Source organism: Nyctereutes procyonoides, unplaced genomic scaffold (assembly GCF_905146905.1).
Source record: "Nyctereutes procyonoides isolate TBG_1078 unplaced genomic scaffold, NYPRO_anot_genome, whole genome shotgun sequence".
Lineage (NCBI taxonomy): Eukaryota > Metazoa > Chordata > Mammalia > Carnivora > Canidae > Nyctereutes > Nyctereutes procyonoides.
The window spans coordinates 16,297,530-16,365,434 of record NW_026575044.1 but is presented as its reverse complement, the minus strand read 5'-3'; the positions used below and the strand labels follow the sequence as shown (position 1 = coordinate 16,365,434).

General features: G+C 50.8%; 6 protein-coding genes across 8 annotated transcripts; all 6 read right to left on the bottom strand.

Moving 5' to 3' along the window:
* Positions 1–3,084: 3,084 nt before the first annotated feature.
* On the bottom strand, positions 3,085–9,837 carry LOC129508937 (protein S100-A15A-like). Its single transcript, XM_055324241.1, has 3 exons — positions 9,249–9,837; positions 8,700–8,881; positions 3,085–6,789 (listed from the first exon to the last, which is right to left on the bottom strand). The coding sequence occupies exons 2-3, from the start codon at positions 8,847–8,849 to the stop codon at positions 6,613–6,615; spliced, it is 327 nt and encodes a 108-aa protein (XP_055180216.1). The 5' UTR covers positions 8,850–8,881; positions 9,249–9,837; the 3' UTR covers positions 3,085–6,612.
* A 27,687-nt stretch (positions 9,838–37,524) lies between these two features.
* S100A6 (S100 calcium binding protein A6) lies at positions 37,525–38,672 on the bottom strand. Of its 2 annotated transcripts, none has more exons than XM_055324259.1 (3): positions 38,566–38,672; positions 38,110–38,268; positions 37,525–37,762 (listed from the first exon to the last, which is right to left on the bottom strand). In XM_055324259.1, exons 2-3 carry the CDS (start codon positions 38,245–38,247, stop codon positions 37,628–37,630), a joined length of 273 nt encoding a protein of 90 aa, XP_055180234.1. In that variant the 5' UTR covers positions 38,248–38,268; positions 38,566–38,672; the 3' UTR covers positions 37,525–37,627. The 2 variants fall into 2 exon arrangements, with proteins under 2 accessions (XP_055180234.1, XP_055180235.1); XM_055324260.1 differs by lacking the exon at positions 38,566–38,672 and adding an exon at positions 38,447–38,529.
* A 976-nt stretch (positions 38,673–39,648) lies between these two features.
* On the bottom strand, positions 39,649–43,215 carry S100A5 (S100 calcium binding protein A5). Its single transcript, XM_055324257.1, has 3 exons — positions 42,774–43,215; positions 41,504–41,653; positions 39,649–39,890 (listed from the first exon to the last, which is right to left on the bottom strand). Exons 2-3 carry the CDS (start codon positions 41,639–41,641, stop codon positions 39,747–39,749), a joined length of 282 nt encoding a protein of 93 aa, XP_055180232.1. The 5' UTR covers positions 41,642–41,653; positions 42,774–43,215; the 3' UTR covers positions 39,649–39,746.
* Positions 43,216–44,516: 1,301 nt separating this feature from the next.
* On the bottom strand, positions 44,517–46,592 carry S100A4 (S100 calcium binding protein A4). Its single transcript, XM_055324250.1, has 3 exons — positions 46,499–46,592; positions 45,507–45,662; positions 44,517–44,814 (listed from the first exon to the last, which is right to left on the bottom strand). Exons 2-3 carry the CDS (start codon positions 45,645–45,647, stop codon positions 44,650–44,652), a joined length of 306 nt encoding a protein of 101 aa, XP_055180225.1. The 5' UTR covers positions 45,648–45,662; positions 46,499–46,592; the 3' UTR covers positions 44,517–44,649.
* A 1,315-nt stretch (positions 46,593–47,907) lies between these two features.
* Positions 47,908–50,162, bottom strand: S100A3 (S100 calcium binding protein A3). Its single transcript, XM_055324249.1, has 3 exons — positions 50,094–50,162; positions 48,678–48,823; positions 47,908–48,333 (listed from the first exon to the last, which is right to left on the bottom strand). Exons 2-3 carry the CDS (start codon positions 48,816–48,818, stop codon positions 48,169–48,171), a joined length of 306 nt encoding a protein of 101 aa, XP_055180224.1. The 5' UTR covers positions 48,819–48,823; positions 50,094–50,162; the 3' UTR covers positions 47,908–48,168.
* An 8,252-nt stretch (positions 50,163–58,414) lies between these two features.
* Positions 58,415–60,919, bottom strand: S100A2 (S100 calcium binding protein A2). Of its 2 annotated transcripts, none has more exons than XM_055324254.1 (3): positions 60,822–60,919; positions 59,453–59,600; positions 58,415–58,653 (listed from the first exon to the last, which is right to left on the bottom strand). In XM_055324254.1, exons 2-3 carry the CDS (start codon positions 59,591–59,593, stop codon positions 58,504–58,506), a joined length of 291 nt encoding a protein of 96 aa, XP_055180229.1. In that variant the 5' UTR covers positions 59,594–59,600; positions 60,822–60,919; the 3' UTR covers positions 58,415–58,503. The 2 variants fall into 2 exon arrangements, with proteins under 2 accessions (XP_055180229.1, XP_055180228.1); XM_055324253.1 differs by having other exon boundaries at positions 58,415–58,656; positions 60,822–60,918.
* Between the last annotated feature and the right edge of the window lie 6,986 nt (positions 60,920–67,905).

The window sequence follows — 67,905 nt, the reverse complement described above, 5'->3', positions numbered from 1 at the left end:
TAGCTGTTCGATTTTTGTTGTGAAAGCTGGACTATTTCTACAAAAGTTGTTGCTTGTGCGTGGTTGGACTCTGTGGGACATGCACTGCTATATCAGGCTCTCTCCTGCCACCCACACCTCTTCCCAGCTCTCTCGCTCTGGAAGCTGGGGGTGCACTGTGTCCCTGAACAAGGAGGCTGGAGTGGGATCCCTCTGCATGCAGGAGGCACTGAGTTGCTGCATAAACACAGGAGGGACCCTTCAGCCCTCTCTGGGAAGATTGTGTGCCTCTGACCCCAGGAGCCTAGGCTGAAGAGGAACCCAACTCCATGAGGGTGGGGTGAGGGTGAGAAGGGGTTCTTTGGGGAAGCCAGAAGTGCTTTATGCCCAAGGGGAGAAGAGGAGGTGGCCAATCCCCCAGGATTTCAGGAGGAACAAGTACTCCTGTCCTCCAACGAGATGCCACTTGGTTTAACTGGCTTCCAGTGCTGAAGATTGTGGGGCATCTCTCTTGTTACAAAACACGGAGAGCCTCAGAACATGTCTACCAGGAAAGCCATACACAGAACCCACCCAGTCTGCAGACAACTGACATCCAGAAAGGTAAAGCAGTTCACCCAGAGTTTTGAACAGTGCAAAGATGGGAGGGCCCAGAGATTCATGTGCCAGAAACTGACCAGACAAGAACATGACTCTGCTGAGAAAACTCTCCTCTCTGTTTCCTTCCTGGCATTCAACAGATATTTACCCCATGCCTCTCCAGGACACAGGCCATGATCGCCTCCTGGGGGAAGTAGATGGGATTAGCTTCCCTCTCCTTCATGTCTCATAGTCCTTTGGGCTTCATTATTATATCATTAACTTTATAGCTGTGTGACTTTGGGCCAATTACTGTCTCTGTGCTTCTGTGACCTCAATTATTAAACAGGGATTAAAAATAGAGTCTATCTGCAACCCACACAATGGGAGAAGATATTTGCAAATCATACAACTGATAAGGGGTTAGTATCCAGAATACATAAAGAACTCCTACAACTCAATAACAACAAAATTACCCAGATTGAAAAATGGGCAAAGGACTTCAATAGACATTTCTCCAAAGAGGATATACAAATAAGCCCATGAAAAGATGCTCCACATCACTAATCATTAAGGATATCAAATCAAAACCACAATGAGATATCACCTCAGACCCATGAGATTGGCTACTTCCACAAAAGCAGAATAACAAGTGTTAGTAGGAGTGTACAGAAATTGGGACCCCTGTACACTGTTGGTGGGAATGCAAAATGGTGCATTTGCTGTGGAAAACAGTGTGATGGTTCCTCAAAAAGTTAGAAACAGAATTCCTATATGACCTAGTAATTCCACTTCTAGACCTATATCCAAAGTAATTGAAAGCAGGGTCTCAAATAGATATTTTTGCACATCCATGTTCATTCACGTCAGCATTATTCACAGTAGCTGAAATGTAGAAACTACCCAACTGTCCATTCAAGGATGAATTAATATAGAAAATGTGGTATATTCACATAATGCAGTATTTTCAACTTTTAAAAAGGATGGAAAGTCTAACACTTGCTACAACACGGATGAACCTTGAGGACATCACACTGTATGAAATAGATGCATATTTCATCTATTTCTACAAATAGAAATATTTGTAGAGACAAATATTGTTGGTTCCCACTTATATGAGGTTTCTAAGATAGTAAAATTCATAAAGACAGAAAGAATGGTGTGGGACAGGGCCTGGGGGAGGGATAACAGATAGTATTTTCTGGGTTTCAATGACCACGTGAAAAGAGTTCTGGGGACTGTATGCACAACAATGTGAATGTACTTAATACAACTGAATCCTTAGATGGGAAATTTTATGTTATATGTATTTTGCCACAATTAAAAATTTAAATTTCTTAAATGCTTCCACCTAAAAAATAAATAGAATATACCTCATATGCTATTGTAAGGATTAATAATAGATGAAAAATATTTATGATTTGTAGACTTCTCTGTCTTTTTTAAAGATTTTATTTATTTACTCATGAGAGACACACAGAGGGAGGCAGAGACACAGGTGGAGGGAAAAGCAGGCTCCCGTAGGGAGCCTGATGCAGGACTCAATCACAGGATCCCAGGATCAAGACCTGAGCCAAAGGCAGATACTCAACCACTGACCCATTCAGGTGTCCCAATTTGTAGGCTTTTCTTAATATGTATTGTACTTTAATAAAAAGTTTACACAAAGAACATGTGAAGTACTTAGGGTGTGCAGAATAAGTGAGCAAGTGAGTGCTGGGTGAGCATGCACCATGACAACTGCACTGCAAGTGCCTGACTGCCCAGCTAGACTATGAGCCCTCGAGGACCCAGACTGGCCCACCCATCCCTGCCTCCCCAGGACCCCACACAGGACCCCACACAGTGCCTAGCAGACACAGTAACAGCAACAACAACCAATAATAAGAACAAATAACAGCAAAATAACATTGATTGGGTTTCCACCATGTTCCAGGAACTGTTGTAAGTGCTTTATCTACATCAATCCATTGAATCCTCACAATAACCTATGAAGTAGGTACTATCACAATCCCCATTTTACAGACGAGTAATTTGTCATCAAATTACTTAGGTGACATGATGTGGTATCATCCACTTCCTGCCTCTGCCTGGAATGCCTCTTTGCCAGTCAAGCCCTCCTTGTCCTTCCTCATCCAGCCCGGGTACCATCTGCTCCACATCCATCCCTGATCCTCCTCCCCACACTCCTATTAACACTGAGTTAATTCTTCTCCCCCACTCCACCAAATCTTTATGCATCACAGCATTTTTCCTGCTTTGTTATAATTCATCTGTTTCTTATCTGCCTTTTCTTTGGGACAGGGAGCCCTTTTAGAGTAGAAATCACTTCACATTCCTGGGGCCTGGTATATACTAGGTGTTTGATTAATGGTAATTGAGGGGATAAATGAACACAAAATTAAACATTGGATCTATCCCTTATCCAATGCAGAAATTCCCTTTATCACATCCCTCCTGTGTAAATCATTTTTGGAACATGGCAGGATGTAAATGTATCAACCAAATGCAATTTAACTTCCTTGATGAGAGGTGAGTCAACCTTTTAATAGAAAAATGGGGCTGCTCCTGACATATACAATAACAAGTTTCAACTAGTGAATAAGCACTTAGTGCACACCTATTGTCACCAGGCCTCTCCTGCGTGGACCTGGCATAATAGCACCTTACTTATCCCAAATAGTACAATATACTTCTGAAATATTTCTATAACACTGCCTCATCTGATAACCCTTTGAAGTGGACATTACAGGTACAATCATCCCTATGTGACCGATGAGGAAACAGAAGCACGGGGAGTTATTCAAGTTTCTTCCCATGGCATGTATCTGCTTAGGTGCCAAAAAGCACACATTAGAACCAAAAAAAGTGGCTTTTCTGAGACTATCTTAGGATCTGTTCACAAGCTTGGGATGGAGCCCACAGTGACCTGTCTCAGTGAGGGTGAGGATGAGGTTGATGCAGATGATGTCATCCCATATCCCTGGCCCTTCAAGGGATGCTTCCTTTGGAGGCAGTCCCCTGAGAACAGTCCCAGTGGAGACAGCTTTCTTCATCCAGAAATTAAGGAAACCAGGCTCCAGGTCCAGGGAGAAGATCAAGGCAGACATAAGCCATGACCTCCTTCCAGCATCACATGCTTATTCACGGAACTTGCTGAGTAGCGAGGCCTTGAAAGTTGCCGCAGAGATGCTCCACCTGGACCAACAGTCCCGGGGCCTGAGGGGGAGCAGGAGCCAGGCTGGCAGCAGGCTGAGTGACTTGCTAGAAGAATGTGCCAGGAACTGGGTAAGCACATCAGGGAAAAGGCACAGTCTGTAATCAAACCAGTGGACATGGGGAAACCCCAGGAGCGGAACCTGCTCCTACTTACAGGAAAGAGTTCAGTCCTGGGCATGTGTCCCAATAGCTCAACCAAGCCTGTGCCCACGGCTGAGGAAATGAGGACACAGCAGCCAGTGTAGAAACCACTGCACGCTCCCCCCACCCCTACTACAGGAAAGGGCAGGAGGTCTAGGGTGAGCCGGTCCCTTAGCCCTCGAAGGTCTGCGGAAACCAGTAGTCTTAGGTCAGACAGGCAGGAAGTATCTGACCCTAGGCCTGGCTCACTTGGCCATCCATGCTTCTGGTCATGACTAGAGATTCCCAACCACAGGCCCTATTTCTGCATTCCTTACTGCAGCCATGCTCACAACGGTAGAGGGCACACATGGCAAAACACACCCAAGGTACAGCAGCACATGCACCTCCACAGACCCCATGGAGCATGCAGGAAAATCCAGAGGAAGAGTGCTGGGACCCAGCCTAGTCCTGAACGGCAAGCACTGGTGGATTGGCAAATGTACAAGGGGCGTCCGTGGCAGGCCAGGTCCAGGGAACAGTGGGGGCAACACCATGCTTTAGAGCTCGACTGGTCAGAAACAAGGGCCCCTGCTCAGCCCACAGGGTGCTGCCCCTCCTGTGGCACAACTGGGAGAGGGAACCTAACCAATTCCCATAAATGATTCCTCAGTCATTGGCATAGTGGCCATGATGATTGCCTGTCGTTCTTGGTAAACTCCTCATTGTTATCACAACACACTCAGGACATGGATTCCCAGACCATCCTCTGAGAACTAAGCCACCATGATGGGCCCCAGCAGGGCCTACGGCAGAGAAGACTGACCCAGACAGATTCTGCATCAGATTCCTGGGCTCCCAGGGAGAGAGAGAGAGAGAAATAAACACAAAGATGGGAAGGGGCAGATCCCTCCTGGGAGGGGTCAGAGACCACAGGAGGACTTAGATGGTAAGTCACATGAGCCCCAAGTACAGTAATGCCCACATCAGCCTCAATTAGTAAAACCCAGACCCCACCCTTCCCTCCTCCAGGAAGACTTCCCTGATTGACCGTAGCCCAGGTTCCACTCATCCCTCTTCACCATAATAGGCTGGAGTGTTCCCTTTGCCCTAATCCTTGTCTCTGGCTCAGCATGTTCAAAATCCAGCTCACAATCTGCTCTCAGACTGACCCTGCCTGATCCAGCCAGCTCAGGACAATTACCCACATCACCTCCCGGTCTTGTTCCAGCCCCTTCTCAGGCCCAAGCTACTCCTGCTTTGTACACTGATTCCTTGGCTCTTCTCCAAAGCAAGGAGACCCTCAAATGGGTCCTGGTCCAGTGTACATGTGCCTTCTTGGCTCCTATCCCATAGTGTACGCATAGAACATGAGTGGTCAAAACATCACCAGTAAGGCCTATCTTCCGTGTCAGACAGCCAGCTCCCCAAGAGAAGAGACTCCTCCCTCAGACAGGGGCAATTGGAAGCAGGGGCGTTCCTCCCTCCCCCCTCAGACTGGGCCTTCTGGAGGTGAGACCATGTTTCCCCTCTCAGTCCAGGGCTCCCTCCTCAGACTGGGGCTGGAAAGGATGATCCCCAAGGGAGCAGCAAGCCTCCTCTCTGGACTCATAGCAGATGCCCAGAACCATAAACAAAGAATTCCCAGCACATTTGTGGTGTTGCTCTCTTCTCTTCTCTCACAGGTATGCATTGCACATGCCTGTGCACAGGTACAGGCACATGCAGGCACATGCTGACTCACGGGGCAGAGCTCTGCAGCAGCTCAGGCTCCTGCTCCTGCTCCTAGATAGACACCTGTGGGCAGAGGCTGTGCATGGCGTCCCTGTCCACTGCGGGCTGTTCAGGGGCGTCCCCATCCTGTGCGGGCTGTTTAGGGGTGCCCCTATCTAGTGTGGGCTGTCCGGGGTGTCCCTGTCCAGTGTGGGCTGCTCAGGGGCATCCCTGTCTTGTGCAGGGTGTCCAGGGGCATCCCTGTCCAGTGCAGGTTGTCCAAGGGCATCCCTATCCAGTGCGAGCTTTCCGGGGTGTCCCCATCCAGTGCGGTCTGTCTGGGGTGTCCCTGTCCAGTGTGGGCTGTCTGGGGTGTCCCTATCCAGTGAGGGCTGCTCAGGGCTGTCCCCATCCAGTGTGGGCTGTCTGCAGTGTCCCTGTCCAGTGCGGGCTGTCCGGGGTGTCCCCATCCACTGCGGGCTGTTCAGGGGCGTCCCTGTCTTGTGTGGAGTGTCCAGGGGCGTCCCTGTCCTGTGCGGGCTGTTTAGGAGCGTCCCTATCCAGTGTGGGCTTTCCGGGGTGTCCGTGTCCAGTGCGGGCTGCTCAGGGGCATCCCTGTCTTGTGCAGGGTGTCCAGGGGCATCCCTGTCCAGTGCAGGTTGTCCAAGGGCATCCCTATCCAGTGCGAGCTTTCCGGGTGTCCCCATCCAGTGCGGGCTGTCTGCAGTGTCCCTGTCCAGTGCGGGCTGTCCGGGGTGTCCCTATCCAGTGCGGGCTTTCCGGGGTGTCCCCGTCCAGTGCAGGCTGTTCAGGGGCGTCCCTGTCTTGTGTGGGGTGTCCAGGGGTGTCCCTGTCCTGTGCGGGCTGTTTAGGAGCGTCCCTATCCAGTGTGGGCTTTCCGGGGTGTCCGTGTCCAGTGCGGGCTGCTCAGGGGCATCCCTGTCTTGTGCAAGATGTCCGGGAGCATCCCTGTCCAGTGCGGGCTCTCCGGGGCGTCCCTGCCTAGTGCAGGCTGTGCCGGGCGCAGTAGCAGGCACACAGTTGCCGGTGGTACAGCAGGTGGTAATCCTTCAGGAGCTGGCCCAGGATGAACAGGAATTCGTCGAAGCAGATCTGGTTGTCCTTGTTCTTGTCTGCAGCCCGGAACAACTCTGAGATGTAGTGGGGCTCCTTCCGGCCCTGAGGAGGGGCAGAGGGTCAACCACTTGCCCAGGCCCCCCGCCCCACAGCCACTGGGGCCTCCACCACCTTGCAGGACACAGCCCCTCCCTCAGGCAGAGGCCAGGTCACCATGTGGGGCAGAATCAGGCTCCAAGGGGACATGTGGCAGGCCCTCTGCCCACTAGACCTGGGGCTATGTGGTGGACTGCACGGCCTGGGCACCCCCACCAGCTGCTGAGCTGTGCTGAGTGGCCTGGGGTGTCCTGATACATCTGTCCACCGTCGGTGGCTGCCAAGCCTATCTTCCCAGCGGCCCTAGGAGCTGCCCTGCAGGGACAGCCAGGCCAGGGGCTTCAGGGTGGAGGGCTGTGCCCCCTCCTTCACACAGAGAGCTCCTCAGGCACAGCCCACCTGCCCCTCATGTCTGCATGTCCAGTACTATTATGGGGCCCCCGAAGAGCAGGATCAGATGTCTGCATGCTGTGGCATCTGCCCAGGAGTTGTTTATGACACTGAGCCTACGTCATCTTTGGATAGTGCAAAATGAGGAGAAAGACAATGTTGTGGGCCTTGAGGCTGTCCAGCACGGCCCAGAGCAGGTGGCCAGGAGGGCTGAGGAACGGGGATGCTATAGGGGAGGAACAAAAGCACTTGAGGTGAAAAGAGACAACAAGAAGGAAGGCCAGGGTCAGCGGGCAGGAGCCCCAGGCAAGGCCTTGAGCTGGTTTCAGCAGGATTTGGCTGGTAGATGTGGGGACCCAGAGTGAAGTCCTTGGAAAGCCTCCCAGGAAGGAAATTGCATCATCTGTCAGCAGCCAGGGGTCTGGAGGGTGACCCTCATCCCTGTGGGCAGGTCTGCACCTCCTGTTTCCCCCTATAGCCCACCAGCATAATTCACCTCTTCTCATGTCCTCTGCAAAACTGGTTGGTCCTGGACCCTGGGGCTTCCTGCATGAGCAGGCTCTCCCTGGCTCCCCTCAGCTCAATCCCCTGGCCCAGGCTGCCCACTGTCTGTCCCTGAGGGCCCTGTACCTGGGCACGGCTGTGAGCCCCACGTGGCAGTGTCTGGCAGTCCCATACCCAGCCACACAGTCTAGGCACTTGGCCCTGGATGACAGTCGCCCTAGTCCCCTCTGTGACCCTCACGGTTATACTCCAATAAACTGAGGGCAAGACTCTCTCTGATGTTTCCCAAAGGTAAGTAAGGGGACATGCCAAGTGAATGAGGCGGCGCTCCTTCTGGAAGGCAGTGGCCTCTGGTCAGTGTACGGATCTGAAATCCTCTAGAGATGGTGGTCCAGAGACCCCCCCCCCCCAGGCAGGCCCTGAGGGCAGAAGACATTACCCCAGACGTTCCTGCCAGTCCCCAAGACGCCTGGTAATTATAGGGCCTGAGAATGGAGAAGCTGTGCAGGCCTGAGAGGGTTTCTGAGCCCCCAAGCTGGCCCAAGAGCCTCTATTAGCCCTTCAGACAGCAGCTGGAAGGGGACACTACATTTTCTTTCCCCACCTGGCTTCTGCCCAAACTGTCCTCACCCTGGTGTGGTGATAAGGAAGCTTGTGCTAGTCCCTGGGAGGGGAGCTAAAAGGGCAGGTTTGGGGCAGGGCCCCTGGCTGAATGGGGCTGCAGGCAGAGCAAAGACTCAGGACCTCTTCTCTTAAGAAACAGGGTGAGCAGAGGGATACACAGGCTGGGATAATGACAAAGTCTCAGGGATTAGCTGCAGTAAGGACCAGCAGGGAGTTTTAGGAAAAAGAGGAGGAGAAACAAAGCTGGGCCGGATCCACCCTCCCTCTGTCAGACCCTGCCCTCCCAACCCTGCCCCAAGTAGGGGAGATAATTCCCTGCACCCATACCGTCACTACTCACTTCCAACCCCACAACCAATCCTATACTTCATCCCCACCTGACCCCAGACCCCACACACCAGGCTCTCCATGAAGCAGGGCACATTGTCCATAAGCAGAGCCTTCAACTCCTCCAGGGACAGAGTCTCCACGTCCCCCTCCCGGGCCGCATACTGGTGGTAGCAGTGGACGATTTGGAAGAGGGATTCCTCCATTGGCTTGTGTGTCATGGCAGCAAGGCCCTGGCCAGGACCGGGAGCACCTGGGAACGGTGGAGAAACTGAGAGGAGAGCAGCACCTTGGCTAACTCTTAGGGAGCCAGCCAAGCACTGGATAAAGCCTTGTATACAGAGAATCACATGTAATCTTCATAGTGACCTTATGAGGTAGACATCATTCCCACCATTTTCCTGACGAAGAAATGAAAGGGTTAAGTAAATTTCCCAAAAATCACACAACTGATCCAGGTGGAGATTCAAATCAATTGGAGAACCATGACCTCCTTGTTAGGACATCCATCCACTGCACACATTCTCCAAAACAGGTGAGCTGCCCACTTCTGCTTTCTCAGACCTGCACGGACCCAGGCCTGTCCACCCACCTCCACCATTCTCACAAGAAGTGCTGACCTGTGCTGTCGGGATGGGGTTGCTCGAAAACCACCGTGCCAGCCTGTGGTTTGTCCTAGAGATTTCCCAGCGCTCAGGCAGGAGGCATCAGTGCAAGCAGGCGCCCAAGCACCGAGTCCTACATCCTACCCATCTTTGGTGCTTCTAGTTATGGCAGCCAGTGTCCTGACCTTTCACAGGTTCTTCAGCAACACGACTAAGCCATAATTGCATTCCTGAGATGATGTCACATGACACTTGCTTCCTACAATTAACTCAGCCAGTTTCAGGGACCCACCTTCCCTCAGAGCCTGATCTGAAACATCTCAGAACCACGGGAGGTCATAATGTCAGTCTCTCTACCTCAGAGTTCACCCTCCCAGCTCCAGGCCTTAGGTAGGGTCAGACACATAAATTAAATACATCCTCCTCAGATGTCCTCCCTCAATTACTGAGCCCCCGGACGCTAGAGTCATAAAGCATATTAATTCATCCAACAAACATTTCTGGAGTCCCCACAGTGTTCCAGGACCTGGTTAGGGAACGAGCGTACAACATGAGGCCAGCTCACAGTGTGGGGAGAGCACAGAGTCACACTGGTATTATCCACTGAAGAGTACTAGTTTCATGGCATGAACAAGGTACCTTGGTGCCCAGGAAGGAACACTTGCTGCCTAGAGAAGAGTTGAGGAAGATTCCTTAAAGAGACAATATTTGAGTTGGGCCTTGAAAGCATGGAGAAGGCTGGAGAGGCAGGGCGAAGACAGAGCATGGGGGTGGGGGTGGGGGGGGCCTGGGTGCCAAGCCAGGGCTGCGCTTATATCCTATGCCCAGAAAGAAGCTGACAGGATTTTTAATGGATTGGGTGATGAGGAGGAGATGAGAAAGAAGTGGTAGGAACAGGTTTGTTGTAAGAAAATTACCAACGGTGATATGGGAGTGACCCTACCCTAAGGGGGCTCCGTACAAGTGCCCCTCTCTCAGCCCATCTCAGCCCCTCGATTTCCCTGGGAGGGGCCACACCGGCTGGTGAGTGCCTCTCCCAGAAGGCGGCGCCAAAGGACAGGTAATTGAGTCCCTGAAGGTTTGAGAGAGTAGGAAAAGACGAAGCGAAAACTTTTTCAGTTTGCAGAGTGAGCTTTCTTCTACCCAACAGTGATTTCTCCAGCAAGTAAGTGGCTCACCAATACACATTTATGTTTCCAAAGTAAAAACAGGGCTCAAATTTCTAGTAAAACAATTGGCAATGGTAACCTATTGTCACAGAGATATTTATTGAATACCTTTAATTTAGCCATCACTGTCCTGGGAATTTATCCCAAGAAAGTAATTAAACAGATATTAAAAAGCAATAGATGGGGCATCTGGGTGGCTCAGCAGTTGAGTGTCTGCCTTCAGCTCAGGGCATGATCCCAGGGTCCTGGGATGGAGTCCCGCATCAGGCTCCCTAAAGGGAGCCTGCTTCTCCCTCTGGCTGTGTCTCTGCCTCTCTCTTTGCGTCTCTCATGAATAAATAAATAAAATCTTTAGAAAAAAAAAAAGCAATAGGTAGTAAAATGTTCACCTTTGCATTGTCTGGAGCTAAGAAACAAAAATAAAAATAAAAACTTTGAAACCACCTAATTAACAAATTTGGTATGCCAATATGTCCTTGGACCATCACTGGATAATAGTCTGTCACTCAAAAGGAGCTAACCATTTGAGGGTTATCCGTTGCTAACCCATAACTGGTTTGTGAGGAGGAGATCATACTGCACCCCTCTTTACCCTGCCTTTTGCTCAACCTGGACACAACGACTCCCCACACCATCCCAGTGCACAGTGATGACCTCCTTCCACAACTGTGCTATAACCACTCTTTTCACTTAATGCTAGACTGTGGACATCTTCCTACCCACTTAATCAATGCTCCCTGATTTTAATGAATGCCTAGTGATTATTTCTTTGCATGTATCAAAATTTGTTTAATTAATCTATTATTGGTAGACATTTAAATTACTTTAAATTTATACATTTCAACTAACTCTTCCTTAATATTGATGTTTCTTAAGAATTTTACCATGTGTGTTAGGTGCTGGGGGGCAGGGGGACAGAAATGGCTTTATACCCCCTTCCCCAGCCAGATCTGCCCTAGTGTGCACTGAACCCCACCTCCCAGACCAGAGCTGCCACCCAACTTCCAGATGGAAGCGCCTGAGCTCCATAGCTCCATAGCTGTTTCCCACACACCCACATCTAGACACAGGTGTCACTGCTGCAGCAAGTACACCCATAAGCAGACCCATGAGAGATCCTATTGGCCATGACTTCCTTCTGTGGGGGAAAAGAACAGGAGTACCCCCAAAGACTTCCCTGCTTTAATATAAAAGTCAATAGACACCTTTACAGTATTACATTAATCTATATATCTCCACATATTGATCTTTACCTGTGAGATTTATGCTTTCCTATGCTTTCATGTTGCTGTTTAATGAGTTTTCATTTCAATTTTAAGAACTCTATTAAGGATTTCTTGTAAGTATAGTGATGAGCTCCCTGTTTTGTTTGTCTGGAAAACAAAAGAGTAAAACCCAGGACCCATGGATTTATGGGTGAGTTCTACCAAACATTCAAAGAATTAAGGCTAATGCTTCTTAAACTCTTTCAAAAAATGGAAGAAGGAACACTTCCAAACTCATTTAATGAGGCCAATATCACCAGATACCAAAAGTAGCAAAGACACTGCAAGAAAAAACTACAGGCCAATATCCTTGCTGAACATACATGCAAAAATCCTTAATCAAATCCTAGCGAAGTGAATTCAGCAGCACATTAAAAGGATCATGCACCATGACCAAGTGGGATTTATCTCAGGAATACAAGGATGGTTTGACACCTGCAAATCAGCCAAGGTATTATAACAAGTTAACAAATGAAAAAAAAAACACATAATTACCTGAATAGATGCAGAAAAAGCAATTGACAGAGTTTAACCCCCCTTCATGATTAAAGCCTAAAAAAAATAGGTACAGAAGGATCTTAACACCAATACGAAAAACTTACAAGCAACCTCATAATTAATGGGAGAAACAAACTAAAAGCTTTCCTTCCAGGATCTAGCAGAAGGCAAAGACATCTACTCTTACCACTTCTTTTAAATATCGTACTGGAAGTCCTAGTAGAGAAATTAGACAAGAAAAAGAAAGAAAAGGCACCCATATATGAGAAGGAGAACTAAAATTATCTCTATTTGCAGATGATATGATCATACATAGAAAATTCTAAAGACTAAACAACAATAAACCTGTTATAAATAATAAATTCAACAAGGTTGCAGGGTATGAAGTTAACATAAAAAAATCAATATATTATTTACACCAACTATCCAAAAGAGAAATTTAAAAAACAATCTCATTCACAATTGCAACAAAAAGAACAAAATGCATAAGAAATAGCTTACTTAAAGAGTTGAAAGACTTACACACTGAAAATTATGAAAATATTGATGAATGGATTTTTAAAAGACACAAATAAATGGAAAGACATCCTATCTTCATAGACTGGAAGAATTAATATTGTTAAAGTATCCATTCTACCCAAAGTTATCTACAGATTTAATGCAATCCATATTAAAATCCCAATGGCATTTTTTATGGAAATAGAAAACAATCCTAAAATTCATATGGAACCACAAAAGATCCTGAGTAACCAAAGCAATCTTGGGCAAAAATCACACTTGCTGATTTTACAATTCATTACAAAACTATGATCACCAAAGCAGGATGGTATTGGCATAAAAACAGAAATGAAGACCAACAGAACAGAATAGAGAACCCAGAAATAAGTCCACACATTGGTCAACTGATCTTTGACAAGAATACTGAAATGGAGAAAGGGTAGTCTCTTCAGTAAAGGGTGCTGGGAAAACTGAAAGCTGAAGAATGAAGTTGGATCCTGATCTCACATCATATACAAAAATCAACTCAAAATGGAGTAAAGGCTTAAATATAGGACCTGAAACCGTAAAACTACTAGAGAAGAACATAGGAAATAGCTTCTTGACATTGGTCTGGGCAACAATTTTTTTGGATGTAGAGACCAAAATCACAGCCAATAAAAGCAAAATTAAACAAATGGGATTACATTAAATTAGAAGCTCTGCCCAGCAAAGGAAACAATTAACAAAGTGAAAAGGCAACCAACAGAATGGGAGAAAATATTTGCAAACCATATATTTGATATCCAAAATATATAAGGAAGTCATACAACTTAATAACTAAACAAAAAATAGTTTTAAATTAATTTTTTTTATTTTTTACAATCCAACAAAAATTTTTTTTAATTTTTTTAAGGTTTTATTTATTTATTCATGAGAGACACAGAGATAGGCAGGGATACAGGCAGAGGAGAAGCAGGCTCAACACAGGAACCCAATGTGGAACTCCATCCCAGAACCCCAGGATCACAACCTGAGCCCAAGGCAGATGCTCAACCACTGAGCCATCCAGGCCTCCCCAACAAAAAAAAATTTTTTGCTTGTCTTTTTTTAACAAAAAATATTCTTAATGGGCAAAGAATCTGAACAGACATTTCTCAAAAGAAGACACAGAGGCACCTGGGTGGCTCAGTCAGTTAAACATCTGCTATTTGGCTCAGGTCATGATCCCAGAGTCGTGGGTTAGAGCTCCCACTTGGGCTCCCTGCTCAATGGGGAGTCTGCTTGTCCCTCTGCCTTCTGCTGCTCCTCCTTCCTGCTCGTACTCTCTCTCTCAAATAAATAAATAAAATCTTTTAATAAACAAGAAGACATACAACTAGCCAACAGGTATGTGAAAACATGTCCAACTTCACTAATCATCAGAGAAATATAAATCAAAACCATAAGGATATATCATCTTATACCTGTTAGAATGGCTATATTCAGAAAGACAATAAATAACAAATGTTGGCAAGGATGTGGAGAAAAGAGAATACTTGTATACAGTTGGTGGGAATGTAAATTAGTAAAGCATTGTGGAAAATAGTATGGAGTTTCCTCAAAAAAAAAAAAAATTGAAAATAGAGCTACCTTATGAATCCAGCAATCCTACTTCTGGGTATACATGCAAAAGAAATGGAATCGGGGGCACCTGGGTGGCCTTTGGTTCAGGTCGTGATCCTAGGTCCTGGGATTGAGTCCCACATCGGGCTCCCCGCAGGGAGCCTGCTTCTCCCTCTGCCTGTGTCTCTGCCTCTCTCTCTGTGTCTCTCACGACTAAATGAAATCTTTTAAAAAATAATAGAAGAAAATAAATGAAATCAGGATCTCAAAGAAATAATCTGCACTCCTATGTTCATTTCAACATTATTTAGTAACAGCCAAGATACGGGAACAACATAAATGCCCATTGAACGATGAATGAATAAAGAAAATGCGGCATATACATACAATGGAATATTATTAGTCATAAACAGAAGGAAATCCTGCCATTTTCAACATGGGTGAACCTGGAGGACATTATGCTAAGTGAAATAAGGCAGACACAGAAAGACAAATACTGCATGATCTCACTATGTGTGGAGTCCAAAGAAGTTGAACTCACAGAAACAATAGAAAAGTGGTTCCCAGGGGCTGGAGAGAGGGGGAAATGGCGAAATATTGGTCAAGGGATATAAAACTTCAGTTATGCAAAATGAGTAAGTTCTGAAGATCTAATGTAAAACAATGTGACCATAGTTAATACTTTATTGTATACTTGACATTTGCTAAGAAAGTAGATCATAAGTTTTCTCACCACATAAAAAATGTAATTATATAAGGTGACTAATATGTTAATTAGCTTGATTATGGTAATTATTTCACAATGTATCATGTATATCAAATCATCAAATAGTATACCTTAAATGTATACAGTTATTAACTATCAAATATTTATCAACTCAAAAAAAGAACAACACCCTATCTTCTAGAAGATTATAGTCTGGAGGTGGAAGCAGACACCTACACAACAGCTGAAGGTCATGTGTGCTTAGAAGACGTCCACAAGCTTTGTGCCAGACAGACATCCCTGCGGTAGCCAGGGCATAGTCCTCACCTCACCTCCGTCCGATTGTAAAGACAGTCCACAAGCCGCTGCAGCAAAGGACTAGCTCTCTAGTTAGCTAGAGAAAGCTAGCTCGAAATTGGCCCTGAAGCCCAACACCTCTAGAGAATATTAGGTTCCGGGAGGGGGGGGCTGGATTTCAAACAATTACTTTAAAAAGTAAAGAAATACGGCCACTTTGACACCAAAGATAATGAACCAGGTTATAATGGTTGAATGAAGCTCCATTTGGGATTTTTACCAGTTCTCATCAGTGTTTATCTACTTTCTATTTTACAGACCTATTTTTATCTTTATAGTTAGAACCAACTAATATCATACTCAATGGCCTCCCTGGTCGTATCTGGAACTACCCAGTGATGGTCTATGCCTGAGAGGGGTTATTAGATGCTTTAGAATCTTTAGGGAGAATCTTTGAGATGAAAGACAAAGTGTGACATTATTGCATTTTCTGGGTAACTTCGTTTCTTTGCCATGTAGAAAATTAGAATGGTATCAGGGTATGAAGAGTGACAGGGCTGCTTCTGTAGAATCAGGAGGCTTCTGGAAACAGAGAATATTACTAAATATATAGAAATAACTAAATGAGCACTTCCTCTGGCCTGAGCACAGACTCCACACCTACCCCTTCGTCTCACCTGCATAAGGATTGGTGATAAAGGGCAGCCCCGGTGGCGCAGAGGTTTAGTGCCGCTGGAGATCTGGGATCGAGTCCCACATCAGGCTCCCTGCATGGAGCCTGCTTCTCCCTCTGCCTGTGTCTCTGCCTCTCTCTCTCATTCTGTATCTCTCATGAGTAAATAAAATTAAAAAGAAAAAAAAAAGATTGCTGATAAAGAACCCAAGGATTGCTGATAAAGAACCCAAGGAATCAGTCAAGGAACATGCTCAAAGCAACATAGTTACTAAATGCAAAGGCACAATTCAAACCTAGACTGGCTCCATGGCACCTATTTTTCGTTTCTCTTTTTTTAACAGCTTTATTGAGATATCATTGACATATAAAAATTATATATATTTAAGATGTACTACTCAAAGGTTTGATACATGTTACATTGTGAAATGATCACCATAATCGAGCTAACAAACATATTCATAACTCTCCACTATTACCATTGTGTGTATGTGTGTTGGGAAGATTTAAGATTTATCCTTTCAGCAGATGACAAGTATGCAATACAGTTTTGCTAACTATCATCACCATGTTGTACATTAACCATGCTATCGTGCCTCTGAATAACAGACGATCCTGCTGAGAGAAGAATCCTGTAGTTTGAGAAAATGGCTGATCCAAGCACACATGCAGGTGGGAGAGACAGAAGGAAAACAGCCAGAATAATGTAAACGAAGAGCAGAGAGACAGAGAGAGAAAGGAGGTGAGGTTACATCTGTGAGGGATGCAGAGGCCAGACCAAGGAAGACTTTGCAAATTTGGAGTTTATTTGGAGTTTATTCCATCCCTAAATGGGATGCAAAGCTATTAAAAGATACACCATGTTCATGGACCAGAAGATTCTGCTACTGCAAAGCTGTCAATTCTCCCAAAAGTTACCCGAAGATTGAGTACAATCCCTATCAAAATCCATCCAGGATTTTTGCAGAAATTGACCTGCTAATTCTAAAAAGTATATGGAATGCTAAAGGCTAAGAATAGCACAGATGATTATGAAGAAAAATCAGATGATTCACAGTACTAGATGTTAGGGTTTATTACAACAGCTACCACAGGGACTGAGGAGAAGCCACAGAGGCAAGAGTGACACCCCAGAGCCAGGACCTGCCAAGTTTACACAACTTGGCATCCCGCCACCCACTAAACAAAGTGCTCAAGTCTCTGGTCTGCAGTGAATGGCCCAAGTTCTGGCCAGAACAGAACCAGAATCCTGGGAGACCTCACCTCCCCACTCAGGGGCTGATATCAAGGCTGAGGCGGCAAGCAAGGCTCCATAACAAAATGGATGTAATGTCAGGGACCTTCTCTGCCCAGACCTCCATATGAAGAAGTCACTGGACTGCACTGGTTTTAACGAAAGCAAGCAGACAGCAGCACCCTCCCCTTGCTTCAATCCCTGAATACAACATTTTAAGATGGAAGAGAGAGAGAGAATCATTGGTTGGAGAAAAAAGGCTCTGGCAGCAGATGGAGTTTGCTTCTGGACTCTCTCAGTAAATGAGGTGAAAGCAAAGGGACTTTGGCACAGGATGTTATTATAATCAGCCTGAGCAAAAGTACTTGGACAGGACAGCTGGCCTTCAGTTTGGGGACTTAAATCAAAACACAGAATAAAAAAGGCAACTTACGGAATGAGAGAAGATATTTGCAAATAACATATCCAATAAAGGGTTAGTATCCAAAATATATAAAGAACTATAACTCAACACCAAAAAAATAAATAAATTTAAAAACTGGCAGAAGACATGTACAGACATTTCTCCAAAGATGGTATCTAGATGGCCAACAGACATGCAAACACACTCAGCATCACTCATCATCAGGGAAATGCAAATCAAAACCACAATGAGATATCATCTCACACCTTTTAGAACAGCTAAATTCAAAAACAGAAGAAACAGCTAGTGTTGGCAAGGATGTGGAGGAAAAAGGAACCCTCTTGCACTGTTGGTGGGAATGCAAACTAGCGCAGCCACCGAGGAAAACAGCACAGAGGGTCCTCAAAAAGTTAAAAATAGAACTACCCTAGGATCTAATAGTCACACCATTGGGTATTTACCCAAAGAATACAAAGACACTAATTCAGAGGGATGCATGCACCCTGGTGTTTATGGCAGCATTATCTACAATAGCCAAGTTACGGAAGCAGCCCAAGAGTCTGTCAACTGATGAACAGGTAAAGAAGGTGTGGTATATATACAATGAAATATTACTCGGCCATCAGAAAGAATGAATACCTACCATTTACATTGACGTGGATGGATTTAAAGAGTATCATGTTAAATGAAATAAGTCCGTCTGAGAAAGACAAATATCATATTTGTAGGGTAAAAAAGAGAGAGAGACAAACCAAGAAATCGACTCTTAACTACAGAGAACACAGTGAGAAGGGTGCGAGGAGAGGGAAACAGGTGACGGGGACTATGGCATGATGCAGCATGATGATGGGTTATGATGGGTGATGCGTGGAAGTGCTGAATCACTACGTTATACACCTGAGACTAATAGAACACTGTATGTTAACTGTACTGGAATTTAAATTAAATAAAAATTTCAAAAAAACAGGGAACACCTAGGTGGCTCATAGGTTGAGGGCAGCCTGGGTGGCTCAGTGGTTTAGTGCCTGCCTTCAGCCTAGGGCATGATCCTGGAGACCCAGGATCGAGTCCCACGTCGGGCTCCCTGTGTGGAGCCTGCTTCTCCCTCTGCCTGTGTCTCTGCCTCCCTCTCTGTGTCTCTCATGAATAAATAAATAAAATCTTTAAAAAGAATTTTTTTTCAAAAAAAAGAGTAAAAAAAACACACACAAAAAAAGGCCCAGAACCAATTAGCTTTTACTCTATCCCATGTCACCCCATTCCCAACTGCCAGGGTGAATGATTCAGAGGTCTGTGTTCTTTGGAGCTAGGAGAAAATAGATCATTGGTTTCTGCTCCGAATGTTTGGCACAAGCTCCTGAAACCCTTGGGATTTCCTGGGTGATGAAAGCACTGAGAACATCTTGGGTTCTAATATTTGGTCATTTACTCCAGTTCCTAACACAGGGCTGCTGAAACCCTTGTAATCTCCTATGTGATAAGAACACTAGGAGCATCTTTTGTTCTAATGAGGTGAATCTGGGTGGGCACTTGGATGGCTCCCAGGTTGGGGCTGGTCACTGGTAAGAGCAAGCCCTGATTAGAAATTGAAACTTTCTTTTTTTTTTTATAATTTTTATTTTATTTAATTTATGATAGTCACACACACACACACACAGAGAGGCAGAGACATAGGCAGAGGGAGAAGCAGGCTCCATGCACCGGCAGCCCGACGTGGGATTCGATCCCGGGTCTCCAGGATCGCGCCCTGGGCCAAAGGCAGGCGCTAAACCGCTGTGCCACCCAGGGATCCCAGAAATTGAAACTTTCACTCCCCCCTCCCCACCCTCCAGACAGGGGAGAGGGGCTAGAAATGGAGTTAATGATCCATCATGCCTATGTGAAGAAGGTTCCATAAAATCCAAAAATGTGGGGTGCAGGAGCTTCCAGGTTGGTGAACAGTTGGAGGTATTGGAGAGGGGCGCACCCAGACAGAGCATGGAAACTCCATGACCTTTCCCACATACCTCTCCCTATACCCCTCTTCCACCTTGATGTTCATCTGTATCTTTATCATTCCCTTTAATAAACTAAGTGTTTCCCTGAATTTTGTGACCTGCTCTAGCAAATTAATCAAATCCAAAGGTGTAGGAGTTCAGAAGAAACTCCCAATTTGTAGCCAAGTTGAACAGAAATTGTGAGTGACCCAGGGGCCTACTACTTGTGATTGGCATCTCAAATGGAGGTATGGGCATAGTCCCGTGGGACTGAGCCCTTAACCTGTGGGATCTGACACTGTCTCCAGGTGGATGGTGCGGTGTCAGAACTGAATTAAATTGTAAGACACCCAACCAGTATCACAGAGAATTGCTTGGTGTAGGGTAAAACCCCACACACTGGTGACCAGAAGTGTCTGAAGTGCGATATTCTGGGACGCCTGGGTGGCTCAGCGGTTGAGCATCTGCCTTCAGTTCAGGGCGTGGTCCTGGAGCCCTGGGATGGAGTCCTACATCGGGCTCCCTGCATGGAGCCTGCTTCTCCCTCTGCCTGTGTCTCTGCCTCTCTCTGGGTCTCTCATGAATAAATAAGTAAAATCTTAAAAAAAGAAGAAGAAGAAGAAGTGCAGTGTTCTGTGTGAGTGTGGTAGTCATGAGAGAGTAAAGAAGGTGAGCAGGAAAGAAGACCACGGTAAAAAAAGAACTGGGATTTCTGGCTCAGGAGGAAGGATTGTGGGTTTTACCAATTAAGCACACCTGAGAAGAAATGCCAGGAAAATAAAAAACTCTCTAGAGTTTTAGGGATGCATTTCACTTGGTATTATGATCTCTACTGTGTTACTTCCACTCTTAGGGGTACATAAGGAGAAACTACCAGAAGCAGCAGTTGAATCCAAAGAGGTGAGTCTAATGGGGGCAGATTTTTTTTTGGGGGGGGCAGATTTTTATTGCAGACAAAAGACACATGTTTGACCAACAGACCTTTCCCTGACCCACAAACCAGCATGGATTACTGTCTAATAATTATTGTTAACATCTCTACCCCTCCTTCCACTTTCCAAAGCATGCTCACATACATCACCTCACTTAAGGAGGCTCACCTATTTTACATCAAAGGTAACAGGCTCAAGGGGTAAGTGATGTGGGACGCCTGGATGGCTCAGTGGTTGAGCACCTGCCTTCAGCTCAGGGCGTGATCCCCAGGGATCCAAGGATCCGGGCATGGAGTCCCACATCGGGCTCCCTGCATGGAGCCTGCTTCTCCCTCTGCCTGTGTCTCTGCCTCTCTCTGTGTGTCTCTCATGAATAAATAAATAAAATCTTTTAAAAAATAAAAGGGGGATAGGCGATGTGAGCCTATTTGGAATAATATACAAACCCCTGGGTCTACAGTTCTGCTTTCCCTAGTTTCTTACTGTCAACCATTCACATCACTTTCATTACAGCATATTGTCATGCTTGTTCTATCTATCGCTGTCGGTAATTCTTTTAACATCTTACTAATTTATACATTAGTAAAAATTAGTGCCTAATTTAAAAATTAAGCTTTACCATAAGTAGCTGTTGGGAAATGTTGTGCCTACAGGGTGCTACAGTGAGTCTGGGTTTCAGGCATCCACCGTGGGTCTTGGGCCATGTCCCCCATGAATAAGTGGGGAAACACTTAGCAGTAAATGTCATTGCCGTGCAGGAGACCCTACTGCTGTGCTGGTGAGCTGTGGGGACAGAGAAAGCCTTCAGAAATCCCATGGTTAGGTCTCAGTCTTTTAGTGGGGCCTGGCCCAGGGCTGGGACCTTCACAAGCTTTGCAGCTCCTCCTCATACAAGGCACAGGAAAGCCTCGGGGCTGAATTGGGCATCTCTCATCTCCTGGGTTGTCTAGGCCCTGATAAAACCCCAGTCAGATAGGCTCTGGTAAAATATTTACCTTCAAATGGGAAAGGAGAGCACAGAGCTCTAGCTTATTCCAAATGGTTATGATTTTCCTCCTTGCTAGAAGCCCAAGGAGATCCTTCTGTGATCTTCACCTTGAGAAGCCAACGCGACTCCCTGAGGTAAAACTCAGGGAGGTGTGGAGGCTCCTGGAAGGCCGGGCCCTAGGAGCTTTAGTCACTCGCCTTCTTTACACTGACCCTCTAGCCAAGTCCCCTCCAAGTGCTCCCACCAGGCTCCAGCAGTGGCCTCTGCTCCCATCAGCTGGGATTTCCTGTCTTTCTCTCTTATCTTCAGGACAATGGTTTGCCCTGTGACCTCGATTCTCTGAGGAACCCAAGGAGAGTTGTTGGCTTTCAGTTTTTTTCAGCTCTTTTCTTGTTGCAAGAATGGGAATGACAACGTCCACACTGTTTGCACACTGGACTGGGAACCAGAAGTTCTGTGCTGATGATTTACATACACCTTTCCAACCTCTAAGCTGAGTATTGCTGTCCCCGTTACACAGGTGGAAAATTGAGGATTTGAGCAGCTCAGTAACACAGGCAGGATGTGCATCTACTATATGCAAATCCAGGACTCGAACCCAAGTCAGCCCAGCTCCCAGGCACCTGTGTTCCACGCTCTATGGGACATTTGTTGTGTCAGCCTCTGGGGCAGGTAAGGGGTCACCCAGGGCCTGTGCAACACCATCGATGATCTGGAATGCAGATAGCTGTGAACACGAACGTCTGCACAGCAAAGTCACCAGGACTGTAATGGGGGCATGGGGACCTCCGTCCAGGGAGCCATGTAGGCTCCAGGTCCCAGCAGCACTGAGGGGTTTCCAGAGCCCTGGTTTTACCCTCCTGCCGCTCTGACGGACAGCTGTGTAGAGAACACTGACACTTGGAACAAGGGACTTTTTCCAACAGTGAGGCTCCCTGAGCCAGTCAAGGCACTTTCAGTGACATCATCTTACTAGACTCTCAAAGAAACCCTGGGGGAAAGACAGATTATTGCACAGAGGCAGTGGAATGACAGACATAGAACTGGAACTCAGGACCCCTGACTCTGCCACTTCCCCATAAAACGCCAAGGGAAGCCTAGGCCATGCAGAGAGAACCACTATCTAGACCCAATGAGATGGTGACCCCAGAATTCAGACACTAGGGACAAGGCCAATGACTCCAGGGTTATGAGACTTGACTTAAAGAAGCCAGGAAAGGGTGAAAAGCTCTAGAGCTGAGCTTTTCCACAGAGCCTCCCCCACCAAAGAACAGATAGGATTTCAGACGGCAGGGGCCTAGGAGAGGGGGTCCCTTGGACTCATGAAGAACGGTCCAGCTGACACTCTTTGGGTTTCCTAATTCCATCTGCCACATTTCCCAGATGGGCTTTCCCATATGGATGCAGGATCCTCAGGCAGCCACCTCCATACAGGCACCTGTGTCCCTTAGAGCATTATCTGCTCCTCACAGTTTGTTCTGAAGGAAATGATATCTTTAGCCTTCCATGTGTTTACTGGGATGACCCAAAGTCATCTGGGTTTCTCCTGCAGCCACTTTTCCGAGAAACAGCAAATCTGACACGTGCTTCCTTGAAAGGATCTCTTCATGCTCCTCCCCACCTCCCCAAGGCAGGGCCTGGTTCCACCGAAGCCCCAGCCTCTCCATAGGCTCCCATCTCTTCATTTGCTGCTTCCTCATGGTCACTCCTTGGCTCAGAGGTGTCTGAAGCCTTCTGGGACCAAAAGCAGAGGCCTCAAACCTTTTCTCTACATGCCGATAGATAAAGTAGGCTCCCTTGAGGGAAGCAGAATGAACCCCACTCACTTTGTCACTTCAGGACAGTCTCAGGCCACTGCCAAGAGAGCCTGACAGCTTCCACAGGTGCTTAGGGAATGCCTGGACCCAGGATAAAGTCCAGAGAACTTGCCTTTCTGTCACCACCCTCAACACCCACCCCCCTACAGACTGCCCCTTGGGCCTGAGGACTCCACAAGTCATCCCACTCACAGCGAGACTCTGCTGCTCCCTGGTCAGCACTCCGCTAGCTCCACACCACAGCGGTCCTGCCCTCGGACATTCGGCTTTCCTTCTCCGGGGCATGGGGCCCTCCACTGAGAATAGAGTAAATTACACTTTAGATTGCATTGTCCTTCACTGCCACAAATTTTGCTACTTGTTTCTGAAAGTATTTTGAGTTTGACCTCTGGTCTTGACTTCAAGGTCCCTGAGAGCAGGGCTCAGATTCCCTCATCAAATATCCAGAACAACCTGGAAGCAGAGTACCATCTCCATACCGGAGAGACCAGGCCTCGAAGGAGGAGGCCCACTGCACCCTGCAGGGTTTCCTGAACTCTCCATGCCCTTGCCCACACCATGCCCTCAACCCCCCATTCACTTAGAAAACTCTGGTTCATACCTCAGACATCCACACTTACCTCTGCCATGGAATATTCCACTATTTCAAGTAGAGTCTTTGCCAGGACCCCAGGTTCCAACGGCGCCTCCTCTTCCCTCTGTCCTTCCACACAGCGACCTGCCTGCGGCCCCCAGACAGGTCAGAAATAGGGGTGCCCGTCCTAGGCCCTCTTCTCCATATACTGTATTTCTCTATTTTAACTGCCTCCACTGCTCACTCTCTTGTTCAAAGCCCGTAATTGGGGTACCTGGGAGGCTCAGTAGGTTAAGTAGCCCACTCTTGATTTCAAGATCTCAAGGTCCTGGGGTGAGCTCCATGCTCAGCAAGAAGTCTGCTTCTCCCTCTGCCCCTCCCTGCACTCGAGGACTCTTTCTCTGAAATAAATAAATCTTTTAAAAAAAAAAAAACCTTAATTGAAATTAAGGCTCTGAAAACCCAAAACTTCTTATCCCAAAAATATTTTCTTTTTTTTTTTTAAGACCTTATTTATTTATTCATGAGAGACACAGAGAGAGAGGCAGATACAGGCAGAGGGAGAAGCAGGCTTCCTTTGGGGGGCCTGATACAGGACTCAATCCCAGGACCCAAGGATTATGTCCTGAGCTGGAGGCAGATACTCAACCTGAGCCACCCAGGCATCCCTCAAAAATACTTTCTTCAGGGATCCCTGGGTGGCGCAGCGGTTTGGCGCCTGCCTTTGGCCCAGGGCGCGATCCTGGAGACCTGGGATCGAATCCCACATCGGGCTCCCGGTGCATGGAGCCTGCTTCTCCCTCTGCCTGTGTCTCTGCCTCTCTCTCTCTCTCTGTGTGTGACTATCACAAATAAATAAAAATTAAAAAAAAAATACTTTCTTCAAACAATCCTGTGAAGAAAGCAGATACTTATAGCCAACAACAGAACTGCTCTGATAAAGGAGAGAGACAGAGCCAGAAGTTGGAGGAGGAGGCTCAATCCCAGGACCCTGAGATCATGACCAGTGCCCAAGGCAGGTGCTTCACCAGCTGAGCCACCCAGGTCCCCCAGAAGCTGCATTTAAAGGAGTGTCCAAAAAATAAAAATAAAAATAAAAATAAAGGAGTGTCCCAAGGTTGTTTGGTTTACTCTCTCTTCCTTTGCTTTGAGTTGGGCTGGAATTTTTCTTACTGTGTCCTAGAGAAAGTCTGAGAACCACTGATTGTAGTCTAAGTTCCTTGGGGGCAGGGACTGGGTTTCCGGACGCATCATCAATACAGATATGTGGGCAGCCCAGGTGGCTCTGCAGTTTAGCGCCACCTTCAGCCCAGGGCCTGATCCTGGGGACCCGGGATTGAGTCCCGCATTGGGCTCCCTGCGTGGAGCCTGCTTCTCCCTGTGCCTCTGCCTCTGTGTGTGTGTGTGTGTGTGTGTGTGTGTGTGTGTGTCTGTCTCATGAATAAATAAATACTTTTAGATTTAAAAAAAACTTAAAAAATTCATTTAAAAAAATACAGGTATGTCCATGACTCTGTCACCTCAGGGACATGCAAAAGAACCAGAGACAAAGGCCATGGGGCTACTTCAAGGGGGCTACTCTCCACTAGGAACAGGACTCCAGGTTCACCTGCATGCACCCCACCCCCCACCACACAAGCCCCTCTGGACCCCTGACCATACCACGTCCTGTGGGGACCCCTCCCAACCTCCGTCCACTCTCTCAGCCTTGCCTGTGATTCTCTTCCCCCCATTCTCTGACTGCTTTACAAACCCACCTGCTTCACCCAACAGAGTTCCCCTTCTGTCCAGACTCCCCAGGACCCACATCTGTATTTCTCAATTCCCACATTGTAGTGAATGCAAGGGTCTCTATCTTATTCTCAGTGGCTCCACCGCAGGCAGCTCCCTCCTTAAACCCTCACAACCAGACACAGTACCTGGCACAGATGAGGAGTAATGAATCACAGGGAGAAAAGACCCACGTGAAAGAACTGACCCATGAGTTGGAGGTACTAGGGCCTCCGCTTCAAGATCCATTATCAGATCTCCATGTGGCCCTGGAGAGCCACTCATAGTCTCAGGTCCAGGAACAGCCAGAAATGATGGAGATGAACACATTGTATTCAATACAAGTATGAGGTGATAACAGAATTGCAGGTTGATTTGTTGCTGAGGGAGTAGACTATAGAAGCCCACCAAGGGGGCAACCGATGTACTGAAAACAGCTCTGGGCAACCATTCTATTTACTATCTTGAATTCTTTGAATGGAAGAACTTTCCCTCCACAAGTGGGCTATTTGGTTATCCTGAAACACAGCTCATACCAGAGAAGCAGAAGAAATGCTTAATTCCTTCTCTTTAATCACAATTTCCAGAGAAGTGAGTTGAGGACGCTGACGACCACCAATGACATCCTGGCATTCATTAAGGCTGTGTCCCCACCCCCCCATCATCTGTCTATCCCTTCCTCCTTCCTATTCTCTCATCCTTAGGAATACATGGATTTTCACATATTCATTTGTCTTTATAAATAGCTGACTCTTTTACCTTATTATATAACCTCATGAGCCCTTGACAGAATTCTTGATTTATGGTTCACCAACATGTCCAAGCTTACCTCATCTATCTTCTGGATCAGTTTTATACTTTTTAATATTATTTTAGTTGATATACCTCCCATTTCTCTCTGAATTGGGGATAAGGAAAACTTGTGTTAGCAATGACAATGGATTAAATTGTCCTGGAGAGGCCTTCATTCATGAATTAATTACCAATGGGTCTCTGAAGAATTGAAGATCAGCACTAAAACTTGCAGGAATAAATATGAGCAATACTAAAGAAAAATGAGCATTGAATCAGACAACGGTTGAGGGGAGGGTGTTCACCCTCAACCTCACCTAGTTCACTCACTGCTCTGGGAGAGTGGCCACAAGACTGCCAGGTCATAAGCCCACTCATATCTGCCTCAGTTCCACCCCCAAACTTCCTCAGATTTGGGTTCTGTCCCAGTCATTGTCCCTGGGACTAACTGGCATCTTCTTCCATCCTGGGACCTTACCCCAGCCTTACCAGGAAACTCCTGATCTTCCCCAGAAACACATGAAATCTTGCTTGCCTCCATCAACCCCAGTGCTTCCATGATTTCTGTGCCCTATCTCTCTAACTTTTGCTTTTCAAAATAAAACTAGTTTTATATCACTGGTTTAAAAAGTAATGCCTATTCATTGAAAATGAGATCATAAAACATGGTGGCCTAACATAGTTTCATCATCCAGAGGCATCTCCTTGCAGAGTTATTTTCTATATATTTTCATATGAGAAGCAATTTAACAAAAAAAAAATCAAGTCACTATACATACAAGCTGCAAGCATATTCTTGATACTATTTCATTTATTTAAAAAATATTTGTGGTACCTGGGTGGCTCAGTCAGTGAAGCATCTGCCTTCGGCTTGGGTCATGGACTCAGGGTCCTGGGACTTGAGTCCCACATAGGTCTGTCTCCCTGCTCAGCAGGGAATCTGCTTCTCCATCTTTTCCTCTGGCTTCCCCTGCTTGTGCACTCTCTTTCTCTCTCTCTCCTCTTTCTCTCTCTCTCTCTCCCAAATGAATAAACAAAATCTCTTTTTTTAAGATTTTATTTATTTATTCATGAGATGCACAGAGAGAGGCAGAAACACAGGCAGAGGGAGAAGCAGGCTCCATGCAGGGAGCCCAGTGTGGGACTCGATCCCCAAACTGGGATTTGCCCTGAGCCAAAGGCAGACGCTCAACCACTGAGCCACCCAGGGATCCCGAATAAATAAAATCTTAAAAAAAAAAAAAAAGCTGGGTTTGAAGCTTAGAAAAAAGAGCATTCTGACACCTCACTGATGTAAAGTTTATATTTATAGCAAAAGACGCAGAGAACTCCACTTCCACAGAATATTCCAGAGAATGTCAGGCTGAGGATGTCCTCCAAATAGTTTCCTCACTTCTCCCTCATGTTCTCAAACTTGTTGTACTGAAACTCCAGCACAGTTTCAGATACTGCCTTTAGGAAACCACATCACCTGGATCTAACTCCAGCATCCAGATATAATTTCTTCCTGGCGATGAGCCCTGTCTTGCTGCATCACTCACCCAGCCGGAGCCACACTGTAGCTGGGTCAGGATGGCCAGTCGGCCACTGTCCGTCAAGTGCCTCTTCTGTGACCGTGCCAGGAAGGACTGGGCACAGCAGGCTGGCCAAGGCCATCGGCACCAGGAGCAGTGCTGAGGGAGCAGCCATGCCCACAGTCAGGTGCTCACCCTGGGGCAGGTAAGAGTAAGGCAGTATGTCTTGGAGCACCACCGGGTTGAGGTGCCGGTGGGGAAGGGGCAGTGGTCAGACTGGTGTGGCTGGACGTGAAGGCGGCAGTAACACCAAGGACCGACTGGCCTCCATGGGCCTTCGCGGGGAACTCTGAACTTCCCGAGTCCTTCCATACCAATAACCTGGTCCCCATTGACTCACTAGCTCTGTGCAGCTATCATGAAATAAAGTGTCCACTTCTAAGACAAGGAAGGGGGTTGCAGAAATGTTTGCAAGAAAACCACAAGAGCACATGCGTTAGCTGCCCAGGCCAAGGCCCGGGTCACTGCACCGCCCAGCCAGAGAGGAGAGGTGACCCCATGGGGAGAAAAGAACTGGACTAGTTCTCAGGGATGCAGGAACCCCCTCCCTGCACACACACACACACACACACACACACACACACACTGGTGAAAGCCCACAGGGCAAGTTGTCCCCAAGCAGACTGAGCGAGCATCCTCAAGGACAGGTAGGTGGGAGCAGCCTCAGCAGGGACCTGTCTTCTCCAACAGCCTCCTGCCCAGGGGCCAGAAACCAGCCTCACCCTCCTCTGAATCCCTCACCATGAACCCACCTCCCAGACATCCTCCTCCTGACGATTCCAGCCAAACCAAGAAACCTGAGCCGCCCGCCTCACTCCCATATGCTACCCACCCCCCTCCCACCGAGGACAAGTGACACCAGCACCAAAGGCTCTGCCAGAGTTGGGACACCCCTGTGGGCAGCCCTGGTCTACCTCACCGCCGTATGGCGGGCTCCACAATTATCCTGATTTTAGAGAGGAGACAACTGTGAAAGAGAGGAAGTGGTGTTCCCAAAAACACATGCCAGGCAAGGATAGAGTTAGGGCTCACGTCTCCACCTACACAGCCACAGTTCTGCTGGTGACAGGCCTGTCACTCGGGACACTAAGTTCAGCTGTGCATGTGTTCATTCCACAAACCTAAACTAACAGGGTGCTGCTGTCTCCCTCACTGTGACCTCAAAGCTGAGAACAAGGCTGTTATATGTCTATACAACCACCTTCAAGGCAGGAGGTGACTTGATCCATCCCTCACCTCAAGGGTAGGGAAGGCTGGGGTGCTCAGAGAGACAAGTAAACTGGGATGCTGGCAGGGTGTGTCCTCGTTCCCCACCCCACACGCCATGGAGGGTGAGGGCAGGGTGCTTCCCCTCTCCCTAACCCAGGCGAGAGCCACTCAGAGAGCTCGGGCTGTGTCCTACGGAACTGGCACCCACCAGCAGTGATTCCTGACTCACAGCCAAGACCTACAGGGAAGAAGCGTCCTGCGCAGCAGCGGATGGGGAGAAGTGTCTCCAGAGCAGTGTGGCTACAACCCCAGTAGCCGGATGGCTGCTCAGGACCTGCAGCCACATGTGCACCCCCACAGAAGGGAGATGGCCTACCAGACAGGGTGGCCCCAGTGAAGAGTCTGTGGAGACTTTTGTTGGAAACCAGGGGCAGCTCTGACAAACCCACAAGAATTACTCCCACCACCCAATGAGAATGCCAAGGCCAGATTATAAATACATTGGGAAGAGAGAACTTTGTGGTCTAACTTTCTCCTCTCACCTGCCTGGAGGGCCAAAACTCCCATGGAGCAGGAAGGAGGCACCCATGAAGATGCTGCCCTCACCCTCTCCCATGGCAGCTTCCCCAAGACCAGGGGTGGGGGAACTTCTGACTGGGGCTTTTCCCATCTGAAGACAGAAAGGCTATGAGACCAGAAGGATTTCATTCAGGGGTAGAGAAAAACAATGGCCAAGAAGGGGTTACTGGAGAACACTTGGAGGGGACAGGCTGGTCCACTGCACCTCACAAGTCCCATGCACTCATTGATAGCTGATTATAATAGTAAGTGCCTGCATTAGGGCAAGCACCATGTCGGGTAAAGGCACAGAGCACCCTGTGTGCCCACCAGAGCTGGGCCTGCCCACCAACCCCTCAGCAGCAAGAATGAGCCCTCACTGTGTTCCTGAAATGATGACTGTTGGGTTTGTGGGGCTTTGTGGGACTGCAGTCCTACGTGAAAACCCCACCTCTAGGTCCTGCCTCCAACCCACCACACTCTCCAGGGTGGAAAGGAGTTCATCCCTTCAACAAAGATTCATCAAACACCTATTGTGTAGTAGGCCCTGTGCTCAACAAACATGAGGATGACATGGTTCGTGGCCCTGAATAGCTCACAGTGGGTATCAGGAGAGGGGCTGGAGCTGGAAGCAGTCAGGCTTGCAGAAGGATTGTCACACTCTCATGTGATAAGGACGGGCATAGAGGACTGTGGGAGCTCTTACCTGTGCCTGGGATCCGATATATCATAAAGGATAACCTGAGGGGGCTGCCAGGAAACACAGGGGATTGCATGAACTTGGCAAGATCAGACCAGACAAGTGTCTGGTATGTGAGCAGCCCTCCTTTCTACTTGTAGAGAGCAGCAAGTCTATCACAAGGGCTCCCTTCTCTCTCCCTCTCTCTCTTTTTTTTAAGATTTTATTTATTTAATCATGAGAGACACAGAAAGAGAGGCAGAGACACAGGCAGAGAAAGAAGCAGTTTCCCTGTGGGGAGCCCGATGCAGGACTCGATCCCGGAACTCCAGGATCATGCCCTGAGCCAAAGGCAGACGCTCAACCATTGAGCCACCCAGGCGTCCCACAGGGGCTCCAAGGGCTCCACTCTGATGACCTCTCCCAAACCTGATCACATCCCACAGGCTCCACCTCTCTAGGTACCATCACATTGGAGATTAGGACTTCAGTATAGGAATGGGGGAGGAGGGAACTGCATTCAATCCATAGTAGAAGCTGGTATGATTTTAAACAAAGACAAATTTGACAGCACTGTAGGAGAACTAAGGCCAAGATGTCTAATTCAACTTTTTCCTTACCCTGTGGGGCTGTAGTCACTAGCATTGTGTGGCACATCCCTAAAAAGGAGCAGAATGCTCTGGTTTCTGCTCCAGCCAGCTAGTGTCCAAAGATCTGGCCATCTGCCAGGCTGTCCATGGCAATCATGCTACCTCAGGCCTCTCAGGGCACTCCCAGGGGACAGATGGCACTGAGCGGAGCAGCCAAAGGACTGGCAACCAGACCATCACCAGGTTGCTCAGAGCCTCTCTCCCGTGGAAGCGCCTGGGTTCCAGGCCCCAGTGCAGCCTGATCCCCCAGGTCACTCATTCCCAACCCTGTGCTCTAACCCTTGAATGGGAGCACAGAAGGAGGAGTGCGTACAATTTTTCCCCAAACTGGGGACAAGGGATGGGGAAAAACACACACACACACACACACACACACACACACAAACATATGCACATGCACACACACAGTTTGTTTTAGAGGCTTTTCCCAGTTTCTTGGAGAAGTTTTACTTACCAAAGTCAGTAATTTCCTGATCGAGCTCTGGATCACACATTTGTGTGTTCCTAAACTAAGGCTGTGGCTCTGAGCTGTGCACAAGGACACTTCTCAGAACATACAATAATAAACTGGAGCTGGACTTATGCCACAGAACTGACTTTTTCTGGTAATGACTCACACTCTTGAGACTAACTCCCAAGTAAACACTGTGTTTATGAGAATATTTATTTACTCCCACGTAATCTGTGACTGGTTGGAGAAATGGACACCCAGAAATGATCTAGATGTCTGAAATAAAGGGACGTCAACAGGAAGGAGCTGCGTGCTGTCACTGAAAAGGTAATTATACACTTAGGAAGATTTGGTCAGAAAACAGAAATATTTGTTTATCTTTGCGGGGGATGCATTAAGGAATTTGACCCATTTCTGGAGGCAGTTTCCTCAGGGCAGACTGTGAACCCCCCCCCCCCAAGAGACTGAGAGTGGATGCAGGCATCTTGCTTAGTTGGGAATGTGACTGTTGCTTGTTTTAGGGAATAAATTATTACAATGACTGTTTTCTGTATTTCAGAATTCTGCTATATTGTACAATTTTTAGGGATCAAACATTAGCATCTTTGTTGGTATAGCAATGCTACTTCAGTATTTTTTAAAGTCTAAAATTTTAATCCTTTCTATATTGAGATGTTCCTAAGAATTATAGATGATATTAAAACTTCAAATCAGGGGATCCCTGGGTGGCTCCGCGGTTTGGCGCCTGCCTTTGGCCCAGGGCACGATCCTGGGGTCCCGGGATCAAGTCCCGCATCGGGCTCCCAGCATGGAGCCTGCTTCTCCCTCTGCCTGTGTCTCTGCCTCTCTCTGTGTGTCTATCATGAATAAATAAATGAGATCTTAAAAAAAAATAAATAAAATAAAAATTAAAAAAAATAAAACTTCAAATCAAAGATTCACTCTATTAGAAAGCATTCTTCTACACCTTCATAATCTGTAAAAGGAGAAAGAAAATGCCAATCAACAAGCAAAGTCCCCACCTCAAGAATTATTCTTATCTCTGAGCAGGTGATGGATGGACATTTCAGCGCTGAAACTAATACTAGTTACTCTGAATTGGAATCTCTATCCATAAATGAAGTAATTAAGGGAGACAAAGCAAATAGATATTTTTCAATACAGAATCTATATAGCTTATGATTAACAACAGACTACATGCCTCAAAAAAATTCAAAAGCATCTCATTGATCAAACAAGAAATGGGATTATGTGGGACACCTGGGCAGTTCAGCGGTTGAGCATCTGCCTTCGGCTCAGGTCTTGATCCTGGGATCTGGGATCGAGTCCCACATCAGGCTTCCTGCATGAAGCCTGCTTCTCCCGCTGCCTGTGTCTCTGCCTCTCTCTGTGTCTCTCATGAATAAATAAATAAAATCTTAAAAAAAAAAAAAGAAATGGGATTATGTGAAGATGGTGTCAGCCACCCCCACCTGTTGACCTGAGTGTAGAATCAGTGTTTCCAGCAGCAGAGGACACACCACAGCCCAAAAACAGCTCCAGTGATGAAGATGGTGCTTTCTTTTTTTTTTTTTTTTTTTTTTTATTTATTTATGATAGTCACACAGAGAGAGGAGTGAGAGGCAGAGACACAGGCAGAGGGAGAAGCAGGCTCCATGCAGGGAGCCTGATGTGGGATTCGATCCCGGGTCTCCAGGATCGCGCCCTGGGCCAAAGGCAGGCGCTAAACCGCTGCGCCACCCAGGGATCCCCGCTGCGCCACCCAGGGATCCCGAAGATGGTGCTTTCTTTAAGATATCATTTCACCTTCACTTTCAAAGTTAATTTTATTTATTTTTGTAAAGCATTTACTTTTTGTATGACTTTTATTAATTTGATCGATTTGTTTTTTTAAGATTTTATCTATTTATCTGAGAGAGAGAAAGAAAGAGAGCACAAGCAGGGGGAGGGGCAGAGGGAGAAGCAGACTCCCCATTGACCAGGGAACCCAACCTGGGGCTTAGTCCCAGGACCCCAGGATCATGACCTGAGCTGAAGGCAGATGCTTCACAGACTGAGCCACCGAGGGACTAATTTTATAAACTTATTTGGATCAGAATAGTAATGGTTCAGTGGTTGAGCATCTGCCTTGGCTCAGGTCATGATCTCAGGATCCTGGGATCGAGCCCCCATGTTGGCCTCCTTGCTCAGTGGGAAACCTGTTTCTCCCTCTCCCTCTGCTGCTCCCCTTGCTTGTGCTCTCTCTCTTTCTCTCTCTCTCTCTCTCGTCAAATAAATGGGTAAAACCTTAAGAAAAAAAAAAGGGAAAGGAAGGAAGAGGAAGAAAGAAGAAAGAAAGAAAGAAAGAAAGAAAGAAAGAAAGAAAGAAAGAAAGAAAGAAAGAAAAAGGAAGAAAGGACGAACACAGAGACCAGACAGTGATTCCACTTGGAGGGAAGGAGATAGGATGGGGAAGGCCATCCAAGAGGTTGAAAGGTAAAGGTAACATCGAGGGTTTTGTGCCATGATTCTTACATCTTAGATGTGTTCTACAAATCATTTCGTATACTCTCAATATGTAATTAAGACATGTAGAAAAAAAGATGAAGAAAGAATGGCCAAACTATGTCATGATGAGATGCACACTAGGGGCGCCTGGCTGGCTCAGTTGGAACAGTACGCAACTCTTGTCCTCTGGGTCGTGCATTTGAGCCCCCTGTGGGGGATAGAGATGGCTTAAATAAAGAAAAAAAAAATTTTTTTAAAGGCACACTTGTGCACTGACGAGGGGCTGGGGAAGGCCCAGCTCTGATCCCATGCCCAAGTAGAGGCTCTTACCTCCCTTTTCACTCAAATGGGGCTGATAACCCATAGCACATGCAGGTCTTCTGAGGATTACAAAAGACAATGGATGTTAAAGTGTCTGGTAAAAACAAAAGTGCTACACCAAAGTAAGGTGGCCTTATTCTTACTAATTCCAGATTTGCTGGGCAAGGAACAGAGAGCTCCATTCTGTGACTCAGTCCTCTCCCCTTCCTGGGCCCACCCCAGCTCACAAATACAGCAGCTTCATGCAGGGCCATGAGGTAGAAGAATTAACATCAATTATACACAGCAAACGGGAAAGGACCCTGAGCTAGGTGAATGAGGTCACACTGCCACTTCCACCGTCCCACCATGGGTGACCTAGACTCCAATCAGAACCTCTCCCCTTGGGCAGCTCCGGTGACTCAGCAGTTTAGCGCCACCTTCAGCCCAGGGTGTGATCCTGGTGACCCGGTTTGAGTCCCACATCGGGCTCCCTGCGTGGAGCCTGCTTCTCCCTCTGCCTGTGTCTCTGCCTCTCTCTCTCTCTGTGCCTCTCATGAATAAATAAATAAAATATTTTTTAAAGATTTATTTATTTATTTATTCAGAGAGAGAGAGAGGCAGAGACACAGGCAGAGGGAGAAGCAGGCTCCACGCAGGGAGCCTGATGTGGGACCCGATCCCAGGTCTCCAGGATCACACCTTGGACTGCAGGCGGCGCTAAACCGCTGCGCCACCCGGGCTGCCCCAATAAAATATTTTTTTAAAAAAAGGAACCTTTCCCCTCTTGTTAGCCCAGACCGCTTCACAGAGTGAGCTCCAAGCGTTCACTTCAACTTTACATCAGAGTCAAATACAATAAAAATGAATAGTTCATGCATCCACTACCCCTAAGAACATGACTGCACCCACCAGATAGCATTGGAAATGTTGCTTCCTCCCACCACCATCACCTCCAAACCAAACCTTTAAAATCATACCCTGGGCTGCCTAGCTAGCCCAGTCAGTAGAGCATAGGACTCTCAATCTTGGGATCATGAGTTTGAGACCCACATTGTATGTACGGATAATTGAAAAATAAAATCTTTTAAAAATTGTCATACTCCCAAAGCAAACAAAAAGATTTGCTATTTATTCAGGGTTTGTTTTAATTTTTAAATCCTCTTTCCCATTCCCTCCACTACTGTGGAGAAGCAGAAGCCAAAGAATAATCCTGTTTATTCAGCAGGTGGACTGTGCATGTTTGTAGTCTCACTTCAGCCTCTTGGTCCTCCAGCCAGCAGAGCGCCCCAGAAACACAGGGCTGAGCCTGGCCAGAGCAGCTCCTCCCTGGGGAGGGGTCTTTACCTGCTGAGACAGCTCCCCCTCTCACTTTGCACCAAGGTCTTTTCACCCCTGAAAGAGGGGAAGAGGTTCAAATTCTGACTTTGCAAACGGCTTTCCTTTCACTGACTCACTCACACAGGTGCCTCGTAGACAAAGTTGAGTTGTTTATGTAGGAATTGATGCTGGAGCAGCTGACATCCCCTGGGTGGCCAGATACTGTCTCCCTCTTTATGAGAGGAACTCCCTGAGCACCAGAGCTGTGGCAGCTTCCATCCCCCAGGCTCCTCCCCTGGGGTTCAAGAGAACCCATACCAGTATCCCCCAGCACCCTGCTGTCTGCCCACAGGATGGTGAGGGTGAACACCCCATGCTCCAGGGGCCACCCCCACAGGCAGGGAGGGTACTTTTCCAGATGGAGTTGGAAGGACCCCGCCAAGGCTGGGATGAGGCTTTTCAGCCTGTGGGAGCTGAGTCCCTGGCTGGTGATTCTGACTCCCTGAGGGGCAGGAGGGGTTACTAGAGGACTCATTGCCCTTTCTCCCCTGTTCACTCCTGTTCACTCATCGTAGCCCGTACAGAAGGACGACAATTCCACCAAGTTGGGCCCCCAGGAAGTGAGGGAGGAAGAGGGGAAGGAGGATGTGGTCTCCCTCCGAGGTGCCCAGAACTTACAGAGGAACTTGTCTGGCTCTGACCAGGCCTGGAGGGCAGAGAACAGTGACAAATGCCCCATTGCCCTGAGATACAGTTTATCCCCACACCCCATGCCCTGAAACCACAAATGCAAACAATGGATTCACACAATAATTCAATTAGTCATCCTCCCTGATAGGGGCTGAGAGCCAGGCTTGGTTCCCATGAAATGACTGGGGTGATTCATTCTGAGGCTACAGGGATGGGCTCACTGAATACTGATCCAGAGGCCAGAAGCTGTGGCTAGCCTGCCCCCCCCCATCCCAAGCACCCCCTGCAGCTGCCAGCTACTCAGACCTCCACCCCCAATGCAAAGAACACTTATACACACTGAATACGGAGACAGTAGGCCCCCCCTTCAACTGGGTGGTGGGCAGCTGCCATGGACGCAGCCATCCAGTGTCCCGGATGGCCTCTCCAGCCAGGCTCTGGGCCTGCCAGATGTGGCCTCTCTCTGCCTGCACTTCACTGCAGCACAGCCAGGGCCAAACAGGCAACTCGATCATCTTCAGGGGTTCAGGGCCCTGGCTAGCCACGCAGGGGAACAGACAGAAGGAAATGTAAAAAACCCTAAACGTCCTTGTAATCTGCAGTGCCTTAAGGCCAGCAGAGCAGAACCTTCCTCTAGGAAGCTCCCGGCTGTCTCAATGCCCTGCTGGAGGGAAAAACAGCCTTAGCTGGACAAAAGCAATGCCCCCAGGATCCTGTGAATCTCCTTTAGCTGATAAAGATCCTTCTGGAACTTCTCTTTACTTCCCCCAACCTCAATAATCAATTGCACTGTCCCGTCCCTGTGCATTAACAAAACCACCTTTTTGCACGAAAGAAATCTCAAGAATTCTTTCTTGGCTCCAGACCCCGCAACCTCACCAACATCCCAAAAGTACAGCACCCGGACTTTCCCTGCCCCAATCTAGACCCATCAGAGCCAGGTTCAGGCACGATTTCCTTCTCCACTCCCATCCCAGAAACCTCTTTCCTGGGAACCACGTGAGCCTTCGCCCAGAGTGGGACCCTTTTCGAATCCATGTAAAGGCATCTTACGACCTAGCAGTGGCCTCATCAGGGTGGCCCCAAGTGTGGGGCCTTGCAAGTCACCCCCAAAGGTGACTGTGAGCAAACTCTGATGGCTGGTGCAGCAACCAAGCAGAGCAGGACATAAATCACTAGGCTACCAGGACACAGAGGAAGACTTGACCAAAGAAAGGTATTTATTGAACAGTTACCCAGCACTGGATCTGAATTAGGCAGGCCCAATGGAGGGTGGTGTCTCCACCTTCCTGCTGTATGCTCAGCCCTTGAGGGCGTCATTATAGATCAGAGCCAAGGCCCCCAGGAAGGTGACGTACTCCTGGAAGTTCACCACCTGGTCCTTGTTTCGGTCCAGGTCGTCCATCAGCTTTGCAATGTCAGCATCCTGCAGCTTCTAACGGGACAGAATGGGAAATCCAGACTCAATGGGAGGAGAGCCTGAGGTTCTCTTCCTCTCCTCCTCCAGGCAGCCCTCCCTCATGCAAGTAGCTCTGCACTCTCCCTGTCACCAAAGATGCGAGTCCACCTTGGGCTGGTTCTCCACACCTGCTCCTCACTGGGGGCAGGTACCAGGCTGAGAGTATCGAGTAGAGTATCGAGTATGAGTATCGGGAAGTGACCAACCGTCTCAGTAAACGATGTGGGCTGGGCCCCCAGAACGTAGTAACTGTGAGTCAGATGCACCTGGCACCTCTCCCTCTCCTCACCCTGCTTCTAGGGCCTAGGGGAGACTTAACTCACCGGGCCAATGGTCAGCTCCTTCTGGATCAGCTCCTTCAGCTCCTTCTTGCTCAGAGTGTTCTTGTCGCCTTCCTTGCCCGAGTACTTATGGAAGATGGCCACGAGGAGGCCAATGGCCTGATCCAGGGGGCACGCCATGGCTGGGCACTGGGCTGGGAGCTGGGGGCCAGAGGCTGCTCAGTGCCGGAGCCCCCCCCCCCCCCCCCCGCCTACCCACATTCCCCAACAGCTGTGTCCCCACCCGCGTCGGGGTCCCCATCAGGAGTCAGCCCAGGGCTTGAGGGGAGGGAGAGGCACTCCTGGAGGCCCGCAGGAGGGAGGTGGCCAAGGAACCAACCGGACGGCAGCGAGAGCGGCCCGGGAGAAGCTGGGCAGCCTGAGGGGAGCCGCACACGCCCTCGCAGCCCGGGGCCCCTCGGGCCGGGGCGGGCGCCTGCTGGGCGCGCAGGGACTCACCGCTCGGCCGGAAGAGCGTCCAGGGACCGACGGGCGGTGGCCTGCGCGCCTTTTAGCTGCGGGGAGCGAGGGCAGGCGGCCGGAGCCCACTCCTCCCGCCCCCAGGCCCCCCACCGCCCTGCCCCCCCTCGCCGAAGTCCCCCCCAGCCCCGCCCTCCGCCCCGCCCCCAGCCCCTCCTGCGCCCCCACCCAAGCCCGCAGGGCGCCCGCGTCTACAGGACACACCCCGGGGCGGGCTGGGGCGGGGGGGGGTGGGGGGCAGCCCTCAGCGCCTCCCGCTCGGGGCTGTTCCGGGTTCCGCGTTCCCAGGGTGGAGCGGGGATCGCAGGGGAGACCGCTGCAGGTCCGTGACACCGAGGTCCCGGCCAACACCACAGCCCACGGGGGGGGCGGGGGTCCCCAGAGGGTGTCGGGGTCAACCCTAGCTGAAGGAGAGGGAGCAGCCAGGTCTATAGGATATGATTCAAAGGGCATCTACAGCACCCACCCCTCAGAAGCAAGTTCCCGCCCGCACCCCACAGCCCTCCGTCCCCGCCTACAACCCCACCCTCACCCCCATAGCCCTTCCTCCGCGCCGGCCGCAACCCCACAGCCCAGCCTGGAATCCCACCTGCAAGCCTCTTGCGGGGCAGCACTTGCTGACCAGCCCCGGCTTTACTTAGCTACTCTCCAGTGAAAGGATTTTCACAGCGGGGACTGGAGACAACAGAAAGCACAGATGATGGGGTGGGGTGGGCTTGCTGGGGGAAGCTGGCATGGGGTAGCCTCAGGCTGGCTTGTCCACCACTGCCCTCAGGACCCTCCCCAGTACCTGTGCACCTCAAAGCACTTCTCTTAGCTTTCTCTGAAAGGCAAGTGAAAGCCTGCCCCAACTTCCTCATCTCCCTGAAGGGCAGAACTAAGCCCAGGAAGCCGGGTGGCATCCACACTGGGAAGGGCGGGAGGTAGGTGACCCTAATGCCCGGAGACTCAGCTCAGGGAGAAGTCCTGCCTCGCCCGACCCACCCCCAGCCAAGGTGGACAAGACATCTGCAAAACCAGCCAGGAATGGAAAAATCTTTATTTCCTCTGCTGGAAGGGAAGGCAGAAGCAGGGTCCGTCCAGAAGAGAGAGCAGGGCCAGGGGCCAGGGAGTGTCTGGGAGACAGCTGAAGAGGCCAGGGGCAAGGGGCTGAGCCCTGGTCATTTATCTTCCTCCAGGAAGAAGTCGTTGTAGGCCATGCACAGTGTGGTCAGGAACACCGTGTACTCCTTGAAGTCGATCTCCTGGTCACTGTTCTTGTCCAAGGTCCTCATCAGATCATCGATGCCGCTCTCTTTCATCTTCTTCAAGAGCACAAGGAGAGGGACAGGTCAGCCACCCCATTCAGCCCTGCCCCCCAGTGCACGGTGCCACCCACCCCTGGGAGGACAGCCTCAGGGTGACCCTCGGCTGGGTCAGCAACACTGAACGTCTCAACCCCCACAGTGTCCCCAGCCCACACCCAGCACAAGGCCTGGCACCATGTGGTGACCTGACTCCTAGTCTGAGCAAAAATCCAGAGGAAAGCTGGTCCACCCTCCCCTTTCCTCAGCACTTCCCACCATCCAAAGAAAGAATCATCTGGACTTTATACAATGTCTAACAGAAATGCTTTGGTGACTATGTGGCACTGAGCATGATCCAGACTTCTGTCCCCACAGTGGGTAGCTGAGAACTGACCCCGACAACACTCCAGGAGAGCAGTGCTGGGGCCGAGCAGCCACCGCCACCTCCCTTTCTGGGGGACACAGACATATGGAGATGAATCCCTGGCTCAGCCACACTCCATCTGTCCCCTGCTCTCCCAGCCCTGCTCCACTAGGAGGATGGAGACAGGGCCCTTAGGTGGGACAGGAAGACAGACATGTTCTGCCCTCCCCTCTTTACTGCCCTCAGCTCCCACTTTTCCACAGGAGACGGGCATCAGGACAGATGGAGATGGAAACAACATCTCTGTGCCGTGGTCCTTGCCCCCAGACTGGGCTCCTGTTAAACTCAGGCCTACCCCAGGGCCTCTGTCCCCCTAGGGGACCCGCGGCCCCTCGCCTCGCCCTCATTAACTCCAGAATGCAGGGAGCCTGGCAGGCAAGCCAGAGGGCAGGCCTGGTGAGACCCACACCTGCTCCGGTCCCCAAAGGAAGGCTCTCTCTGAGGAGGCCACCAAGGTTGACCATGTGACTGGAGAGGCCTCAAGACTGGATTTTCAGGGGAAAAGGAAGGACTTAGCCTCTTACTCGCTGAGTGTCCTTAGACAAGCTAGATAATGTTTCTAAGCCTCTATTTTTTTTTTTTACCCATAAAAATAATATAACTTCCTCATAGGCCCTCCCCTCCGTCAGCCACCTCCCAGCTTCTCCATCTGGCAAGAAGCAATCTGTTTCCTTCCAACCTTGTGTTCACACTCCAGCAGAATGATCCTTTGTGTTCCCATGTCAGTGCCAGCTGAGAGCCCCAGCTGTGCCAGGCATGCAGGTGGGTGCCCTGCCCTTGCTCGAGCTGGGCGCCCTGGTGCCTCATGCCCCATGGTTCCTCACACAGGCTCTCCCATGGCTGATGGGCTCCTTGACCGCTAACCCTTCACACAGGCTATAATTCAGCCTCTGACACTGCCCTCCCTCCTTCTCAGTGAAACCCAGTTCCTCCCACACACACAGAGGTCTTGCATCTGTTGGCCCAAGATTGGCACCTTCTTCACCACAGGGGTTCCCTTTGGCCACCCTTCTCCTGGTTGAGACTAGAGCACTCAGAGAATGGATGTGGGTCCTTTCAGCTGGGTCTCTACAGATGCAGAACTGAGGCTTCCTCCCTCGCAGGAGGGGAGCCCCTGACAATGGAATGTAATTCCACTCTTTTCCTCCTCCCCCATGCTGTGCACAGGGAGAACTCAGGTCTTCGGCTGCAGGTGACAGTGACCTACCTCTCCAAGACACAACTCCTTCTTGATCAGCTCCTTTAGTTCCTTCCTGCTCAGGGTCAGTTTGCTGCCTTCTCTCCCAGAATATTTATGGAAAGTGCTGACCATAGTGGTCAGGGCCTTCTCAAGAGGAGTCTCCATCAGTGGGTGCCTCTGGAGGGTGAAGGGAGAGAGAAGGATTACCTCCCCGGGAAGCCAGACCTTCTGCTTTCCCCATCACTAGCCCAGCCCTGAGGCTCTCTCTCAAGGACCAGAAACTAGAACCCAGGTTGAAACAGAACTTACCAACAAGTGGACTCAAATGTCCCAGAACAGGTTGTATAGTAAGACCTGAAGCTGTGGAGCAGCTAGAGCCATGAGACCAGCCAGCCCCAAAGGAGCTGCATGCTCCAAAAATGCTGGAAAGGGCTCTAGGTGCAGATGACAAGAGGACCTCCCCAAAAGATGAACTGGTGGTAAGGGCCCCTGGCCCACTGAGCATGGGCACTCATTTCCTAAGCACCCTCCTTTGCCCCGGTGCCTGAATCACTGGATGACAGAGTGTGTCCTCTTGTACAAGGGGAGGACCGGGCAAAGAGAGAGTCCAGGGCTTGGAGGAGGCTGGGGTTGGAACTGGGAGATATGGTCTCAGCAGGAAACAGGGGAGAGGTTACTGGACTTGTCCAGCTGGTCTCCATCTCTGGCCCAGAGAAGTGCACACACGACTGGCACCAAGTGAGTTGGGCGCATGGAAATCTCCAGAATCTGAGATTGGACCCAAAGATTGGGTTGGATGTGGCCTTCCTCATCCATCAACACAGCCACATCCACCCAATCCATCCACCTTCCATCCATCCACCATGGAAGGCAGACTCAGACTCAAAAACTACTTCCTCTTTGGAAGGGACTATACCCCCGACACGTGGGGGTTCCAGGTTAATCTGTGTGGAGTCAGAGCAAGGAGGAAAGAGCAGCTGGTTCCCTCCCTCAGCCTGAAGCCCACCTAGTGATTCTTGAACTGGATTCATCAGTGACCTCTCGGCACCCCAGAACCTCAGCTTAGCCTCCCCCAGGAGACTCAGCCAGGACCACAGGGAAGGAAGGGCTTCCGGACATCTGCAACAGAGCCCCTTCTCAAGAAATTCTGAGAAGCACAGCTTCACACTTGGCCATCCTTTCTGAGCAAGTGCCCACTCATCATGCCTGGCCTTCCTTGGTGGAGGTCCCCAAGGCTTGTCATCGCCCACTTGCCCCACCACAGAGAGGAGCCAGGAGGTGAGAAGGAAGGACTCACCTGGGAAGGAGCCAGCAGACAGAGCACAGAGCAGAAACACACTCCCTTCTACACTCCCTGCCTTTGTTTCCTTGCTCTAATCCCCAGGAAACCAGGGCAGGGAAAGAGCCAATGAGAACGGGTGGGGACCCGAGGAGGCCCCGGGCCAGAGCCTCCTGGGACAGGGCTGAGAAAAAACCCCTCTGCCAGTCTTGCCTCCCTCCTTTCCCAAGGGGAAGGGACACCTAGAGTTCATTGTGCCACACACAGCTTCAGGGCCAACCAAAAACCAGCACTCAATCTGTTGGGACAAGGGGATGGAAAAGAAACCAGCTGCTCTGGAAACACGACCCAGGAGTATGGGCCAAATATAGGGACTGTGCTCATGCCCGAGGCCACTGTCCACACCAAGAGCAAAGAAAGCTCACCTGGAGATGGGAATCCATGAGGGAAGATGTATCCTGCCAAGGGCACTGTCAAGGTCATTAGTGAGGATAGAGCCTATGGTGTTTGCAGAGTTTTTAAATAAATGATTTCTCTCAGCCTCAGTGGTCTTCATGGGAAAGATTTGTCAGACTTGGAATGGAAGCCTAGGATCAGGGTCCAGGGAAGGCACACAGAATGGGGAGGCCAGGTGATGTGGTGGGGGTGGGTTGGAAGCAGGTTCAGGGTGTGTGAAGGAAGGGGACAGGGTCAGGACGAATCCCCTGAATCCCAGGAAACACATAGCTCTACCACCAACCAGTTCAGGTCTGAGAACAGAGCCAACTTGGGGTTTGATGTGGTGCCATGGCCCCACCTGGCCTGTCTGGGCTCTCCCTGCCCCGCTGTGCTCTGTGTCTCACCCCCACCCCCCCACCCACCCCCCACCCCCGCCCCTGCAGGGCTGCAGAGGCAGCAGGGACTGGTTGCTCAGCAACAGGACTTTCCAAGGCAGAGTGCTGCAGGCCCAGGGGAGGGCTCCCTCCGACCACAGAAGGGGAGGAGGCGGCTGCTTCCTGGACCCAAATCCTCCCCAGGCCTCTGCAAGTCACATCTGCAGGAATATCTGAGTCACCTGCCCTCTGCTCTGACACTTGAGAGAAAAACAGGATGGAATGAGAAGGAAGGAGGAGAACTTGAAAGGTCAAGGGGACCAAGCCCCCTGCTGAGGACAGGACCTTCGGAGGCCCCCACCCCACCCCAGCCTGGCCTGGTCGGCTGACCTCAATCACCTGCCTGTGACCAGAAGGGACACAACATCATGCCTGATATTTTCTGGAGGAAGAACAATGTCAATTTCATTTATCAGATCCGGTGTCTGGAATTTCATCTCCAAATTTATGGCCATTTTCAGCTCCAAAGTTAAGGCCACCTCCCACCACCTCCCTCGCTCTCACCACAGCCACGATCCTCCACTCATCCCTTTGAGGTTCTTTGTCCTTCTCTGGAGGACCAGGACCGTAACTGCTAACAACCCTCATCCCAGGATCTCTGGGGCAGGAACAAAGGTCAAAGGGGTGATATCCTGGGGCTGCTGCAACGCTGTGGCCTCCAGAACCTCACCATGGACAGGCTGGACTCACCCATCCCTGGGTTGGAAGCCAGGCACTGATTCAGCCCCCTGTCCCAAGGCACCCAAACCCCATTCCAGACCCCAGCAGGCGCACTGCGGACAGTCTTCTGCTTACCACTCCCTGACCTTCACCAGTCTGCTCCCCACAGAACTGCCCCCACCAGCCTGAGCCCCCACCCAGACCCAGAGTCTCCCAGACCATCAGCCTCAAAGCTTCCAAGAATCTTTATTAAACATGGTCTACAACTTGCACACATCTGGGGAGCCAGGGTGAGGTCCCGTGCCTGCTGCCAACAGGTAAGACCTCAGCTGCTGGACCCAACCCCTCCCGCACAGAGGCCTTTACTTCTTCCGGGGCTGCTTATCAGGGAAGCCTTCGAAGAACTCATTGCACATCATTGCGACGCAGGACAGGAAGACACAGTACTCCTGGAAGTCAACCTCGTTGTCTCTGTTGCTGTCCAAGTTGCTCATCAGCTTTTGGAAGGCGGCTTCATCCGTCCTTTTCTGCAGAGAAGAGGCTACAGGTAGGACCGCAAGCTCTGGGGGTGGAGCCAAGACTAAAGCAGGTTTCCACCTGCAGGTGGGAGCTCAGGGAGGCACAGCGTCTCCCTGGGCCTGCCCTGGGGGCCCTGCCTGGGAACCCTGCTCTCAGCTGAGCACCTGCACTCAGCTAGACCAGGGACCACAGTGCCTTCCCCCAGGGTTGTCCCGAGAATAACATATAAACTGCATAAAGTTTGATATAGACGAGAGCCATGAGTGCTCAGGGGTGTGGGCAGGTGTCTCCGTAACTGTGTCTTCTTGTCCACAGAGACTCAAACCTTGCTCATTGCTGGGTTGGTGGCAACCGGAAGACCGTCCCAGTGTGTGGGTCTCAGCTTTGCCCTTCCACTACCTGAGGGAGTAACTTAGGTCTGAACTTTTCTTCCTCTTCGGTTAACTTGTGCAATGCCTGGCACATCTGGCCTGCACCTTACCCATTGGGGTCCGGCCCTCTTCTTGCCAGGCTCCAAGAAATGAGTGGCGAGTGCTCACCATGTTTCCAGCTGCGTTTCCACAGCAAGCTCTGTGCCTGACTTCCCCATCTCAGTGAGATGCCGGCTGCAAACCCTGCCCCCACACACACCCTGGCCCCAGCCCCTCCTCTGTGGGGAAGGGGGCACTCAAAGGCATACTCTCAGGCAGGAGCCACTCACCCCCAAGAAGCTGGGCAGCTCCCGCATCAGCAGCTCCTTTAACTCTGATCTGTTGAGCTTGAACTTGTCACCCTCCTTGCCAGAGTACTTGTGGAAAGTAGACACCATCACATCCAGAGCCTTCTCCAGGGGGAACGTCATGGTGGCTGTCAGGACCTGAGGACAAGCCCAGAGACACCCTTATCTCCCCCAGCCCCAACTTCGGGTCTGCATGCAGCATGCCCTACCCCATTTCCATCCCTCAGGGAGCACTGGGTGAGACTCTGCTCCCACCAGAGGGGGACCCCAGAAAGGTGGGCTCAGCCCTGCTGAGAAGCGTGTGCTTCAGGCCTCCAACACTGACCAGGACCATTGCACAGGCTGTGTGGGTCAGGCAGCATCCCTCAGGCTGGGCCTCACCGACTGCTCCCCCCCAGTACTCCCGCGACCACAGCAGCCCCGCCCTGCCCCATCCTCCCCCTCCCAGGGCTGCTGGAGGCCTGCCCAGGGGCCTGCATCGGAAAAAAACAGTGACCTAGCCCTAGAGTAGGGAGGGGCAGGGTGCGGTGGCAGAAGCAGGGGTTGGGGGGGGGAGGCAGGCTCCAGGCAGCTGGTGCAGAGCAGAGGCTCCAAAGACACAACCAGACAAAAGGCTACAGTGGCCTTGAGTTAGCATCCCATACCCGAGTATGCACACACGCATGCCTCACACACACACACCAACACACACTACAGCAATACACGTGCAAAGCCCAGCATCTCAGGACCACCCAGCTAGTCAGATCCAGCCACGGGCACACTTCTTGTGTTGTTGTTTTATCTCTTTCACATGCATGCATGTAGGAGCACGCAAACACACATGCACCACCCCACACTAAGGCCTCCACATCATGATCTCACACTGGACCCAGTTAGTGCATCTGGCTCTCACCAGCCACTCCTTCTTCTGCCCAGAGCCTGACCCCAGCCTGGGCCTGACACCCCATGTGTGCTAATCAGGAGACTCGACTCACCAGACCAAGAAGGAGAAGAGATGAGGAGAGAGGGTGCGAAGAGAGGAAGAGTGGGGGAAGCCCAGCACTCTGTCCTATTTATACCCTGGCCAGGCCCTGCCCATAGCAGGGGTTGGGGATGAGGGAGAGCCAGTCCTCCCGTGGGCCTGCAGCTTCCTGCCCAGGGCAGGCACACAGAACAGTGGGAGAGCCCGCATGGGCAGGGGTGTCAATGTGGTGGGCACAGCTCAACCTGACTTCAGGGCCATGGGGGTCAGGGCGCAGCATCCCACAGGCAGCAAGGAAAGAGGACACAGGCGTGCTGAGTGAGGCCCGGGAAACCACCTGGCTGACTCAGTGGGTAGAGTGTGTGACTCTTGATCTCGGAGTAGTAAGTTCAAGCCCCGTGTTGGGTGTGAAGCCTACTTAAAAAAATAAATAAGATGAAAAAAACTGAATATTGGGGAAATAAAAGAAAGAAATTACCCTGGAGATGTAGCTGCCCAGGAACTAAGGAACAGACCCCAGGCTCAGTGGCACTGATCTCACTGTCCTTCCCCTCCATAGAGAGCACTTGCCACACTGATGAGGCCCAGGGACGGGGCTGGGGGTCTGTAGGAAGAACAGAACAGCACCCAGAGGTGATGCTAGGACCAGCCCAGGCATATCAGTGGACAGAGGTCCAGGTGAGGTGGTGATGAAGTAGGGAGCAGGAATCAGACATGGGGCTCAGGGATGGACGGCAGGTACCCAGAGGGTTGGGCACTGGGAGGATCTCAAGAGGGGGTATCTAGAGTTGGAGTGGTATTAGGATGAAGAATGCAGGTTGGAGTGGATAGTTAGAGGAGAAATGGCACAAAAGGGGGAAGGCAGGGATCGGGGTCACCTTCTCAGAGTGGGGTATGAACTCAGGGTGACTGAGAACCAGGAGTAGAGCCTAAGGCACTCGGCTGGCCCTGGCTCCAGCGATGGGCACTGGCCAAGGTGTCCCCTTCCCCTCCGATGCAGGGCACCCCTCTCTGGCCAGGAGCAATCCCCTTGTCAGACCTCAGACACCCTAATCCTATTAGTTCTGCTCTCTGGGCTCCCACAGCCAGGCAAACAAGCCCACCCCACCCCTACACCCCACCCTCCTCCTCGGAACAGGAGCAGCTCGTGAGAACTGAGCTCCCATCCCAGGGAGCCTCTGGCTGCCCCCGCATCTTCCTTCACAGCCCAGGGCCACCGCTTCTTCAGAGACCCCAGAGAGAGAAAGAGAAACAGACACCCCGAAGCCCCTAGACTCTCCTGGTACTGAGCCCAGCCCTCCTGCAGGAGGTGGAGACCGTGTGTTGTTGCTGGGCTGACTTTGGCCTCAGCCTCCTGCTCCCCAGGGAGGAATGAAGACTGCCCCAAACCCCAGGCTACCCTCTCAAAAGAAGCAAGCCAAACCAAGTGACGCCAGTTCTTTATTAGGAGTTAAGTGGGCCTTTCCCTGTCGTGGTCTCTCGTGTGCACACAGGCTCTGAGCGCTGGCCGCCTCCCACCACCACGGCCTCAGCAGGGAGGTGGCAGCAGCCTGCTCTGTGTCTCTAGCCATGACAGCCACGATGCTGAGGAGGTCCCCTCATGACTCAGGCCTCACGGGTACAGGGCCAACAACCCAGGGTAACCATGTGGAGGGTACAGGACGGGGCTGGGGGAAGCAGGGCCTACTGGGAGCAGGGAGGGTCGGGGGCGCAGCCCTTGAAATACTCGTGGCAGTAGGTGCAGAGGCAGGCGAGGGAGCGCATGTACTCCACAAAGTCCACCTCGCAGTCCTGGTTGGCGTCCAGCACACTCATGAATTTATTGTAGTCACACTCTCGAAGCTCCGTCTGTGCAGGGGGCGGGGCGGGGTGAGGAGTGAGCATGCCACGTCCCACCCTCCCCTCGTGGGCCACCCCTCCCCCCACACACACACACCCCACCCCCGCGCACCCCTTCCGAGGCCAACCTCAGCCAGCCCCTGGCCGTGCCCCCTGAGCGCCCTCCCCAGGTCCCACTGTATGCTTCTCAGGGCCCACTATGTGTTGGGAATTCTGCACAGTGCTCTGGCTCCAGCCTCCCAGCAGCCCTGCAAAGCAGCAGCAGTGGCGCCCACGGGGATCCCGTCCTGGTGTCCCTTCCTCGCAGCTCTGCCTGTGCCCCACCGGCTCAGAGTGCATCCCTGGGTGCTCACCGGGATCCAGGTAGGCAGCTCCTTCTGCAGCAGCTCCTTGAGCTCTGCCTGACAGAGCTTGTGCTTGTCCCCGCAACGGCCTGAATATTCCTGGAAGGTGCACACGATGGCAGCCACCGCCTGCTCCAGAGGCCTGGCCATCCTCACTGTCAGAGAACAAGGATGTGAGCCTCATGCCGGAGACTCAGGGAGCCTTTGCCCAGGTGTCTCCCAGGGACCACTCCCAGACCTTTGTCTCCCCAAGGCTTCTGGCCCACACGCTCTACCTCCTCCAGGCGGCCTTCCCTGACCACTCCAGCCCCTTCTAAGACATTTCCCAACCACCCCATTGTTATTCTCCTGGACAGAGGTCTTCTTTCTCCACCATCATTGTGAACCCCTCAGGGAGTGTGCCCCACCCACCAACAACACCCCCACACTGGGGACCCGTGAGGATTCCCTGATGATCCCTGACACCCAGTCCCACTCTGTAGCACCATAAAATGCAGTCATCCAACCTTTAGGACCCCAGCTCCTTCTGTAGGAAACAGCATGAGCTCTCAGAGGAGCTGGACATTCTCGGGGAGGGGTGAGGACTGAGAGGCACCCCCACCAGCTTATCACCACCACCCTCACCCACTCCTCCTCCCCTGAACTCTGCATCCAAGTAGCCATGCCTCCTCAGATGAGTCATTGACACTGGGTGTCAGGGGCCTTATCTGTAAACTGGGGTTTGTTTCACCTCTCAGGCAGACTCAGGGACCTGAGTCAGGTGGTGTGCAGAGAGCCAGTTTGGGGATTTGCCCCACCTGAAGCAGTCTCCCACTTCCCTGGCAGTCTTGAGCTACAAGCTCTGCAGAGGAATACCCTGTTCTGTTGGAGGGGCAGCCTTTCCTGGAAATGCCTGCTTCCCCCAATCCCATCACCTGCTCGGAAACTACCGAGGCAGCCGGGGAGGCAGGCTGGTCCCCATGACCCAAGGGACAGGAATCAGCAGCACTGCAGCCAAAGCCAAGGCTCTGTACCTGCCTCCCCTTTGCGGGCCTGTAGGGTAGAAGGCTGGCCAGGCAAGGGGCAGGAGTGAGGGGCAAAGAACTGCCTGTAGGGTCCTTGTGACAGCCAGCATTGGAACAGGGTGTCTGGGTTCCCAGCATAGAAAAGGGCCACAGCCCAAGGAATGTGGAACCTAAGAGGTGCTCCGTGGCCCTTCTGGGCTCCTCTGGCCTGGCTGGCACCAGGTTGCTTTTTCAGAAGCTGGGTGTCTGGAGACCCGAAGGAATCCTCTCTCCCCACCGAGGCCCCCGCCCCCACCAGCCCTCAGCTCTGAACACCCCTAACCCAAACTCTGGGCAGCCCTTCACTGTACAGAGGCCCCCTGAGCCCCCTATACCTGACATCTCTTCCCAGCCCCGCTCCCATCCGCAGACCCTGAACTACCTGACACCCAATGCAGGGCAGGACCCCAGCAGCTGGCACTCACCACTGCTGCTGGTTTCAGCTGTAGGAGGCTAGAGACGAGGCATCTCTATTTGTACCCTCCCAAGGAGGGGAGGAAGCAATTATGGGGACCCAAGCAGGTCAAGCTGCGGATGCCCCTAGGGGCTCCCCTGCCTCTTGCCCTGGCGGCCCTTATTACAGGCCCCGCCAGCCCACCTACCTGTGAGTACATCAAAGGCCCAGTCTGGGCCACGGACACCACCACACCCTCATGCCCCCATCTCCTGGCAGAGCACTTGGAGGAGACAGGCCAATCTATCACATCCACTACTACCTCCTACTCTAGAGGGGTGCCAAGTGCAGGCACACATAGCCTCCTCAGAAGACCCCTGTGCCAGAGGGGATCTTGGGGAGCGTCTGCTTTGCTCCTCATCTGCAGGTGAGAAACTGAGGCCTGACATAACCTCCCTGCCTGTCGAGATCGATGGTCCTCAGTGGCTTCAGGCAGGGGCTGCTCTGTCTCCTGAGGACCACCTGCAGGGTGTTGGAGGAATAGGAGGAGGTGGCTGCTCTGAGGCCCTTCCATACTCAGGCTGACTGCTCCCCATCCACAACTGCCCTAAGAGCTGTGAGGGGCTACAGACCCTATGCACAGGGTCCCGAGGTATGTCCTGTCCTCTCTTTCTTGAGGCTGGATGTGATGGGGCTGGGATCCTTTAGGCTGTTAGCAGGGGTACGTAGGTAGCCCTTTAGGGTCCCGACATGATGGGCGCTGCCCTTCGTCTGCCCTCCTCAATGAGCCCTGGCTTCAGCATCTGTCTTCCTCATTCCACACACTATGAAAGCCAAAGGTGGTTTTGGCTCAGCTTGGCCAGTGGTCTCGGGACATGAGGGCCCCTGGTGCCGGCTCGCCTCTCAGAGTTGGCTTTCTCTTAGATTTTGGTCTCCTCATTCCTTACTGCCCCGTGAGCTCCTCATTGCTGGAAACACATTTTTTTAAATCCTGTCCAGCATTTTTTATTGTTTTTAGATGCAGTGGGCACAGACCACTGTATTACCTAAAGTGGAAACCCCTCCGTATCATTGACTCTATTCCCTCTCTCCCACCCCCAGCCTGAGAGACCCTCCCCATTTTATAGCAAGAGAACCCGAGACCTGCCAGAGTGTGCAGGAAGGGGAGACAAGGTCACACCCAGGCCTCCGTGGAAGGCCGTGCTGGTGGAGGCAGTCAGAGAGCCCACAGTGCCTGGACCCCAACCCTTCCCAGCACCCAAACTTTGCCCCTGTGGGTGAGGGGAGCCAGCAGGGGCAGGTAGGGAAAGGAGAACTGTGATTAGCCCTGTTTTATAGGCAAGGTTACAAGAAGGAGGGCACAGAAGTGGGGGCCTGTGATTTCTGGGCTCTGCCACCAGACGCCTTCCTGCCACAGGGCAGCCCGCCTTCTGGGCCTCACTTCCGTCTTCTGTCCATTACCAAGGATCATAATGGTGACACTTCATAGGATTGCTGTGGGGCGTATACGAGTTCAGATACACAAGTTCACAGATAAATAGTGTCTGTGCATAGGAAGTGCATAGGAAGGGCATAAATGTTAAGTGAGGTCACACAGCTAAGTGGCAAGCCTAGGAGCCACTCATTACTCATGTAGATATTTAAAGACACCTGTCCAAGGCTTGGTGAGCATAGTCATAAGGAAGACAGGTCAGTCCTGGGCTCTGTGGAAATGACACAGATGGGACAAATAAACGTATGGTGGGCTGGTGGAGTCCATGCTAGCAAGACCCACAGAGCAGGGCCGAGGGGGAAGATGGCGGTGGCAGGCTAATCCCCTACGGGGTGGTCTGGAGAGCTGCAGCCTGGTACTCAGAGGTCCTTTGCAATCCTCAGTCAGTCGCACTTCCCGCACTTTCCGGAAGGATGCTCCACCTTTGTTTGCCTGCTACGGGGAGAGGCAGGAGCTCACCTGGGACTTTGGGGTCAGAGGACAGGCATGAAAAGAGCCCTTCACTGGATTCAGCCACAGACTCCAGCACCCTCCTGCCACCTGGAACTTAACCCTGGCCTTGTCTGGCCCTCCAAAGTGGGTTTGGAAGATTCCTACCCTAAGACTCCCATGTGAAGGGGCTTGATGTCATTCTCCATTCCAGCCTTCCAGCCCCCCTCCACGGGAAACCCCTCCACGGAGGTGTCAAGAGTGGGGAGGTGGAAGAAGAGTGCAAGGCCCTTGTCACTGGACCACTTGGTGCAGACTTCTGCCTCCACACAGAGCACGGGTAAGCTGCAAACCCTTGCTTTCCTGGGTCCTTGCAGTGTTGGGAATCCACCTGCCTTCCCAACCAGCTGGCCTGGGCTCTCTTCTGCAGAGTTGCAATGGTCCCTAAGGTACCTCACACACACCCCAGACCAGTCGGTGGCCACCCTCCTCCTTGTCCGCTGCCGGTGGCGACCTACCCTCGATTCTCTATACTTGGGCTCTCCCCAGAGCTGCCGTGTGCAAGTGTCCAGCACATTTGGAAGGTGAGGGTCCCTCCTTGGCCTGTGGGTGTGCGGGTAGGAGTAGACACAATCTGATCGGGGAGGACTTCCCCTAGCGCTGGCCCTCCCTTCCCCTGCCTCTCTCCCTCCCCTCTCTCTACTGCCCCCACCATATCCACCATGGTCTTTGAAAGGCTCCTGGGAAACTGCATTGCCCTCTGAAGCTGTGTCTGGTTCTGCACCTCAGGGAGAAATAAGATGAAGTGTCCTAGAGCATCTGGACATTCACGTGCTTGTTCCAAAAGGACATGGGCCTAGGGGCAGGGTGAGCACCCCCAATGCCATAGCCCAGTGGCGCCAATGAAGTGTTGTCAGACTGATCCACCTTCTTCCTCATCATCTAAGCCCCTGAAGAAGAGGTGAGCAGGGAATATTTGATTACTGCGCTCCAGCCAGGGAGCCTTTGCTGGGAAGAATGGAGGCCAAGGAGAGCCTGTACAGCTTAGGACACCACCTCTTTTGATGGCCAAGCCGGGTGGGAGCAGTGAGTCATCGGAGAGCTCATGTGACCTGAAGACAGGAGCACGGGGGAGCTCTAGTTCAGTCATTTCATCTCAAGAGCCACACTTGATGTCACTATCTTTTCTGCAAGGGTTAATAGGCTGCCAAAGGTAGATCCCAAAGAGCCGAAAACCAAGGGAAAAACAGGCCCTCCTCCCAGCTGCGGCTCCAGGAGGAAGGAGGGAGAGAGCTGGCCAACCCCTTTGAACCTGCCGTTTCTGGACTCTTCTGCTCTCTGCCTCAGCACAGATTTTCTAGGAAGACTGTTGCAACCAGCTAGCTAAGTCTAGTGTTTGTAAGCCTCTCAGATGTGCATAAGGAAAAGAAATTAGCCCCATTCAGTGCCCAGCCAGCTGAGGCCAGTCTCCACAAGACAAAACAGCCCAAGAATGGGGAACTGAGCCCCAGAAAAAGCCAGGGTCCACTGTGAGCATCCAGACCACCAGCAAATAAGCCGTATTTCCCCTTGATTCATCAAGAGTCCAAGAATGAAAAAAAAAAAAAGAGTCCAAGAACATCTGGACTCTGCTTACCCAGGTCCCCTTCCCTTCCCACAAAGCCTAAGCTTCATTTATTTTTTTAAAATACCATCTTTATTCATTTATTCATGAGAGACACACAGAGAGAGAGGCAGAGACACAGGAAGAGGGAGAAGAAGCAGGCTCTATGCAGGGAGCCCATTGTGGGACTTGATCCTGGGACTCCGGGATCATGCTCTGAGCCAAAGGCAGACGCTCAACCACTGAGTCACCCAGGCATCCCAAAGCCAAAGGACAGGGGCAGCGGAAAAGGTGGGCAGGGGAAAAGGAGGAAGGCCCAGACCCCTGCTCCGTATCCCATGTCCCATAGAAGTGAGGCCTTTTCTTACAGACCTGGGTAAAGTCCCAACACTGTTCCTTATTCAGCCTCTCCCAGCTCCCAGACAGTTCAGGAAAATATTGTCAATTGCTTGTCCACTGTCCATTCTTGTCTCTCCTTATTATTAAAACCCATTTTGGGGGCACCTGGATGGCTAGTAGGTTGAGTGGCCAACTCTTGGTCTTCGCTCAGGTTGTGATCGCAAAGTCCTGAGACCAGATCGCAAAGCCCTGCATTGGGCTCTGTGCTGAGCACAGAGTCAGCTTGTCCCTCTCCCTCCACCTCTGTTCCACCCTCTGCTCCCGCATATGTGTGCTCACTCTCACATTTTATTTATCAAATGATAGATGATAGATGATAGATAGATAGATAGATAGATAGATAGATAGAAACTTTAAAAAACTATTTTTTTCTTTCACATGCCCTGGTGAAAATACTTGGTTGCAGCTAGGACTAGCCATAATATATCTTTAAGATCAAAGAGATGCAAGTGGAAATCCTTGGAGAGACTAGTTTTTGCATAATAAAAAGGCAAAGTCTAAGGAAAAGGTTTTTGCACCTTACCCTTCCTCTATCTTCCAGACTGGAACACAGACCTGGAGGTACAGCAGCCATCTTGTGATCATGAAACAGCATGCACGAGGCAGAAAGCATATATACTATAGGTTACAGAGCAAAAAAACTGAAAAGACACTTGGTGTCATGTGGCATCTCTGCACCCCTGAACCAACCCTGAACTGCCCACCCCAGACTTGTTATATAAGATAATTTAAGTCACTTATTCGTCAGGTTATTGCAACTCAGAGCTGAATACATTCCAAACTGGTAGAGAATTTTACATCTGAAAGTGCAGTCCTCAAATAAAAGAATCAAATGTAGAATTGGCTATGTGGAGGAGGGAAGATAGAGAGATACAAGAGCCCAATTAGTCCAGGCTGGAAAGCCAGGGACCCTTGTTATGAAATGACAAAATATTTCATTGAACTGTTCATTGATGTATCTTGGGGATGCAGACCAAATGGAAACTACACATAGTGATAGAGGAAGTGGTAGGAAAAGCTTAGTAAGTTAGTATGAGCTGGTTCCTTGCAAGAAGGGATGATGCTGTTACACAAACCTGAAGCAGGTGCCATTGGCTTTGGGAGCAGGCAATAAGTGAAAGCTAGGAACACCTCAAAGAGGTTCACAGGAATAATTTAGAGGGTAGTGAGGAAATTATTACTGAAGGCTGAAGAAAGGGTGACCTTTCTTCAGAAAGGTAGGTAGTTGTGGAATGTCTGGGAATTCTATGGTAACGGGAAAATAGAAAGAGTACCTAATGAACTCATGATCCAGCTAAGGAGATGTTTAGACAGAATGCTGAAAGGGCCTACTTATTCTGACACCCATGATAAAATATGAGAAGAAAGAAATGACCTAAGAAGGAACAGCTCAGGTTTTTCAGAAGAAGTATAGAGGGCCCAGAACAGTCTTTGTTAAAGGCCAGCATGGTTCTCAAAGTGATAAATGGCCTCAGGGCAAAGTCAAATGCAGGGCCTCACCAATAGAGAAGGACACCAGGTAAAAACGAAGTCAAAGGTATAGACTTGGAAAGATTTAAAGGCAAGTCTCACAGATCTTCTTGGATAAACAAGTTGGCTTCTAATAATTCACAAGTGTGCCTTTCAGATTAGAGCTCCCTGGTTGTCCATCTAAGGGAGGGAGGGGCTGGTCTCTGGGAGGTTAGCTAGTGTGGCTTTTGTCTAATCAAATGAATTATAAGTTGATACACAGAAAGCTCACAACATTTTTTTTAAGAGTTTATTTTATTTATTCATGAGAGACACAGAGAGAGAGAGAGAGGCAGAGACACAGACAGAGAGAGAAGCAGGCTCCATACAGGGAGCCCAACGTGGGACTCAATCCCAGGTCCCCAGGATCACACCCTGGGATGAAGGTGGCACTAAACTACTGAGCCACTGGGGATGCCCCCCCACAACATTTTTAAAGGAATTACATAATCTTGGGCTGAAAATCATAGAGATGGTGCAAACAAAAGAAGCTTTGGGTTGTCAACTTCCTTTGGGCAGGAGACAGCTAAGAAAGCTACAAACAGACATTTCTTTTTTTTTTTTTTTTTTAGACATTATTTATTTGTTTTAGAGAGAGACAAGCAGGGGGAGAGGCAGAGGGAGAAGCAGACTCCCCACTGACCAGGGAGCCTGATATGGAGCTCGATCCCAGGACCCTGGGATCATGACCTGAGCCAAAGGCAGACACTTCACAGACTGAACCACCCAGGGGCCCAACACAAACATTTCTTATGGAAAAATAAAGAGTTAAAGAGAATGAAATCAAGAGCTTAGGAAGTGGACCCATGAAGAATCAGTTATAGGGAGCAAAACTGGCCCTAATCAAGATTCTGGTGGCACACATCCAACTCAAATTCAGAATTGCTATGAGCCAATGACACTTTCGTGCCCTCAATCCACCACCACTCCTTTTAGACTAGGTGTGTTTATTACCTATCTCACCTTTGTGCGTTGAATGTGTTGTTCATAGGTCTTCAGGTCCAGGGGAATTGTTCTCAAGGAGCTGTACTCAGCAACACCCAAACTTGGGGCTGACATAATGGGAAGACCCTGGACCTCACATTGATGCTTTAATGGGGTGAGACTTGGTAGGTCTAAGGAAGGATGCCTTAATAGGGTAAGACATGGTAGGTCATGTGCATTCTACACATGGTTGCTAGAAGTCAGACTATGGTATACAGTCTCCAAAGGTGGCCAGTGTCGATTTTGTGCTACTGCTCTTCACATGAAAAGATGGAACCTTAAATCTGGGCCAGACTAATGACTTGCTTGATGAATAGAATGCAGCAGAAGTGATATTCTTGGGTTTCCGAGACAAATCTTGAAAGTCTCATAGCCCCCATTGGGACCTCTTGGGATACTCACTCAAGGGACACTCCTTATCAGAACCTAGCTGCCATGCTCTGAGAAGTCCAAGCTACATAGAGAGGTCCAGATGACAGTTTCAGCTGAGCTCCCAGCTTACAACCAGCAGCAGTTGCCAGACATATTAAGTGAGCTACCTCAGAAGTTGAATTGATTGGAACTTTCTGATGACTCCAGCTCCAACATCCATCTGAAACCACATGAGGAATTCCAAATGAGAACCCCACTGACTGATCGTGGTCCCCTTACAGAACCTGGAGGGAAAATGAATCTGTCTTAATTCACCAAGTGTTGGGTGACTTTGTGCAGGTAACCAAACAGCATCTCTGAGTCACTTAACCAAACCTGAATTGCATATCTCAGACTTATTTAATGAGGCACTAAAATGCCAATTTATTTATCCCATTGTTAGGTTTCCTGTGCCTTACAACTGAATACATTCCTAACTGTAGAGAATTTGGTAACGAGGAGTGGGACCCATTAAAAAGAAAGAGAAAGAGAGAGAGAGAAAACCTAATGTATGTAATTAATTGAAGAGAGGACAGAATAAAATATGCAGACCTCGGGCAGCCCAGGTGGCTCGCGGTTTAGCGCCACCTTCAGCCCAGGGCTTGATCCTGGAGACCCGGGATGGAGACCCACGTTGGGCTCTCTGCATAGAGCCTGTGTCTCTCTCTGCCTGTGTCTCTGCCTCTCTCTCTCTCTCTCTCTCTCTCTCTGTCTCTTTCTTTCTCTCTCTCTCTCTCATAAATAAATAAAATCTTAAAAAAATATATACAGACCTCAACTTTGCTAGTTGGAAAGTCGGTGACCCTGTTAGGCAGTGACAAAGCACTTGGTTAGGCTGTCACCTGATTGGACATAGGGTGCAGAACAGATGCAACCTCACTATACAAGCTTAGAGAACATGGTAGAAAACAATCAGGATGCTGATAGGAATGAGCTTGGTAGCTTCCAACAGAGACCAGAGAAGGATGAATTCACACGAAAGCCAATCTGAGAGCAGATATCAAAAAAAAAAAAAAAAAAAATACAACTTTGCTAAAACAGGGCCACTGCTGATGCCCTGAAACCTGGCAAGAGGTCCTTCATGGGAGGTGTGCCGGGTCATTCAGACCAATGTATACCTCTTGAGCAGTTCTGAGTACAACTGTTCACAGCATTGAATGTCAAGGCCTGTCCTTTGTTCTGAGTATATCCTTCCTCCTTTGTTGGAATTTTATCTTTTTATGAAATGATGGTGATTGTGAATGGGATTTGCCTTTTTTAATATCTTTATTTGGCAAAAAAAGAAAAAAAAGTTAGCAAACTATCTCAATTTTTTAATGGTATTTAAAATCACAAAGTCTGGGACCTAGGACATAGCTCTGGCCTTGAGGAGATTTCCAGAAAAGAGTCAGGGCCCAGGGGAGGTAGGATCTAAGGAGGCTCTGGTTTTCCAGCACCCCAATTGTGCTGACCAGGGTATGGGGCATCACTGAGCAATTAGAATACCATCAACAGAAAAGTTTATTGAATACAAAAAGGAAAGCTAGAGTCCTCGTAGGCCAGGAGGCCCTTGGCAGAGTAAGAGCTCTGCTTCAGGGCCGGTCTGGGGAGTCCTGGAAGAAGTCATTGCACATGATAGTGACCAGGGCCAGAAAAACCGCGTACTCCTGGAAATCCACCTGTTGGTCACTGTTCTCATCCAGATTTCCCATCAGCTTCTTCAGGCCCTCCTCATCCACCTTCTCCTGAAGGGCGAGAGAATAGCTCAGCAGGCTGCTCTCCACCCACCCCCACACCAAACCCACACCCACTGGCCAGAGCCCAGCCCTCTGTCTGCACTGGGCAGTAGGTAAGTGGGCCGGGAGCTCCGGGGAGCTACGAGGAGACCACATGAGTGAGGACAGGTAGGCCTTCGGTGAGAAAGGTCTCCAGCTGCCTGTGCTGGGAGTGAGGGGCCCCCAGGTAACCACCGCCCCCCCCAGACCAGCAAGGTGGGCATCGCTACCTCACGTTGCTGATGAAGAAATTCCTGAATTCAGAAAAGGCGAAGTTTTTAATACCAGCCAAAAGGAAACCAAATTAGAAAGGCTTAACCAAAAAACATTTTAAAAGAATAAAGGACCTGCTGCATAAGTCCACAGCCTGAGGCCTGACTTAAAATTATTCAGTAGTCAGTATGGGGAAGGCAAGGGGCAAACTGAAAGTTGACTGCATCTGTCTGCAAACAACCCCAGGCTGCATGTGCTAGCTGCACTTTTCTCTCCCGGTGTCCCTTCTTAGTCTGGCATAGAACATGGAAACTAAGAGCAAGAGAGCTGTGTGCTCCTGGGCCAGTCACTTCCCGTCTCGGGGCTCTGGCTTGCTCAACTCAGTGAGGGGACTGGACAGATGGCCACTGAGGGCCCTGACAGCCATCCATCCTCTGGAGAGCCGTGGGAACAGCAGTGATAGGGTACTCCCACTGGGGCCTCAGCCCCCTGCAGCAGCAACCCCCCCACACACACACATTAGGACCCTCTCATCCCAGCCAGCCCCACTCACCCCAACAAAGCTGGGCAGCTCCTTCTGCAAAAGTGTCTTCATCTCCGCCTTGCTCAGCTTGAACTTGTCACCCTCTTGGCCAGAGTACTTGTGGAAGGTGGAGACCATCACAGCCAGCGCCTGCTCCAGGGGACTGGACATCTTGGATCTGGGGCACAGGGGTGGCAAGTGATGGAGACACTTCAGCCCTTGTGCTCCTCTCTGCGTCTGTCCGGACACTGCCTCCCTGGGTAGAAGCTATACATCCACTGCCCGCTGCAGGCAGATGCTAAACTCTTCCCCGTGTTTGGAAATCACCAAGGGCAGGGCTTCGTGTCTCCTCCGATCGCACCTGCGGCACAGCCCTGAGGGCAGGGCTCCCCACTTTGAGTGTCTATGGAAAGGGAAATGAGCAGGTGGCCAGAGTCCCACCTACTGTCCTCTCTATGGAGCCTCTTCCACAGACCAGTGGGCTCTGTGCCAGCACCGGGAAGGTGGCCTCTCCACAGGCTAGTCAGTCACAGCTGCAGCCCAGGGTATGAGAGTCCCCGAGGAGTCATCTCCCTCATATACGAGGGGCCCGTAAGGCCGGAGGCAGTGCCCTTGGGCAAGTGTGTTTTGTCCACTGGACTAAGGACTCTCAGAGGACAGGGATGGATCTTCACTCACACTGGAAACCTCTGAGCCACCAGGGGAGGGGGCATTGTCTCAATCAGACAGGGAACTGGTGGAGGCCACTGAACAACCCTCCCCACCAAGAAGGATCCTATTACAATTGGTACTAAAGGAACTGCATGTCCTGTGCCCTGGGAACAGCAGGCAGAACTCAGAGGCCATCTTTTCCACGGCTCTGCCCCTGAGAATGCTCTGAGCAGCCCTGGGAAGCTTGGGGGTCCTGGGGTGAGGGCCCCGGGCCAAGGAGTGCCCTGGGCCCACCCCGCTAGCATTGCCTTCTCCAAGGGGAGAAGTTGAGAAGGAAGAGGGCAGGGGACCGTGCAGCCACTCAGGGCAGGACCCAGGTACTTGAGATCCCTGGCTCTTTCCCTCAGTCCTGCTAGAACCCAGGACTTTACAAAAACAAAAACCAAGGTCAAGACTTTCATTACAGCACCACCCTCCACACCTCATATTCCTGGGCCTAGACCCCCAAGAAGGGTCTCTAGACTGAGATGCCCAGAATAAGACCCAAGAGAAGGCCTCAGAGCTACCCCCACACTGAGACCTCACTGAGGAGCCTGGGAAAAGCCCTCATTCCCACACTTCAAACAAGGTCCCCTAGAGGGAAAGATCCAGAATGAGGAAAGTATGGAGACAAGGGTCAAGACACAGGAATAAGGCAGAGACCCAGGGCCCCCCCCCAACCAGCCCTCAGCAGGATGGAGGTACTCACCAGACCCGATGATGACAGACACACTCTGCAAGGAAAGCAGAGGGCCAGGTGTGCACAGTGGGGTTTATATGCCTGCCCCTCTGGCCCCCAAACCTGCCCTAACCTGATCCCGCCAGAGTCTGGCCTCCTGCCACCCCCACCCACTCCTGGCTAGCCCCCTCCCTCCCAGACACCTTGAGCTCCACCACCAGCTGGAAAGAAAGGCCTCACCCAGGTCGCAGAGAGGAGTGGGAGGTATCTGGGGAAGGGGCAGCCCAGGCCCAGGGTGAGGGGCAGTGGCCCCCGTTGGTGGGCTGAGCATCTCATGCCAGGCCTCTTCTGACACATGCCTGCAAGTCACAGCTCATCTGTGAGTCAGAGGATACAGGCTCCCAGGGACTTCCCGGGCAGGCGTGTAAGTGTGTATGTATGTGAGCGTATGTGCGTGTGAGTGTGTGAGTGTGTGTATGTGTGCAAGCTGACTTAAGGAGCTAGGGGAGTGGGGTCCCTGGGTGGCTCAGCGGTTTGGCGCCTGCCTTTGGCCCAGGGTATGATCCTGGGGTCCTGGGATCAAGTCCCACATCAGGCTCCTTGCATGGAGCCTGCTTCTCCCCCTGTCTGTGTCTCTGCCTCTCCCTGTGTGTCTCATGAATAAATAAAATCTTTAAAAAAAAAAAAAAAGGAGCTAGGGGAGCCTCGTGGTTGGCCTGGGAATTCCTCTTGGTAAGGTAATGAGGGAAGCCTGTGCAGAGAACACGCTGAGAGGCCCCGTGGGCAGGAGGCGCGTCCGGGAGGCAGGAGGCGGAGGCTCTGCTCGCCCTGTTGGTCTGGGCGCTGTCAGGGTGCGGTCTACGGTTGGTGGGGTGAGCATTCTGTGCAGGACTGTGAGGAAGACCCTGGAGGTTTGCAGGGAGCAGGGAAGGCCAGGATCCTCTCTCCAGTGTGGGGGGTGGGCAAGTGAGCAGGGCAGACAGCTTCCCCAGTGGAGGCCAAGCCTGGGGCAGGGCACAGCCACCGCCCTTGGTCACCCCATCCTGCCAGGCTCCTCCCCAAACCCAGCAGCCACTCAGGGCCCAGCCCAGGGGAGGTGTTGCCAGGGATGAGCGGGCTCCAGTCTCTTTGTCCACTGCCCCTGGTCCCCCCCCCCCCAGTGCTGGCACTGCCCTTCCTGCCTCCGCCCAGCCCCCCTCCCCCTTCCAGATGTCCAGCAGCTCCCTTCCCATCCCCCCCGGGCCCTGGTCCCAGGTGACTCAGCCATGGCTCCAGCCCCAGATACCCAGGCAGTGACTCAGCGGCACCCGCCTCCTCTCAGAAGGCCGGAAAGCCGGGGCAGTGCTTGGGGAGAGGGCACTGGCACAGGGCCCTTCGTGGGGCACCCCTGGGGGCTTTGAGTGAGTGCGGAGGAGCTGGGATAGATGTGACAGGGTCACATAGATGCTGGGCTGCCCCTGCCCAGGGTCACCATGGGACCTGTGGCAGACTGACCCATGCAGATGGACTCAGGCCTTGGAGCCCCCCTAACCCCCATGTCCCCTCCTTCCCAATGCTGGTGGACCCCTCCCTGACTGACCCTCCCCATCAAACCCTACTGCACCCCACAGGTAAAGCCCAGTGAGTGGAGTGCTCTTGAGAGAAGGCCTCTCAGGCTCAGAGGGCACTGCGGCCCGTGGACCCCATACACAGCCTGGCCCTGAGGGCCCTGACTCTGGCCCCACCTGCTTTGGGGCCTCTTCTGCACACAGCCTACCTGCCTCAGGCACAGCTCTGCCTTCACCATGAGACCTGTCACGGATGCTGGCCCCTGCACCTCATAGCCCTCTTTCCTGCTGAAATCTCAGCTACCCCCCAAAGGTCAGTTAAAGGCCACCTACTTCCCCAGGCCAGCCAGATTCCATCTCTACCTGCTCTGTCCCATACAAGGACTAGAGCATCTGCTCTGGGTTGAGTCAGCCGAGGGCTTGTCTTCTCTTGCCCTCACTCCCACATGGTGAGCTCACTGGGCGAGGACTGGGTCTCGTTCAGTTCTGCATGAGCAAAGGGTCACTCACACCCGGTGCCAACCGTGTCTGTGGTTACTGAACGCAGTGGGGGCACTAGGGATGGTATTTAGGAGCCAGGGTACTTTCTCACCTCCCAAATCACAACACTGGCTCTGCCACCAAATCATGATTTCTCAGATCCCAGGAGTGACACTTAGACACTGGAAAACAGCTTCCGGAAGCTATAAATCCCTGAGGAACCCCCCTGAGGAACTGCCAGCTCCAGCCCTGGGGCCCAGGGAGGGAAGCTGCTGCGCAATCGCCCCAGGGGCAGGCTGGAGACCCTGGAGCCAGGGAGAAAGTCCAGAAGGCCACAGGAACGAACGGGGTGGAGGGTGGGGGGCACAGTGAGGGGTATGCCAGAGAGCCACCGACTGCCAGAGCGGCACCGGGAGGCCTGTTCCTCGGGAACTGAGGCCCCATGGTGCCCATCAAGGGGCCAGAGGCCTGACACTGGCGAGAATCACATGCCGCTGACTCACAGCGAGTGGAGCAGCTCCCTCCCAGTCAGCAGACAGGAGGGCTGGAGAGAATGACCCCAGCGACCAATCCCAGTTCAGTCCCCACTTGCCCGCGAAGGCAGAGAAACCGGGGCACACTTGGGCCATGGGCACGTCGCCGGCAGCGACTCCGCCCACGCCCAGCCCGCGGAGCTGTCTCGGCTCCACGTCCACCGGCCCTGGGGCCAGAGGCCTCCAGCACTGGGGCTGCTTTTCCCCGGCCTGGTTCCTGCCCCCTGGTGGTGGAGACCTGTGCTGGCCGGCCCCTCCCTGCTCCGCCTCCTCCCTGCCAGCCGGCCCCCACCCCTGACTCACCAGGGAGGAGGCCCGCTGACTCACGTCCAAGGGGCCTTCCCACACCCACAGCCACACCTGCCCGACTTACAAGGCGTTTCCTGGATGATCCCAGCCGGGCCGCACAGGCGGACCTGTGAGGAGGGAAGCCGCAGGTCTAGAAGCTGTTAACAGCCAAGGACGGGGCGGAGGGACCGAGGTAGCAGAAGGGGGGCTGAGTACTGCCAGGTTCTGCCCACACACCCCACCCCAGGGCGGTTCGGCAGAAGTCCTGGTGTTCCCTCTAGCTCACCTGGAGATTCTGGCTGGTCGCACCACAACTTTGAGCTTCGACCTTTTCACCATAAGGATCCCTTTTATTATTCCTCTGCCCCAAAATATAGTTTGAAATGTTTTCTCAGAACAAACTGCATTAAATAATTTATCTAACTATCCCCTAAGAGCACGATCACAAGAAATCCTGCTGATCTCACCAGGTGATGAGCTAGTGCAGGCCCAGTGCTGGCAGGCGACAGGGCACCCACTGTGCTCTGGGTGATCTCTGCAGGTTATTCCACTTAATTTACACAACAATCCCAGAAAGTTGATACAATCTCACCCCACTTTACAGAGGAGGAAATTGAGGCTCAGGCAAGTTTGCCAGAGCTCACACAGTAACCGCGGTACGATTTAAACATGGGGAGTCATAATGGTAAATCTCGATAAACCCTAATCCCTGCAAATCCCTGAGAGCTCTAACCTTCCTATTCCCACTCAGACCGTGACTCTGCCATTCTCTCCTCACATCTACACCAGGCCCCTTGGACTCATCTCTCTCTCTCTCTCTCTCTCTCTCTCTCTCTTTTTTTTTAAAAGATATTTATTTATTTATTTATTTATTTATTTATTTATTTATTTATGATAGGCAGAGAAAGAGAGAGAGAGGCAGAGACACAGGCAGAGGGAGAAGCAGGCTCCACGCCAGGAGCCCGACACGGGACTCGATCCCGGGACTCCAGGATCGCGCCCTGGGCCAAAGGCAGGCGCCAAACCCCTGAGCCACCCAGGGATCCCTGGACTCATCTCTCAACCTCACCGGTGCCCAGGGGAGCATCTCCTCCACCTGCGCTGCTCTGGCATCCTCAACCACCACCCTTTCCTCTTGCCTCCCAGTGCACTCCAGTCTGCATTTAAAGCAGACTTAAAAGAAACCTTACCTGGACCTCCCACCTCCCTCAGTATCCCTTTGTGCCACAAATAACACCACCATTGACCTAACCCAAACCAGAAACATGGCTGTCCTCCTAGGCTCCTGCTTCCCCTCACTGCCCTCCAGGTGCTAATTAGGCCACCTGCATCCTCAATACTACACATCTCTGTGTCACTGCCTGAGCTGTGGCCCCATCCCTGTGCTCCTGGATGGCTGGACTCTCCTGCCACCCTAACCTTGCCGCCATTCCAACTCCATCTCAGCTCTGCCACCAGAGTGATCTTAAATTCAAATCTCAGCATGTCACCCCTCAGGTGAAAGCCCAGTGATGTCTCATAACTTTGAGGAGAAAACTACCAAGTACAACACACCTGCTCAGGCACCAATCTCGCTGATGCACAGGCCTTGGCCTCTCACACCTCAAAGCCCTTACAAGCCATTCATTCTCTCCAAGAGCCCATCCTCAGTGTGTCCAGTCCATCTCCTAATCATAGTTTCAAGTCTGCTCAAGAGACACCTAGGCAGCTCAGTCAGTCAAGGGTCTGCTTTCAGCTCAGGTCATGATCTCAGGGTCCTGGGATAGAGCTCTGCATTGGGCTCCCTGCTCTGCTTGTCCCTCTCCCTCTGCCGCCCCCGCCCCCTGCTCATGCTCTGTCTCTCGCTTTCTCTCTCTCTTAAATAAATAAATAAAATCTTCTTAAAATTAAAAAAAAAAAACTTAGCTCAAAGATCAACTCCTCTGCAAACACCCCAAATTTACTTCACAGCCCCCATACCTGCTAGACACACATGCGCACATAGTTAGGTGTTCCTCCTACGGACTTCACCAGCCCCCTGCCCTATAACAGCAACTTTTATGATACTATTCTTTATGTGTCTCCCCCACTAGACTAGGCTCATTCTCAGTGTCCCCAGCACCTGACACAGAGCAGGTATTTGGCCAATGGCTAGTGCTGTCCCTTATCGCCACCATCACCCCACTCCCTTCAACACCACGTTTCCAGACCACCCCAAACCTTCCAGAAGCTGACTTGCTACCATGGCATCCACTAGATGCTGCTTGCTTGCCCATGCCAGTGCTTTGGGGAGGAGGCAATTCAATACCCCACTCCCCAGGAGGGCTTCTAGGGGACAGAGCCCTTTCACTCCTCTCTCTGTCCACAAGCAAGAGGTAAGACTCCACACTCTGGCTCTCTTTCTCAACCAGCTGGCTGCACCCTCCTCACCTCCCCAAAGGGCCCACCCCCCAGGGACAGAGTTACAGGTGGGCAGCTGCTTTCCATAAGTGGGAAAGGTCAGCTTCGGAGGCAGCAGGAGAGGAAAACATACCATAAAGGAGGATCAATCCTCAGGGGATCTGGTCAGGAACAAACCACACCTTGTGCCCCCAACCTCCAGCCACCCCCACCAGTATCTATGTCCTCATGAAGGAGGCAGGCCATTCCCCCATACTGCTGGACCTCAGGTTTGGGGACTTGTTTGCCCTATCCACAAGTCCTTGCAGAAAGTCAGTGTATAGAGGCCTGTAGCTCCTGACTCAGGAGCTGAGACACTATCCCCACACCCCTGCCTGCAGTTTCCTCACAGCCTCACTCTGCCTGGAGACTGGCTGCTGGCTCAGCAAACACCCAGGTCTGAGGGGCAGGTTTCTACCATTTGCTAGGATGGAGGTTCCAAGGATGGAAGATGTCACTTGGTAAGACTGGTGCCAACAGAAATCAACACAAAGCAGAAAGATTAGCCATCGGCCAAGAAACACCCAGAGTGAGAGATGCATTCCGATATGTTCTGATAAACCAGGGAAACCTCCCTTCCCAAATCTCAGAAAGGGACAAACAGCAGCTTCAAAAAAAGAAAGTTGACTCAGGAAGATGAGCAGTGATTTTAAAAATTACAGGGTGTTGCTCATGAGGAAGTGGTTTAAAGAGAGATGTTTTAAGAGATTGATATGTCATACTAGGAAATGGTAACAGCAGAGAAAACATCAGATTCTGGGTTTTAACGTTGACCTCACCATTTTCTCATTCTATCCATCCAGGATCTTCATCTGTAAGAAGTTCCACGTAAGCTCACTGAAGCAAAAAATGGGAAATATTGTGTTATGTAACTGGTAATCTCACTGAGATAATTCTTTTTTTTTTTAATTTTTTTTTATTTATTTATGATAGTCACAGAGAGAGGCAGAGACACAGGCAGAGGGAGAAGCAGGCTCCATGCACCGGAAGCCCGATGTGGGATTCGATCCCGGGTCTCCAGGATCGCGCCCTGGGCCAAAGGCAGGCGCCAAACCACTGCGCCACCCAGGGATCCCTCACTGAGATAATTCAAAGGATCAATGAACCATAGCCTTGGGACTAGAACAGGGAACTCAACAACATCCATCCAGCTGTCCATCCATCTGTCCATCCATCCATCCTTCTCTCATCACTGTTCATCTCTTTACACACCTGGCTTTAATCTTACCACAGCAGGAAAAAGGAACAGGCCATAAGCTGTCCCAGCTTTGTAAACCCAGTACCAATCTATCCCAGGAAGAGCACTGATTGGCCTTGCTTGGTTCACACACTCAGCCATGAACCAACGCTTATGTCCAGGGAGTCAGGGCACTGTGACTGGGCACTGTGGGTCAGGTTACCAGCCCAATGGTCAAAGGATTCTTACCAGAAGAAGGAAGCTATCACAGTCACTACACTAGCCATACGACCTTACAGATGGTCCTTAATTTCCCTCTAAACATCAGTTTCCTCTTCAGTATTGTGAGGATGCTATCATCCCCCCTCAAAGATCAAACAAGATGATACACATAAAGCACATAGTGAATACTAAAAGGATTTTTGGATACAGCAGTAGAAGAAGTATAGTAAGAATTTATGTCATTGCTGAGATGGGGTTGTCTAACATCTCAGCAACATGAAAATACAATCAAACCCCATACATCCCCCAAAACACAAAAACAATAATGTATTCCTGGTTTCCTTGTCAATATTTATTCATTCTTTGAAACTTCATTTGGTCATCTGCTAGTATCAGATGTTAAGAGCTTAGGAAAAAATAATAAAGTAAATCTTAAAATTGAGAAAAAT

What these genes read in the sequence shown, in the direction of transcription:
- LOC129508937 (XM_055324241.1), bottom strand. Translation starts at nt 8,849, where the DNA reads ATGACACACAAGCCAATGGAGGAATCCCTCTTCCAAATCGTCCACTGC. An exon ending in CCTGCTTCATGGAGAGCCTG is followed by an intron (nt 6,790 to 8,699) that starts GTGTGTGGGGTC and finishes GCCCCTCCTCAG; the next exon opens with GGCCGGAAGGAGCCCCACTA.
- S100A6 (XM_055324259.1), bottom strand. Translation starts at nt 38,247, where the DNA reads ATGGCGTGCCCCCTGGATCAGGCCATTGGCCTCCTCGTGGCCATCTTC. An exon ending in AGGAGCTGACCATTGGCCCG is followed by an intron (nt 37,763 to 38,109) that starts GTGAGTTAAGTC and finishes CTGTCCCGTTAG; the next exon opens with AAGCTGCAGGATGCTGACAT.
- S100A5 (XM_055324257.1), bottom strand. Translation starts at nt 41,641, where the DNA reads ATGGAGACTCCTCTTGAGAAGGCCCTGACCACTATGGTCAGCACTTTC. An exon ending in AGGAGTTGTGTCTTGGAGAG is followed by an intron (nt 39,891 to 41,503) that starts GTAGGTCACTGT and finishes GTGCTCTTGAAG; the next exon opens with AAGATGAAAGAGAGCGGCAT.
- S100A4 (XM_055324250.1), bottom strand. Translation starts at nt 45,647, where the DNA reads ATGACGTTCCCCCTGGAGAAGGCTCTGGATGTGATGGTGTCTACTTTC. An exon ending in AGCTGCCCAGCTTCTTGGGG is followed by an intron (nt 44,815 to 45,506) that starts GTGAGTGGCTCC and finishes TCTTCTCTGCAG; the next exon opens with AAAAGGACGGATGAAGCCGC.
- S100A3 (XM_055324249.1), bottom strand. Translation starts at nt 48,818, where the DNA reads ATGGCCAGGCCTCTGGAGCAGGCGGTGGCTGCCATCGTGTGCACCTTC. An exon ending in AGCTGCCTACCTGGATCCCG is followed by an intron (nt 48,334 to 48,677) that starts GTGAGCACCCAG and finishes CCCCCTGCACAG; the next exon opens with ACGGAGCTTCGAGAGTGTGA.
- S100A2 (XM_055324253.1), bottom strand. Translation starts at nt 59,593, where the DNA reads ATGTCCAGTCCCCTGGAGCAGGCGCTGGCTGTGATGGTCTCCACCTTC. An exon ending in AGCTGCCCAGCTTTGTTGGG is followed by an intron (nt 58,657 to 59,452) that starts GTGAGTGGGGCT and finishes CTCGCCCTTCAG; the next exon opens with GAGAAGGTGGATGAGGAGGG.